The 70,183-nt window shown below is 38.9% G+C and overlaps 11 protein-coding genes across 12 annotated transcripts; 8 read left to right on the forward strand and 3 right to left on the reverse strand.

Moving 5' to 3' along the window:
* The first annotated feature begins 20,291 nt into the window (after positions 1-20,291).
* BDCG_07977 lies at positions 20,292-25,192 on the forward strand. 2 transcript variants are annotated; one of them, XM_045423753.1, is made up of 9 exons: positions 20,325-20,651; positions 20,744-21,219; positions 21,291-21,603; positions 21,683-22,100; positions 22,174-22,396; positions 22,454-22,485; positions 22,545-23,315; positions 23,455-24,258; positions 24,427-25,192. In XM_045423753.1, exons 3-9 carry the CDS (start codon positions 21,479-21,481, stop codon positions 24,688-24,690), a joined length of 2,637 nt encoding a protein of 878 aa, XP_045282380.1. In that variant the 5' UTR covers positions 20,325-20,651; positions 20,744-21,219; positions 21,291-21,478; the 3' UTR covers positions 24,691-25,192. The 2 variants fall into 2 exon arrangements, with proteins under 2 accessions (XP_045282379.1, XP_045282380.1); XM_045423752.1 differs by having other exon boundaries at positions 20,292-20,651; positions 20,744-21,603.
* Positions 25,193-25,348: 156 nt separating this feature from the next.
* Positions 25,349-27,287, forward strand: BDCG_07978 (nucleic acid-binding protein). The gene is made up of 3 exons (XM_045423754.1): positions 25,349-25,511; positions 25,593-25,973; positions 26,074-27,287. Coding segments are annotated over exons 1-3 (906 nt in total). The 5' UTR covers positions 25,349-25,509; the 3' UTR covers positions 26,597-27,287.
* A 112-nt stretch (positions 27,288-27,399) lies between these two features.
* On the forward strand, positions 27,400-30,099 carry BDCG_07979 (peroxisomal targeting signal-1 receptor). Its single transcript, XM_045423755.1, has 3 exons — positions 27,400-27,805; positions 27,904-28,478; positions 28,560-30,099. Exons 1-3 carry the CDS (start codon positions 27,635-27,637, stop codon positions 29,686-29,688), a joined length of 1,875 nt encoding a protein of 624 aa, XP_045272617.1. The 5' UTR covers positions 27,400-27,634; the 3' UTR covers positions 29,689-30,099.
* Positions 30,100-30,581: 482 nt separating this feature from the next.
* Positions 30,582-32,517, forward strand: BDCG_07980 (2-hydroxyphytanoyl-CoA lyase; the record flags this gene model as incomplete). Its single annotated transcript, XM_045423756.1, has 2 exons — positions 30,582-30,833; positions 30,955-32,517. The coding sequence occupies 2 exons, from the start codon at positions 30,582-30,584 to the stop codon at positions 32,515-32,517; spliced, it is 1,815 nt and encodes a 604-aa protein (XP_045272618.1).
* A 419-nt stretch (positions 32,518-32,936) lies between these two features.
* Positions 32,937-35,806, forward strand: BDCG_07981 (oxidoreductin). The gene is made up of 3 exons (XM_045423757.1): positions 32,937-33,483; positions 33,563-35,211; positions 35,290-35,806. Exons 1-3 carry the CDS (start codon positions 33,373-33,375, stop codon positions 35,396-35,398), a joined length of 1,869 nt encoding a protein of 622 aa, XP_045272619.1. The 5' UTR covers positions 32,937-33,372; the 3' UTR covers positions 35,399-35,806.
* An 8-nt stretch (positions 35,807-35,814) lies between these two features.
* On the forward strand, positions 35,815-39,217 carry BDCG_07982 (peroxisomal membrane protein). The gene is made up of 3 exons (XM_045423758.1): positions 35,815-36,979; positions 37,111-37,596; positions 37,671-39,217. The coding sequence occupies exons 1-3, from the start codon at positions 36,919-36,921 to the stop codon at positions 38,507-38,509; spliced, it is 1,386 nt and encodes a 461-aa protein (XP_045272620.1). The 5' UTR covers positions 35,815-36,918; the 3' UTR covers positions 38,510-39,217.
* Positions 39,218-39,320: 103 nt separating this feature from the next.
* Positions 39,321-42,378, reverse strand: BDCG_07983 (uncharacterized protein; the record flags this gene model as incomplete). Its single annotated transcript, XM_045423759.1, has 5 exons — positions 39,321-40,860; positions 40,967-41,693; positions 41,832-41,888; positions 41,964-42,176; positions 42,261-42,378. The coding sequence occupies 5 exons, from the start codon at positions 42,376-42,378 to the stop codon at positions 39,321-39,323; spliced, it is 2,655 nt and encodes an 884-aa protein (XP_045272621.1).
* A 1,539-nt stretch (positions 42,379-43,917) lies between these two features.
* BDCG_07984 (beclin 1) lies at positions 43,918-45,622 on the reverse strand (the record flags this gene model as incomplete). Its single annotated transcript, XM_045423760.1, has 2 exons — positions 43,918-45,488; positions 45,538-45,622. The coding sequence occupies 2 exons, from the start codon at positions 45,620-45,622 to the stop codon at positions 43,918-43,920; spliced, it is 1,656 nt and encodes a 551-aa protein (XP_045272622.1).
* Positions 45,623-45,877: 255 nt separating this feature from the next.
* On the forward strand, positions 45,878-49,557 carry BDCG_07985 (uncharacterized protein). Its single transcript, XM_045423761.1, has one exon. It carries the CDS (start codon positions 46,239-46,241, stop codon positions 48,081-48,083), a length of 1,845 nt encoding a protein of 614 aa, XP_045272623.1. The 5' UTR covers positions 45,878-46,238; the 3' UTR covers positions 48,084-49,557.
* Positions 46,927-49,999, reverse strand: BDCG_07986 (cysteine synthase A). Its single transcript, XM_045423762.1, has 5 exons — positions 49,553-49,999; positions 49,417-49,476; positions 49,240-49,358; positions 48,419-49,143; positions 46,927-48,349 (listed from the first exon to the last, which is right to left on the reverse strand). The coding sequence occupies exons 1-5, from the start codon at positions 49,883-49,885 to the stop codon at positions 48,177-48,179; spliced, it is 1,410 nt and encodes a 469-aa protein (XP_045272624.1). The 5' UTR covers positions 49,886-49,999; the 3' UTR covers positions 46,927-48,176.
* On the forward strand, positions 49,672-52,518 carry BDCG_07987 (uncharacterized protein). The gene is made up of 3 exons (XM_045423763.1): positions 49,672-50,451; positions 50,529-51,499; positions 51,604-52,518. The coding sequence occupies exons 1-3, from the start codon at positions 50,124-50,126 to the stop codon at positions 51,811-51,813; spliced, it is 1,509 nt and encodes a 502-aa protein (XP_045272625.1). The 5' UTR covers positions 49,672-50,123; the 3' UTR covers positions 51,814-52,518.
* The last annotated feature ends 17,665 nt before the right edge of the window (positions 52,519-70,183 follow it).

Below are 70,183 nucleotides of genomic sequence, written 5' to 3' on the forward strand. Positions count from 1 at the left end.
TCAGAGAAGTCAGACATCAGAGCACACACAGTTGCAGCAGAGTCTTAAAGACTGATCATCTGCACATGTGATCAGATACTTCTTATAAAGCTGTGTTCACTCTTTCAGTTGTGCTGAAGTATTCAGCTCAGAAACAATGAGAATACAGAGAGAGAGCTCATCTGTTCAGATCAACTTCTGTTACAAATTCATGATATTTGCATTGTCTTGATTACCTGAATTTTGTGAGTACTCAGAAACTCATCTCTCATTGACAATGAGATTGTGAAAATGCATCACAGTGTGAGAATCATTGATAGAGAATCTAGACATATTCACATATGCCTGGTCAGAGATTGTGCAGGCAGAGAGAAGATGATCATAGACCTGTGAGACTGCAGAAGACACTGATAATATCAGAAGCTTTACAAGAACTGTCAGCTAGAATCTGTAAGAAATTACTTATGAGAAGACTTACAGCAAAGAGAGAGACTGCACTGCTTGAAGTCAGAGACTGATCTGAGAGAGAGATGAGATAAGCTGCTGACCTGAAGATCAGATGTGATGGTGAGACTGAGGAGAATGAAGACACAGTTATGAGCAGCAGCACTTCTGCTTCATCAGCTGATAAAAAGTGATCAGAGAAGTTGCAGAGATACTTACAAGAAGCTCAGCAGTAGTCAGATATTATTTATAAAGATGTTGAAATTGAAAAAATTTTTATTCTTGAGAAGTTCTTGAATCAATACACAGATATTGTCAGAAACACTCTCTCTCTATTATCTGAGTGAAAACACTTCACAGATGAATAAGAATACTCACAGTTTGTGAGAATGAAAGCTGTTATGAAAAAAGAGAAAAGAAGATGAGATTTCATGAACAGATCTGAGATATTTATACTACTCTAAAGAGGTTTGCTTACACTGTGAGTGATTCTGCAGAACAGTCAGATCACTCTAATAAATAAGAGTAATTATGAATCACAGGCCTGAATCTTTCTATGTGACTATAAAGAATGATTGCAGATCACAGACATCTTGATTCTACAATTCTACAGAATTGATGAAAGAATGGAAAATTCCTCACAATTCTACAGTATCAAAGAGCAATGATTTGCAAGAATGAATGAAAGATTAACTCACAAATGTTTCTTTTTAATGAGAGTGATCTCATAGAGAGTGATTCATCTGCAAGATGAATCTGTGTAATGATTACACAAGAATCTCATGAAAATGATTGAGAGTCAATCAGAACTCTTCTGTATGAAAGATGTGAGATGAATCTGTATAATAGTTAGAGAAGAATCTGTAGACTATAAAGAATCTTACAGAATAAGAAACTGAGTGACAGACTCTTTTCTCTTCACAGTAACAAGGAATTTTTCCTCACTGAGGTTTTTTATAGATGTGAAGAGTTTTTAGTAAGTATCACTACAGTGCTGAGCTGACTATGAAGTCACTCAGTGAAAGGCTTCATGGACAAAGCCTTAAAGAGAAGAGAGTATGTAAGAAATCTCACTTCTTATGAATTCTTTATCTCTATTTCTATCTCTTGCATAATCAATAGGGCTAGCGGCTCTTGACTACACATAACTATATAGACTGAAGTTCACAAATACTATTCATAACTCAGCTTGAATGCTATTATACATTTAATCTCTACATTTTATCTTTCTATCATGAACACTTCTAGTAGTTAACAGTATATATCACACCAAGCTGCAAACACCCGAATAATCGCCTGCGAGCACTTATTCTTACAAACTCTCAGAATAATTTATTATATAAAGACTGTATACAATATAACTATCTGAAGCTCAGTCACAGATACTGATTATTATGTTTATTTTAAATATTTATGATGAGATAATCATTTATTTATATCAGAGAATTATTCCCTCTCTCAACAGTATTGAGATTGTAAGTCTTTTTCTTTTTCATCTTTTCTTTCTAACACTGACTTTTCTGTTCTTAAGGAAAATCATTATGAGTTTCACTGTGCATGAAGTTGTGATGTTCATAGATATCAAGAAGCTTTTCACAACTGTAAAGTTTAACATTACAGAGATATCTGCTCTAATGAATTTCTTCAGAATGATAGATCTGTATCAGTCTATTCTCTAGTATCTGTCATTCAACTTCATGATACAGGTGAAAGATATCTGTGTTTTTGAGAATGAGAACACAGATGTTGTACTCTTTTACACCTGCAGATGTGAGGCTTGTACATCTTATCTGAGATGTTGTCATGAGAATAAGCTGTTCACACACTGTGTTCTGCTTCCTGTATTTCTCTGTGTTTCTCTCTCTCTTTCTGAGGAGCCTCATGCATGTTGTAATTACATGTACAATTCTAAGGCCAGCAGGTATTCATTCAGTAATTATTATCTCTGTTTTTACAGTTTCATATACTAACAATAGTTCTTAGTTGCTCCAGCATCAGAGGTCATTTTAATCAAAGATGATAACACTGCTGAGACTATTCTCTCTCACTCTCAAGCTTCTTCTGTTACTTCTTCTCTCTTTTCTGCAGAGAAGGTCATATGCACACTGAATTATAAGTATTCAGCTCTGAGTGACTCTCATTATTCATCTAGTTCTGTGCCTCTCTCTTTCATTTCTTCTGTCTTCACTTTCTCTGCTCTGACTTCTGATCTTACAGATCTCACACTCTTCTTCAATTTCTCTACATGTACATATACACATTTCTATATTAGCATTCCAGTCAATCTTGTGATAAATGACATTAATGTTGTATGCAGAGTGATAGAGAAATCAGAGACATACATAATATTATTATAAGAGTGACTTACAGCTCTCAAATCTCTTACAGATCTCAAGTTTTGAGATTTCTTTTGTTTTTGACATTTTTCAGATGATGTGATGTTGAAAATAGATTAATATGTAATGTATGAAAATGAATGAGATGTGTATAATAACATTTGTCTTTTATAACTGACTCTTATAATTAATGATCAATTCATTATCTCTTTTCTTTTCTTACACTTTTTCTTTGTCTGCTAGTCACTACTCTTATACAATCTCTATATAATACAGTGTTCAGTGACTAGATTCAGCAGCTTTCATCTTTGTAATTCTGTCTTACATATTATACTGTCTCTCTTCATCTGCTCAGATCACTACAGTGAACAGCTCATTGAAACTAATCTCATCTGATCTCTGAGTATTTTCAGAGATTGAGATGACTTGATCTTATATGTTCACAGATGTTTCTGTAAGAATAAGTACTCACAGGTGATTATTCAGATGTTTGCAGCTTGGCGTGATATGTACTGTTAACTACTAGAAGTATTCACAGTAGAAAGATAAAATGTAGAGGTCAAATGTATAATAGCATTCAAGCTGAGTTATGAATAGTATTCGCGAACTCCAGTCTATATAGTGATGTGTAGTCAAGGGCCGCTAGCTCTATTGATTACATGAGAGATAGAAATAGAGATAAAGAATCTGTAAGAAGTGAGATTTCTTATATACTCTTCTCTCTCTAAGACTTCATTCATGAAGCCTTTCACTGAGTGACTTTATAGAATCAGCTCAGCACTGCAGTAATACTCACTAAAAACTCTTCACATTTATAAAAAATCTCAGTGAGAAAAAATCTCTTGTTATTATAAAGGAAAAAGAGTCTGTCACTCAGTTTCTTATTTCATGAGATTCTTTATGATTTACAGATTCTTCTCTGACTATTACACAGATTTATCTCACATCTTTTATACAGAAGAGTTTCAGTTGACTCTCAATCATTTTCATGAGATTCTTATGTAATCATCACATAGATTCATCTCACAGATGAATCACTCTCTGTAAGATTACTCTTATCAAAGAGAAATATTTACAAGTTGATTTTTCACTAATTCTCATGAATCATTGTTCTTTGACACTGTAGAATTGTGAGGAATTTTTCATTCTTTCACTAATTCTGTAGAATTGTAGAATTAAGATATCTGCAGTCTGCAATCACTCTTTATAGTCATATAGAAAGATTCAGGCCTGTGATTCACAATCACTCTTATTTACTAGAGTGATCTGACTGTTTCACAGAATCACTCACAGTGTAAGCAAATCTCTTTAGAGTAGTATAAATATCTCAGATCTGTTCATGAAATCTCATCTTCTTTTCTCTTTTTTTATAACAGCTCTCATTCTTACAAACTGTGAGTATTCTCATTCATCTGTGAAGTGTTTTCATTCAGATGATAGAGAGAGAGTGTTTCTAATAATATCTATATATTGATTCAAGAACTTCTCAAGAATAAAAATTTTTTCAATTTTAATATCTTTGTAAATAATGTCTGACTGTTACTAAGCTTCTTGTGAATATCTCTGTGACTTCTCTGATTGCTTTTTATCAGCTGATGAAGCAGAGATGCTGCTGCTCATGATCACATCTTCATTCTTCTCAGTCTCATTACTGCATCTGATCTTCAGATCAGCAGCTTATCTCATTTCTTTCTCAGATCAGTCTCTGACTTCAAGTAGCACAGTTTCTTTCTTTGCTGTAAGTCTTCTTATAAGTAATTTCTTACAGATTCTAGCTGACAGTTCTTACAAAGCTTCTGATGTTGTCAGTGTCTTCTGCAGTCTCACAGGTCTATGATTATCTCTTCTCTGCTCATACAATCTCTGACCAGGCATATGCAAATATGTCTAGATTTTCTACTGATAGTTCTCACACTGCAGCGCATTTTCACAATCTTATTGTCAATGAGAGATGAGTCTCTGAGTACTTATAAAATCCAGGTAATCAAGACAATGCAAATGTCATGAATTTGTAATGAGAGTTGATCTGAACAGATGAGCTCTCTCTTCACATCTTAATTATTTTCAGACTGAATACTTCAGTACAACTGAGAGAGCAGACTCAGCTTTATAAGAAGTATCTAGTCACATGTACAGATGATCAGCTCTCAAGACTCTGCTGTAACTGTGTATACTCTGATATTCAGCTCTTCTAAAGTCTGTGTATTTCTGATGATCTTCATACTAAATGCAACAATTATCTGTACTGCAGACATGATACTCTCTGCTTCTTTGAAGAGAAAAATTAATAGTTGTGAGAGAGTTGAGTGTCACAGATGTTGAGAGTGTGAATTTAAGTTTTCTTTGTTTTTTTCTTTATTAATCTTCAAATTGTGTTCACAGCTCTGTTTGTTTTCTTGTTTTTTAGCTTTAATAAGAATATGATTTCTTCTTTTCTTATGTACACTGCAGACTGTTCATCTCAGTAGAAACTCATCATCTTGTAGACTAGAATTTATAAATGACAGTGTTAATATCTTTGTCACAATCAGATTCTTAGCAAAGATTATGTCATTCTGACTTGTCAGAATTTATAATATGAAAGTCATGTCTCAGCTTCTGTAAATATCTTATCTACTCAGATGATTCTCAAGTGAACTTATTCATCTTGTCAGAATACTCTTGTCACTGAATCTTGAATCAGAGCTTATGATCTCATTTCTCTGAGTTAATAATCTCTTTAATCTGATATTCTCTTTCACTCTCTAGTACTTCACAGACAGAGTGATGAGTCACAGAGTTCTCTTCTAGAAATTTCTTATATTTACAGAGTAAAGAGACATGAAAAACATTGTATATCTGTAACTCAGATAACAGTTTCAATCTATAAAACTATAAGCTAACTTTCTTCACAATCTTATAAGACTCTGTTCATAAGAGATTCAGCTTCTTACTAGATCTTTATATGATAATGTTTTCTAGACTTAGTCAGACTCTATCATCTTTCTTGAAACTCTTCACAATGTGCTTGAAGTCATAGTATCTCTTCTGATACTCTTAAGTCTTTCTCAAGAATTTGTGAGCTTTCTTCTAAATCTCTTGAATTCTCTCAGCTCATTCATGAGTATCACTACACTTTATAGTGTACTCTTATAAGTTCATCAAGATCATCTGCAGATGAGTCTCAGTGAGTATCTTAAAGAGAGTTTTATCTATGCTGACATGCTTTGAGTTGTTATATACAAACTCTGTGAGTGATAATCAATGCACTCAGTTATTCTGATTGTAATTGACAAAGTACTGCAGATACTGTTTCAATATACTTATCAGGTATTCTGTCTGATCATCTGTCTGTTAATGAAAAGTCATGCTTAGATCTTGTGAGATCTTCAGTATAGTTATCAGATCAGATCAGAACTCTTCTGTAAAGATTAATTCTCTATCTGAGATAATATTCACAGACAATTCATACAACTGAATCACATTATGAATAAAGATGTAAGTCAAATTCTTTGACTTTAAGTTCTTGTGAATAAGTATAAAGTGTGTCATCTTGATGAAGTAATTCACTATTATCAGCACACTGTCAAAGCAGGTATATAAGAGTATTCATTCCTAGCTGTTCTCAAGGTTCTCATGAAATGAGTAGAGAAGTAAGTTCTTCATATGACCTGAATCACACTATCTGTGAACTCTGATAAATAGTACAAGAATTCACTATCTTCTTCACAAGTTCTCATATCTTCAGTCAGAAGTATTTTCTTATGAGCAACTCATGAGTTCTAGTATCTATAAAATGACTTACTAGAGAAAAGTTATGATGTCTTTTGATAAGTTCTACATATAGAAACTTATTTACAGGCATATAAATTCAGCTCTCTCTTTACAAGAGATTATTTAAGTCTCTTTAATTCTTTATTTCTGTAGAGTTGATCTCTGCTGTGAGCAGTTTCTGAATATACTAAGTATATTCATTCTTCAGTTACAGTTCAGATAATCTGAATAGAAGATCTTGCAAAGACTTATACTCTGTTTTCTCTTGCATCAGATCTTTCATGATGCTTCTCAAAGTCTGTAAATTCTTCAGATTATAGATACTCTCTTCAAGAATTCTCACAGAGATTCTCAGAGTATTGACTCTCAGTGTTATAGAGAGTAGTTATACAGGCTTCTTCTCTCTCTTCTTTCTCTTCTCTTATAAGGGATTGAGAGACTCTTCAGTCAATCTCTTCATAACACTCAGTCTGAGCATTCTGTAAAGCTTTTCTGTCTTCTCTAGCTTCTCTGTATCTGTCACTCTGATCTTCTTAATATAGTCTGATCTGTGAGAGAGTTCATCTGCTGAGTTCTTAGTTTTCTTGATATATTCTATCTTGAATCAGAACTCACTCAGTCTCTGAGCTCAGTGAATCTACTGCTGTAAGAGTTTCTTGATTAAAGTAAACTATTACAAGCTGTTATAATCAGTTTTAACAGTAATCACTGTTGTAAGACTCTTGAAGTAGTGATATCAGTGACAGAAGAATTTCACTATCATGAGAAGCTTCTGATTATGAATATTATAGTTGATCTCTGTAGATTACATCTTCTGTAAGAAAAAGGTCATTGAAACTCAGTTCTTATTTAGCTGTAATTATGAGACTATTTCTGAAATTATAAAGAAGAAGGTATCTATCTTCAATCTGATTAAGAGTAAGAGATCAAAGTGAAACAGTATCACTGTGTCTGTGAATATCTGTTTCAATCTTATAAAGACTCTGTGAGCTTCTGAGATAAGAAAGTTCTTACAGTTCTTTCTTCTTAACAATCTTTTCATTCTCTGTTTATAGAGTAACTTCTTCTTATTTTCACTCTTCAGTATGTCTATAAGAATCAAGAAGATTCTCATAAACACAAGAATAAATTATCTATAGAAATTCACAAAGCTCAGAAAGATCTGAATCTCATAAATACTAGTTAGCTTCAGTTATGATAGAATAGTCTCAATCTGCAAAGATTTCATCTGAATATCATTTACAGTGATTATATATTCTAGGAAATTAATTCAGCAGACACTGAAGTTATACTTTATAAGCTTAATATACAGTTCTGCCTCATCTAAGATCTTCAATACACTTTGTACATGCTCAGTGTATTCTTTCTTCTTCATGAAGTACATCATCACATCATTCAGATATATTATCATGAAGACATTCAGATATACACAAAGTGTTTTATTGATAAAAGACTGAAATGCTGCAGAGATATTAGTCAGATCAAAAGACATCACTAGATATTCAAACAATCTCAGTGCAGTTTTAAAGACAGTCTTTCATTCATTTTCAGACTGTATTTGCAGTCATGTATATACATTGATCACATTCAGTTATATGAATATAACAGCTTCTGTAAGACAGTTGATCACATTCTTAATCAGAGACAGAGAATAGCAGCTCTTTATTATCTTAGAGTTCAGATCACAGTAATCTATATATAATCTGAGATCTTTATTCTTCTTCTTTATAAACATCACAGAGACTCTCACAGAGACCTGTGAAGATTGAATGAAGTCATTCTTCAGATTCTTCTTTACATAGATTCACAAGACCTCTGTCTCATAGTGAAAGAGCTTATAGATTGATTCTCAGAAGAGTTTCTGTTCTTTTATCAAATCTATTATCAGATTCTTCTTACAGTGAGAAGAAAGCTCAGCTGTTTTAGCTGAACTGAATATCTCTGTAAGATCTCAGTATTTCTCTGATATCTGAAGCTCAGTTTTCATGACTGTGAGATTCTCAGACACTTGTAAAGTCATTATATAAATAAGCTTATCTTCTCTAATCAACTCTGCAGCATCAACTGCTTCTATCTCTGTGAGTGAGTCTGTCAACACTGATCAGAAGTATAAACCTGACTTGCAGACAGCTATGTGCAGATTATGTCTTTAAAGTTATATAAGTCTTAAATACATATTATCTATAATATCTGTGATAATTACAGTTTCTGCAAATCTTCTCCAGATTTCAGAGAGATCTTGTAATTCAAAGATGACTCTTGTAAGTCTCTCAGCTCTCAGATCTGAGTTCTCACACTCTGCTTATTATAAGAGCAGATTCTCAGTCTTCATCTTTCAGCTCATTCACTCTATGAGCTTTAGAGACATCACAGTGACCTGAGATTCTGAGTTTATCAATGCTTTTCATGCTTGTGAGGCAGCAGCACTGTGATACAGTCTCTTCTTATAAGCAAGCATTTTCATCAGAGAAGCAACAGATTCAGATATCAGCTTTAAGACTCTTAAGAAGACTGTTACTGACTCTGTCTGTAACTTCTCAAATTTCTATTTTAATTTATTCAGACAGTTTATATGAAGATATTCTGATTTAGAACAGATGAAGCAGAGTTTCTTTTTCTTGATCTCTCTGTTATATACTCTGTTCACAGAAGCTTGTGAAGCTCTCTCTCTCTGCTCAGCAGTCAGACACAAATCTCTCTATGTTTTATCATCTTTTCTCAGTAAATCTGTTCTCTGTTATTCTGACTCTTGTGAGATCAGTCAGTGATCTGCTCTTCACAGATCTGTGACTCTCACAGTAATCTGCAAGCAGTGAATGAGAGTTATCAATTTCTTCAGAATCAAGAACTTAGAGTCTTACTTAATGAGCTTGTTCTGCATGTCTTTATTCAGTCTCTTTGTAAACATCATTATTCAGGTCTTGTTTCAGAGCTCTGTTTTCACAGATCTCAATTCACATTACAATTTCATGAAGTACTGTAAGTAGTCTTTATCAGATTTCTCATCTCTTTTTCTAATATTGATGATTGTGATTCAGATATTCTCTGTTCAGCTTATAAAGTTCTTCAACTTATTCTCTAAATAGATCTTGAGAACAGATCATCAGAATCTCTCATGATCATTTTCTAGATAATTCAGTCAGTTCTTAGCTTCAGTGTAATAGAGATCTATCATTACATAGATGACAGCTTCTTCATCTTTCATGTCACACAGCTGAGCTTGTGAGTCAATTTTAAATACAAACTTGTAAAAGCTTTTATAGATTGTGATTCAATAGATAGTCTTAAGTAATCACAGCTTAAGAAAGTTTCTTTTCAGTTTGCAGATGTCTCTGAAGATCATGTCTAGAGACTCAGTTCAAGAGTGTTTACAGACAGTAAGCATTTCTTATAGAAAAATAGCTTGATTCTGTAGAAGATGCTCAAGAATGTTCTTCACTGAGATTGATTTATTCATGAATTCAGAGAGTTTCTCTGTCTGAGATGCAGAGAATGATATTTCACAAGTAATTGATAAGTTCTCTGAGACTTCTTTCACAGAGATTATTCATGATTCAGATGACTGCTTCTGAGTGTCTACAGTAGAGTTCACAGAGATGAGAGTATATAAGTTTCTAGTTCTTTCAGTTATAATAGGTGATTGCTGACTGACTGAGCTTGAAATGTAAGAATAAGTGCTCACAGGTGATTATTCAGATGTTTGCAGCTTGACATGATATGTACTGTTAACTACTAGAAGTATTCATGATAGAAAGATAAAATGTAGAGATTAAATGTATAATAGTATTTAAGCTGAGTTGTGAATAGTATTCGTGAACTCCAGTCTATATAGTGATGTGTAGTCAAGGGCTGCTAGCTCTATTGATTACGCGAGAGATAGGAATAGAGGTAAAGGATCCGCAAGAAGCGGGATTTCTTACAGTTTCAGATAGTTTATTCTCTATGATCTCTGCAATTAAACTGATGTAAACAGTTAAATTCAACTCTGAATCTCTTTTTCTTCTGCAATCTGACTCATGTACAAGTCTGCTACTTTGAGACTGCTCTTTACTGTGTTATACCTGCTGTCTGCAGTGTGTTATTATATGATCAGCTACAGTCTCATTACTTATTAAAGTGTGATGTTTGCCTGATTTCTTCATTTCTTCTCATTCTTTTCTTATAATTGTGAAAAGATTGAAATAAGTGAGATTATCTGATTTGTAAGTGTCTATGATTTCTCTTACTTTGTGAGACTTTTCAATTATAAGCTTCTTCTTTTTCAATGCTGATAATAGTGCTGCAGATAATCATAATTCACTCAGATCTTATATCTTTACTTTCATAAGTTATGAATTATTGATTAAGTTATGTAAGATCTGTCTCTCTGATTCTTTCAATGTGTATGTTCTCAGAGAATGTGATTTGAGTATTTTATATGACTTAAACCATCTAGATTGAAACTTCTCAGAACTCTTGTTATGTATGAGAACTTATATTCTCATCTTGAGACTCAATTTCTTAACAAGTGAGTCTTATATTCTTTTCAATTGAATTGCTCAGTTTAGAAGTAACTTATTAACTTTTACACATGTATAACTGATCTCTTTCAATCTTGATTCTGCGTCTGTAACTGTTATATCTGCAACTGCTACTACTGTATCTGTAACTACTGTTTCTGCTGTATCTGCAACTGTTGTGTTCACAACTGCTGTTCTCTTTTCCATCTTTTTCAAAGCATTCTCTGAGATGCGCGGATGCAATTCATACAACAGGTAGAATGATGAACACTTGAAGACTGCATGCTGTTGAATCCGCGTGGTTAATAGTGCCTGTCTGAGATATTCATCTCATAGTCTCATAGACTTGCTCACTAGATATTTTATCAGCATGTTGCTCAAGATTTCATTCAAGTATTTCATCTTTTTATTCATCTGCAGGTGATATAGTGTTGTTCTATGATGTCTTGTCTGTAACTGGCTCATGAAATGCCTCATCACTTCTTCTATGAGATTCACACTGTTATCAGTTAGAATCTCATGTAGTATTTCATAGTTGATATAGATCTTATTATATAGAAACTTTGTCATTATCTTCTCTGTCATCTCTGAAACTGCTTTCACAACTGATCAGTCAGTAGTGTAATCAATAGCAGTGATTATCTATCAATTTTCATTTGATATTTATAATAATATGTCTATAAGATTCACTTCTCATTGTTTAAACAGTTATATCATACACTTTATCTGATGTTATACTTTCTCACATTCTAATTCTTTCTTAGATTCTTTTATGACCTGGCAATTCAGGCACTTGTAAGCATATATCTGAATGTCCTCAGCCATGCTTGACCAGTATACTCTTGATTTGAGTACACTCATGAGTTCAGAGCTTTCTAAGTGACTGAATTCTTTGTGCATGTGAGTCATTAAGTCATGTTAAAATAAAGGTTCTAGATAGAAAGCTTCTGCATATTCTAGATCATGATAAAGCATAACATCATTTTTCAATTTCTTCAGCTTGAAGTTCAGAAGCATCTCTTCTACTACTTTTATAAGATACTTATCATTCAACATCTTATTATTCTCTAAGTGAGAGATTATGATATTCACTCATTCTGATTTCTTGCATTCTCTCAGTGCATTTAACATGAACATTTCTTATATCTGATTCACAGAACTCTCACTCATAAAATTGAGTCTGTGACTGATTGTATCAGATATCACTGTGTCTGATCTCTTTCAGTATTTGATATGAAGATTATACACTTAAAACTCTGAGATTCAATGTACTAAGCATTTGAAAGATTTTATTATCAATTGTAGATAGACAAGACTTTCATGATTCATGATCACTGTTATTATATGCCTGTTGTTAATATATCTATCTCATAACATCAGTGTGTGCTTGATTGCTAGCAATTTCTTTTCATATACTGAGTAATTGAGCTTGATGTCTGATAGTTTTCTACTATTGTACATCACTGAGTGCAGCTTGTCATTCTTACTCATCTGTAGAAGAGTATCTCTGATAACTCATTCAGATGTGTTCATCTCAATGTAGAAAGATTTATTACAATCTGATTGAATAAGCACTAAGAATGTTGTTACATGTTCTCTCAGTGTGAGAAAAGCCTCTTCACACACAGCATTTCAGATGATTGAACAAAACTTCTTCTTTCACAGATTTGCATTCATTTCTCTTAAGAGATCTAAGAGTGATGCAGATATTTATGCAAAATTCTTGATGAACCTGCAGTAGTATGAGATCAACTTGAGAAACTATCATACATAGTATACATTTCTCAGCTGCAGCTAATTCACTATGACATTCAATTTCTCTGAGATAGAGTATATACAGTCATCACTTATTACATGTTTCATGAACTTCAACTCTTCTATTTCAAACACACACTTGATTGATTTAACATAGAGCTTATACTCTGTCAGAGTTGTAAGCACTTCATTAAGATGCTTCAGATATTTGTTATATGAGTTTGAAAAGACTAGAATATCATTGAGATATATGAGATATGAGATTTCATTCTATTTATAAAGAATTGTATTCATCATTGCTTGAAAGATGACAGGCACATTTGTCAGACTAAATGATATTATCAGGAATTTGAACTTCTCTTATTGTATATTAAATATAGTTTATGAGACTGACAGTTTGTCTATGCAGATCTGTCAGTATTCTGAGAGAAGATTGATCTTTAATAGATATCAGATGTTTCTGACTGTATTCAACTATTGTTGAATTCATGACAGTGAATATTTATTCTTGATTGTAAGCTTGTTAAGTGTTTAATAATTGATACACATCTGTCACTCTTCACTCATCTTTTTCATGAATAGAACTGAAAAGCCTCACATGCTTGATGAGAGTTGTATAAGATCATGTTCTAGAAGGTCTGTGATCTGACACTTCTATTCTTCAAGATACATTTGTGACAGAGAGTACATATTCTGATTGACTGGTTTTACATCTTCTGTGTTAATCTCATGTACAAATCCTCATTTCAGCAGCAATTCTGATGAAAGATCTGTTCAGAAGATCTTTCTATGCTTCTTCAGAAGCTTCTTCATATACTTATTCTTCTGTATATTCTTTATCTTGATTTTCTCTGCTTTCAGGTTCTGTATAATATACAGAATACTTTTAAATGAGGTCTTATAAATCATTTTCTTTGCTTGTTAATGTGTAAGCAGATTTAACTCTTCTATATCAGAGATGTGAAATGTTCTTCTCATATCAGTTGATAGAATTATATGAATCATTTTCTTTCTATTGATCAACTGTATATAATATGTATATCATTGAATCTGTAAATTGAATCTTTGAAACTAATTGAGTCTGAGAATAAGGTCATATTTCACATTCTGCAGCTCTCACACTTAAATATAGCAAGATCATTCTCTGAAGTGTAAGAAAACTCTTACTCTTGCAGGTAATATCAAATATCAGTTATCAGATAATCTTATGCATCAGAGATTCTTCACTCAGTGAATCTCTTTCAATCTTTGAATCATATAATTATTAATATATTATGTAGAAGCTTCTGTGTTCACTAACACTTTTACAGTCATCTCTCAATTCTTATTCAAGTGTCTCTTATACATTAACATTTCAGATCTCAAGGCATTGAGATGAGCATTCACTTCATTCTCACTCACATCTCAGTCAGAAGCCTGCTTTCTCTTGATATTCACAGAATTCAGAGAGTCATCTAACACAGGCATCTCTTTCACTTTGAAGACTTTTCATAGAATATCAGTGAGTGTCTCTGAGCTCACTGATTCTACTAGTTTTTTGACTCTCTTACTTCTCTTGACTGCACACACTGAGTGTAATCTTTTATATCATGATTTTAACATCTGCAGTTAAAGCAAGCTCAATACTCATAATATCAAGATTTTCACTCAGAGAATTTCTTTTTCAGAGAATTCAGTGCTTTAGCAATGATATTCAGATCTAGATTCATTATATCTGAGTATATAACTTATGTTATAGAAGTCTGATTATCTGTTCTTCACTAAAATATACTTGATTGCAGTATTTTCTATTGCAATTGACTCACTTGTTTCTGTATGATGAGAATATTGTATGCTTTCTTCACTGTGTCTGACTGTGAGATTAAGTATTTTCATTCTGCTCTTAACTCAGATGTAAGATTATGAATGAAGATCTGTAAATAGAAAGATGTTAAAAGCTCTTCATTTAACACAAGATAGTATAAGCTGAAGTGTATGAAGTATAATATAAGATCACTCATTTATCTACACTCAGTGAAGTGTTTATAATACTTGTCTCATATATTCACTTTCTCAAAGTTGTGCAAGATTCATTTAGAAAACTCATTTCATGTTTATAGAAATGAATATCACTCTGAGTCTGTGAGATTTATCTTTTCATTAGTCATTTATAATAACTTTGCTCTTCTGCATAGAAATATAACAAATTTTAAGACTTGTTGAAATTCTGTTAACTGTCTGTCTATGAGTTTATGTTTAATCTGATAATATGATCACATCTGACTTAGTCAGCTGATTACAGCATCATTTTTTCAGTTATTATTAAAGCTTAATAACTTTAGCAGATCTCTTAGCTTGATATATTTTATACTCAGATTCTCATTCTATGCAGTGATCTCTGATGATGTGTATACTTTTAAAGAGATTGTGAACAATTGTAATGAGATCTTCAGATTCAGTGTAGTTACTTATCTATATAAATATTCAATCTTCTGCTGCAGGTCTAAGATCTGATTTTCTTTATTCTTATTAATGATAATAATTATGTTGATGAAGCTCTTCATAGTGAATACTTGATCTGCAGTGAATATCAATTGTTATTTAACTTCTGTCTCAGTCTGTCACTGTGTATACAAGGTCTTGATTTTGTTTAGAATTCTTGTATATATACAGAGCTTTGATTTCAGTTCAGCAGTCTCAGCTGCTTTTCTTACTGCTTTAAGTAAACTCTCTGAGAGATTCTGTATATCTTTCAGTTCAGATAGCAGAGAAGAATGTTGTTTATATCAGCTAGAGAAGATATTCATTTCAGTGATTTCTGATTAATTGTATAATATCTATTATTATATCACTATATTACTGTATTATTATATCACTATATTATTCTATCACTATATTATTATATGATTTCTGTTATTATCATACAACTTCAGTGATAGTCATCTTCTTCTTTTTATTCTTCTTTTGAGTAGAGAGTGAACTTCTTTGAATCTGATTCATCACTCTTATTTTCTTTCTTACATCTCATCTGTTCGCGTCTCATACATGGCATTTGCCTGGGTATGGAGTTTTCCCTCAATAAGCAAAGCAGTATCAATTGAATGCTCTTTCACTCATCACTCTTTATATACTATCTTTTGAGATGTTTCTAGAACCACACTGACATGATAACTATAAATCACTTTGTAGACAGAATTATCACACTCTGAAGAAGCCTGCACTTCTTATCAGTTTTTAGACATGCTATCAGATGTGATTCAAAGGTTGCTTAAGCCAGTGTATGATTACAGGCATACACCGGCTTCTTATATTGTAATCTCATACACTAAATTAATTAGTGTATGCTATGGCCCCTTTACACTCATACGCGTACGCTAGTAGTTCGGAAGCGGCCGCGTGATTATCCGACGGTCGTACGTTCTTCCGAACCACAATATTATATACAGCACATACACTGTTAATCAGTTGATAACTATTGTTATATAATAAAGATAACTTCTAATTCAGTAATCTTGAGAATATAGAGACTATACTCTTAAAGAGAAGAGTATTATTACACTCTCAGTTATATTAAAATCTTATTATGATTTTATACAGCTTATTACTTTTATATAAATGATTTCATTTCTTCTGAACTGATTCTCAATCACTCTATGATATTATTCAGATATATTATAGAAAGATCTGATTAATAAATATAAGAATCTCACTTCTATACAAGATCAGCAGATTACTTTTTCTTGATAGTGAGATACTGCTGAGATATTACTTCAGCTATTCTCACTCATGAAATAAGAGAAGAGTATTTATCTATTATCTATATAGAATAGCTAGATACTGACTTCTTATAAAAGAAGTCAGTAATTTGTTTTTTCTTCTACTGAAATATATACAAGAGTTACTGCATATCTTATACAATCTTCTTAGTATACTAAGTATTATATCTGTGATATTCTCACAATAACTCTGTAGTCTACAAGCTCACTATTTAAGTAAGATAGTTAAGCTCACTTATACAGCTTCTTAAACAACTATCTCTACATAATACTGCTAACTAGTCATCACTTCAGTTTTATCATATTACAGTTTCTGCTTTTCTACAGACTGATATTGATAATGTTTTCTAATTTACATATATACACACAGTTATGAATTTATATGATATTAAATGAGAATTAACAGTATTACATTTATCACATCAGAATGACATTTCTGAACATGAAATTCACACTATTATGAGACAGATTAGAGCTGCTTTTTTAAAAGATAATCTTTCTAAGAGATTCTGAGCAGATATTCTAGAGACAGTGATTATAATAATTAATAATACTCTCATATCTACAGTTCTTTATAACTTAAAATTTTGACTCTCTACTGCAGAGACTTCTGTGATTCTAAGTTCATATAAGATTTCTTAATATACACTTATAAATACTCTGCTGAATGTGAGGCATTTTCACTGATTAAGTACAGAGGTTTTTATTCACTTATATGAATCTTAGAAGTCTGTGAATAAGCTCTCTTTATATGCTGATTTCTATCACATTATTGAATTCAGTGATATATTAATATATCATCTATGATATTCTGAATCTGATAGAATTATTATTAGTAGTAATGTGAGATTTCTGATCACTGAAAAATCAGAATCAGTTATCACATCTGTGATATTCATTAATAATACTAGTAAACTGAAATCTGATATTTATCTGATTGATAATGAAGATGCTTCTGATATTAATAATCTGAATTTCATATAATTACAGCTCATGAAGTTGCTGACTACTTACACTTTAAGTCTTATTATAGATAATCTTCTGAAGTTCTATAAGAATATTATATCTTGATTAGAGAGAGTAAAAGATTATTAAAAGAAGTTCATACAATGCAAGATTATTAATCTGAAGAGATATAATATATAAAGTTTAATCTCTAGATCTGATATTCTAAGAAGTGAATTAATTACTTCAGATTATTGAGTATTTCTTAAGAAAGATAGATCTGTGAATTTGAATATCAATTCTGATGATATTCTTAGAAAATCACATTGAGTGATTTATGATAACTAACTTAAGAAGAGTTTTAGAGAAGAGATCTATACTTCTATCATCACTGATACTATCAATTATATTCTTTTTATAATAGCAGTACTACACAGTTGAACACTCTGTTAAGTGAATATAGTAATAGTATATCTGTATAAGCATCTCATTAAAAAGATCTATATAAGATAATTCATTGAATTTGAGACAGATTCACTGAAAACACTTATCTGTACAGTTAAGAGTAGTCTATACAGTCTGAACTCTGCAGTGAAGATCTGATATAATTACTTAATAGCTCTGTTAAGTGATCTTGAATTTATAGTCAGTATTTATAATTCAGTACTTTGATATTATATATTCAAATATCACTTCTATATAATAATCTACATTAATAATCTTAACATTATATTCAAAGTTTCTGAGAATGCTGATTAGCTAGTGAGTATACTTAGTGAGAAATTGAAAGTCAAGAATCTACATTAGTCAACTAAGTATTTAAGTATGAAAATCAATTATTTAGATAAGAGAATTGATTTAATATATTATTAATATATTAAATATCTTATTAAAGATTTCTATCTTGATAATACAGCTATTATTAAAATATTAATAAAGAATGAATTTTACATTAATGATTTCTCTATATCTGAGAAAGAGACTGATTTCACAATTCAGTGATATTAATATAATATGAATTACTTATAATATCTTACAGTTAAAACACATTCTGATATCACTCACACTATCTTACTACTCACTCAATAAAACATTGATTTAACATCTTAATATTGAAAGACTCTATTACATGTTATACATTATTTAAAAGAGATTATAAATCTGAGTATTTTCTACAGATACAGTCTATATAAGAGATTTATTTCTATCAATCTTTTCATTTCTACTAATCTTTTTATTCTCTCTGATTTCTCTGATGATTTCTATCTACTCTTTAGCTACTCAGATTTCAATTGAGCTGATCTCTTGAATAATAATAGAAAATTAACATTTAACTACATTTTTAAGCTCACAGACAGCTTAATTTCATAACATTCAGTAAAGTAATCTTATATATCTTTAAGTTTTAATGAGACTGAATATATGACTCTTAGTGAGATGATTTACAAAGTAATATAAATCTGAAATCTTATGATTAAGCTTAGCTTTATTACTACATCTTCAATACAGATTCTCACTGATAATAAGAATATTATAGATTTTATAAAGATAACAGTCATTACAGTCTGAAGTAGACTGACCGCTGAGATTATAAATTTCATGTTTGATCTCATTTAATCTGATCTCATACATTTCTTAGTGTGAATTCTACTGAGACTAATCATTAAATAAACATGTAAAGTGACTATATATCAAATCTCAAAATGAAATCATGACTTGAAAAAAATGAGAAAGTGATCTCATTTGATCTCATTTAGTTTCATTCTTGACATAAAGTTACTATTTTTAGACATTTTAAGGTTTTTTTTAGACTATTTTTAATTTTTTAAAAAGTAACACTTTTTGATAACACTCAAATGAGATTTAAAGCCATTTAAATCAATAAAAATAATTTAAATTGAGAAGTGGAAATCATAGTCTTATTTGAAAAATGTAATAAGAGTAGACAGTAAGTCTCACTGAGACAGTATAAGACTACTATCTAATATTAGAACTATGTAATGAAATCTGTTGAATTGATAATGAGACTATCAAAAATTCTGATCCTGATCTCAGACACAGTCACACAGTCAGTCTAATCTGAAGTAAGTATATTAATACATATTTTCATTTTTTATATTAACAGTTGAATCAGAGAGTTATTGATTTAGAATATATTCTCATCACTCAGATAATAGTGAATAAACTTACTAAACTTCTAGACACTGTGATATTTACATAATTCATAATTTTGCTAGATCTTACAGGTGTAAAAGTTGGAAATGTTTAATTTTACATTTATATTTGATTTTGACAGACTATCTTGGTGATTTGAGTGTTTTTGTATGTGATTCTTGTTATCTCAAGAGGGTGTTGGCTGTTACAGCTGTTGCGGTTAGCAATCCCACTAGATCACGTGACCCACCACTATATTATGTTCTTGTAGATAGATCTATCAATACACAACCTTCAACTATTCTACAACAATATCCTGGACATTAAACAGCGTCAAGAGACATCCTAGCAGTGTGCCCTAGAAGTTAGCCCTTGAAAGAATGAGCCCTAGGAGTGAGTCCAGAAAAGAGGCCACTGAGAGAAGCCACTAAGAGGAGCCACTGAGAGGAGCCACTGAGAGGAGTACTCTGTGGTAGCTGGTCCGGCGGGGGTGTTGGGGGTCCCGGGTTACTATGGGCGGTCACGTGGGGTGTGCATTTTTCAACCAATCATATCACAGAATGGGGCCTGCAAGATCGCACCTTCTATTCTAATTAGTGGCCGCTAGGGCCCCTTTACATTCGTAAGCGTATTCGGAAGCGGCCGCGTTATTATCCAGCGGCCGTATGTTCTTCCGAACCACACAGCTTCAAGCACAGTATGAGGCCGTCCTAACCACAATTCTCCTGCTAGCGTGCCGCCTACGCTACGGGCACTCAAAAATGCTCCGCCAGCCAAGATTCGCCGCTAAAGGCGGCCGGAGCCTTGCTCGGAGGGATTGTGGTTGGCAAGCAGGACAAAGTCATCCATCTGGCTGACAATTAGTGTTCATCTTCTGTATCGTCCCTTCTGACCGTCGGCAATCTCACTTGTTGTTCAAGTCGAGCGAATAGGTCCGTCAAACCGCTTCGACTAACTTTCCGCGGCTAGAAGTTACAAGTTGGCAATTGATCGAGTTTTTTGAGCGCGCCGCTTGTAGGGGGGGTGAAAAGGTAAATATTTCGAACGATGCCGTCTCAACAAGCTTCCCTCCCTCCCCGCTTTGAAATTCAACTTTTTCACTGATATTCTTGGTCTCTTTCAGACCAGACCTGCAATTTTTCCTTTCTCGACCGCCTTCTATCACTCTCCCGCCTTTTCTACCGAGAATAGTTTTACGGGTGGGCTGTCGTTTTAAGCAGGGAAAGCCTCGTTGTCGACACCGAACTCCGTAACTCACGTTATTGCACTATACATCTCTGTCACCCTTTCCTTCATTTGTCTTTCTTTTCCTTCGATACCCTGTGCTATACTTTATCCAAGGATATATTTTGGAAATCTGGCCCCCAATTTAAAGGGTGAGGAGAATCTAAAGAGTACCACGTTACCCGACCATCCCAACCACAGCTCGAACTGGCCCGCGGGAAACCAGTGGACCTGTGGCAGACCGTGTCGCTAGGCTTCTTCTGGGTGAAGCAGAAAACGGGTGTACGCTGGGAGAAAGCGGCGCTGTTTGGAGAAGCCTCTCAAAGTTTGCAGTTTGGTCGCCTCTGGTATCAAATCTGACTATACTGGGGGAGGGTAAGCTATATTTATCCATCTGATCGAAGGCGTGGTACCTGGAAATCTAACGTGCATTTGGTCTTCTGAAGTCATTATTCAACTTTAGTAGGAGTATCCTAGCTGTGACAATTGAGAAATACTCGAGTTGTTCTGTTGAGACTTCTCCCAACACACCCCCTGCCCTTTCTGGCTTGGTAGCCTTTTATCTCCGTATTTCAATACCTTTCGCGTCACTCGAAGCTCTCAGAGACGCACGTCTCAAACCAACCCGAAAAAAATGTCTCCAACTCCTCCATCTACCACCTCGTCGAGCATCGGCGCGCATTCCCCCGAAGGACAATACAGAGTAGTTAGGAAGCGGAACCGTGTACCGGTTTCGTGCGCACCGTGCAGAAGTCGGAAGTAAGCTTAATCATTCGGCAGCGAAAAATATATACATGTATCGTGGAAGATCATTCGTCTGATATCCGATCTCTCCCAGGCTGAAGTGCAACCGCGGCATGCCCTGCGAGAATTGCGTGAAACGCAGCGATGCCCCCTCGTGTACGTACGCCCAGCCGAAGACCCGGAAGAAACCTGTCAACAGCAAGGATTCGCCCGTGACTCCTGATGGAATGCAGAGTCGCATTGATCGACTTGAGTCGCTTGTATTGTCGCTCATGACCAATGGCTCTCAATCCACCGGACCAACAGCGGCACATGCAGCGGTTTCAGGAGAAAGCACTAGCTCTGCATCGCGGCAAGATACTCAGGAACTCATTGGTGATGAGATGGACGGTGGCGAGGAAGAGAGCGATACAGAGCAGGTAACCAAGTCATTTGGGGTGATGAAGGTTGATACCAAATCGCAAAAGACTTACTATGTCAGCGAAGTGCATTGGATGATGGTTCTTAACGATGTAAGTGAATACTGACACCCCCCGTTTCTTGATTGAACTGTGAACCTAAGATGGCTGATTTTCCATATTTCAGATATCGGAAGTCAAGCAGTACTTCATAACACATAAGAAGCAATATGAGGAGCATGTAGAGAAGATTGAAGCGGCGAATAATGAGCCGCACTTTGCTGCACCCCCCTTGCTTTTTGGGGCTATGAAACCTCCCTCTGAGAAAGAGATTTTGTCCAACTTCCCGTCGAGATATACTACTGATATACTAATAAATCGCTATTTTGATCACTATGACCCATTTACTCGTAAGCCGTTGATCCCAGTTAAAATAACATCTGATGCACTTGCTAACCTGCATCCAGATATTATCCATGTTCCGAGTTTCAAGAGAGAGGTGAGGGCCCCACAGTCAAAATCATGGCATTTTAGATATCTACTAACAGTGGCTAACAGTACGAGCGCCATTGGGAAGATCCGTCGAAAACTAGCCTTGTTTGGATTGGCATGGTCTTTGCTATGCTGCGACTCGCATGCCTAACATATCATGGTAGATCGGATGAGCCCCCAGAATTCCGAGGCAAGTCCCTACATATGGCTTCCACGTACCGGAACTCCATGGCTCAGTGCCTTGTCCTCGCCGACTATACAAAACCGCATTGCTACTTGATCGACGCGCTTGTTCTTCACTTACACGGCGATTATTCACAGGTGAACGAATCAGAAGTGTCGGTATGGGTTCTGATAGGGGTGATAGTTCGCTTGGCTATGCGGATGGGTTATCACCGCGACGCAAAGATGTTTCCCAATATTTCTGTTTTCCAGGGTGAGATGAGGAGGCGGTTGTGGGCGTTTATTCGACAGGCCGATCTCCTACTTTCTTTCCAGGTTGGTCTTCCTTCTATGATTCGTACGGGGGACTGCGATACAGAGCTTCCACGAAACCTGTATGATGCCGATTTCGACGAAGATTCGGTCAACCTTCCGCCCGAAAGACCCATCGATGAGCCGACACCGATCTCGTTCCTAATTGTCAAGACGAGGATTGCAATCGCGTTTGGGCGGTTACTGGAAACGACGCAGAAGGTTAAGGGGTGCTCGTATGAAGAGGTCATGGACCTCGATCATCAACTTCGCCAGGCCCATGATATGATTCCAGAACGGATGAGTGTTAAACCACTCGAGGAGTGCAATGAGTCCCCATACGTTACCAAGGCAAGATTTGTGGTAAGTTTCCTGTCACCTTCACGTCTTCCTCTTCCCCTTCCCTTCTTTTGCCTTCTATTATCTCTTCCAGCAACTTTACGAAACCCATCAATCACCCTTATTTTGGCTAATAGTGAGAAATTAAATATGTAAACTATAGATCGTAAGTATCTATCATAAAGCACAATGTGTGCTCCATCGAAGATTCCTCAACCGCGGTCGAGAAAACCCGCGATATGCGTACTCCCGCCGCGCCTGCATCGACAGTGCGATGGAACTCCTCCGATTCCAAAACATGCTCCAGACACCGTCCAGAACCGACAATCGCTTCCAACACACCGTTGGCTACATAACTACCACCAGCACTCATGACTTCCTCATGGCTGGTACAATCCTAGCCCTCGACATTTACCAACAAATACAAGAAAGGACCAGGCACACCGACCGCAACTCCACCGACTCATTTGCGTCAGGAATAGCTAGATATCAGGAAGAACTTGCGATGTTGCGCAGGTCCAGGGATATCTGGAATGAAGTCAAAGATCGATCGGTGGATGCGTGGAGAGCTACTGCAATCATGGATGTGATGTTGGGCAAGTTATTCCCGAGCCAGTCACAGCAGGAACAGGACAGGAATATCCCGTTTACTATTGCGGGACCATCGACGGCATCAACAACGGAAGAGCGGCCGTTTGAGCCGCAAGATAAGAAGGAAAATGCCGCTATGACGTTGGGTCTACTGAGCGCTGGGATAAACCAGAGCCAGATGGGCTCGACAGGTTCACCACAGTTTGGTGACACTGATCCGATGAAATTTGATACGTCTTCTGGTTTTGGTGGCGGTGGCAATCAGGGAGGAATGATTGACCCGACACAGCTGCCGTCGCCTGGAGCAAGTGGCCTGGGCATGGGTATAGGAATATTTGGCCAGATACCGGCAATGCAAGGCTTCAATATGTATTGGGTATGTGTCTTTTCGAGCTTTTGCTATTCCTAACCCCCTCGCCTCCCCCCTCTCCAGGTTTCTTTTACCACTTCCCATTTTCTCCATGCATCTACGTTTTATTTAGAACATTGAAAATCGGACACGTCCCTTTTCCCCCTGCTAACACCCGCTTTCGGTGCTTTGTAGGATGCATGGGATAACTACGTCCAAACAGCCACAACGGACTCGAACAGCCAAAACTGGCCTATGTTTGACATGCAAGGCTTCTCCCCAGGGCCGTTACAGCCATCCTCGACCCCACCGCCACCAGCAGCAACACTACCCCAGCAGCATCAATCGCATCTATCAAACCAACAACCGCAGGAGGAGCAGACTGGTCCAGAAACGACAGGCGGCAAGAGAGTATTTGCAATGCAGCATAACATTTTCGACGCCGGAGGGCGCGAATAACTAAACCCTTGTCACTTATTGGGGGGTTGCTCATTTGGGAATAATTTCCATTTTCTCTATGAAGGAAAGGAAAACAAAGTGAGCATCTTCGTCATGCATTGGCCGGTCTGGGTGGGATTTTGGCCCCATAAATTTTGGACCTTGCTTGCTCGGTTTTGATATGTTCGTGTGGGTGTGCGTGTTGGTTGCGATGGGCGGTATTGGTGTTGGCCTACGTATTTTTTTGTATATATACCAATTTTATGTTGATATTATTTCTGATATTATTTTGCATTGGACGTTGGATACTGTTTTCTTGAGGAACTAGGGAAATTGAGAAGAGAAATGGAAGAAATATGGAGTCTGGAGTCTGGAGCTCGACGTCCCCATTTATATATGATGAAATTTTGATGCTAGCTACTTCCAAGGGGGTGACGGGCTAGATATGCTTGATGTGCTTTTTTGTCGGATATGTATAATATGTTGATAGCCACAACGGGAATATTATATATATGACTACGGGTTTTTCTGACGTCTAGCCATTGTATTTGTTAGTGATTTGGTGTACTCGTAGACGGGACGACTATATTCACGTGACCCAGTTGTACTCGGAGTAGTCAGCCAGGCTAACCCAATGGAGCCCAAACTTAAATTCACCTCAACCTTATCGACTTTTTTTTCTTCGCCCATGCAACTTTTTTTCTTCCAACCTCATCCTCACCCTCGCCCGCCCTCCTTGTCAACCTTTGAAAAGTTTCTTTTATTCTTCTGATTGCATCTTCCTTTGTGTGATATACTTGTATATTGTTGTGATAATTTTTATTTTACACCCCAATCAAAATGTGAGATACCCCTTTCATTTTTCTCTCGCTTTTTCTTCATATCCTTTCAGGAAAGCTCATTAGAAACCTTTGATGGAGCAGGATTTCTCTCAGACACGTAGCATTCCGCGCAATCAGCGCATTTCCGACTGGTTTTGCCGTTAAGCCCGGAACTCTAGCTGCACTTGGCCCATCGCTCCTGAGATTGACTGCCCAGCCCCCCAAAGTAGCTTTCCAGCAGCGATCGAACTTCAACTCTGCTTATCAGAGCGAACCGTATGATCGGAGGAACGACAGACTGGAATATACTCGAAGTGTCGGTTATCAGAAGAAAGATGTTCTGCCACTCAAACCCAATGACACCATCTACGTTGGCAACCTCTTTTTCGAAGTCACCGCTGAAGACTTGAAACGCGATCTGGCAAAATTCGGAACTATCCATTCAGTTCGCATTGTCTATGACAGCCGTGGATTGAGCAGAGGGTACCTTTTATCCCCCCCCCCTTTTCCTTTCCCCCCAATTGTCACCCATTATCTCTTCTGCGCGCTTGCTTCGTGTCCTATCTAACACCCCCTCGCTTAGTTTTGCCTATGTCCAGTTCGACTCTATTGAAGCTGCTGAGGCTGCAATTGCCGAGTTGAATATGTCCCTCTATGAAGGACGTAGGATCGTTGTCAACTATTCGACCCGCGGTAGCACTGAACCCAAAACACGCGCTACTGGACCAACAAAGACCCTTTTCATTGGAAACCTGTCCTTTGAAATGACCGATCGCGAATTGAATGAGATGTTCAAGGATATCCCCAACGTTAAAGATGTCCGCGTCTCGGTCGACAAAAGAACCGGCAGGCCTCGCGGATTTGCCCACGCTGACTTCCTGGACGTCGAGAGCGCCCAGGCCGGGATGGAGCTTCTCAAGGACAAGGCGCCTTATGGACGTCCTCTTCGCATCGATTTCAGCCTCAACACCAGGGATACGCCGGGTTACCGAAGAGGCCCCCGATCCTCGGAGCCCTTCGACCCGGAGGCTGCTGAGACCCAAGAGGCCACTTCTGAATCTGCCTCTGAATCTGCCTCTGAATCCGTATCTGAATCCACACGGTAGAGTCGGTTACCCGCAATATATTTTTTTTTATATAAAAAAAAGTGAATGAAGCTCTGGATACATACATTACCGTAAACTGAGAATGGGGGCATGCACAGGTGTCTAGTGTAATATTTTACGTACTATGGGCGTTCTATCTGTTGCATCGATTTTGATCATGGGATTGTTGGGGCGCGGGAAAAGGAACAAGATGGGTCCTCCCATGTTTCGTTCTCCTTTCTCTTTTCCCTGTCAACCTCTTTATCCTTAACTACCTTTAGCCTTCTGTCTCCCTGGTTCTCAACTTTCCATGCCCCCACGCCCTTTTTCATCTCTTTCTCCACTGTATTTCTTTCTAAAATTGTAAATTATACTTGCATGTACGGCTGTTCATGAGTCTTTTGTAAAATTTGCTTTTCTCATCTTTTTTCTGCCTTATTTTATTGTTTTATTAGTACAGGCGGACTACTATTTTGTGGTTTTAGAATAATATGGCTTGAGTAATATGGTCTTAGTCTCCTCTTTTGAAGAATGAACAACAAAACAATCGATGCTTTTGTTAATATTCCTCCATCGGGCAAAACATGTTTTGACCCTTCCACATGAAAACTCAAGATGGCTGACTAATGGCTCGCTGATTAACACGAGTAATGTACGGTATTGTATGCTACGCATGAGCTCAACACAAATTTGGTTGACGAACCAATCATTGGCCGTTCCACCGGTACCGATGTCAGCTTGCCGGTAATCTGGTAATGTTTGAAACACCCGAGGATGTTGCCTTATCGGGCTCTGCTGCTCCAATGCAAAAAAGGCAAATACCTTCGAGCCCGACTCAATATAAACATATCAACATATCCTATTCTCTCAACCTCCCCGTCTTTGCTTACTTTCTTCTTCTTCTTTTTTTTTATATAAATTATCTATACTCACGCCACTTCCTCCACCTTTTCTACGCCGTCAGTCGACTCGTCCGGCACGACCCACGTGCTGTCATTCATCATTAACCTACTATACCCCCGTATTTTATCCGTCGTCGTGCATATCGATCTCGAACACATGTCTTTCCTCAGCGGGCCTGAGTGCTCGACAGCAGGCAATCCCTTAACACAATTTACAAAGCATGTTCAGGATGATAAATCGCTACAACGAGATAGACTCGTTGGGCGGGGTCCTGGCGGCCTACAGGAGGGCATGCGCTCGAGGGGGATGATGGGAGGCCAGGACAAGGTAAAAACCATATCCCCTTATGTATACGCCAAAAAATTATACATATTATTCTGTACAGATTTGTTAACTTCGTTTGCTTTACAAAAAATCATTGATAGATGATGGATGAGTTCCTCCAACAAGGTGACCAGATGCCACAAGGCCCGGCGCAACCATTCGCCATGGAGCAAATGCGACGTGAACTAGAAAATTTCCAAACTGCGCCACCAAGAACGGGCTCACCCGCCTGGGCCGCGGAGTTCGACCATGGTGAACAGGCAAGGATGGAAGCTGCCTTTAAACCAGGGATGGGAAGAGCGTTCCCTGGGGGTCCCGAGTTCAATTCAGCAGAGTTTGCCCTCTTCCGGCAGCAAAACCGGAATGGTATGCAGGGAACGTCGGCCCCGGCTACTTCGTCCGCGCCGATGATGAGCTCATATCAACCGCAAATGATGAGATTTGGCGGTATGAACTCTGGACACATGGGTATGATGGGCCAGCCATACGGCATGGGAATGCAACATCATCACCCACCACAGCAATCAGCACAGGAAGATAAAGGGAAAGGAAGGATGGTAGAGCTAGACGATGAAAACTGGGAAGCACAATTTGCAGAGATTGCTGCGTCGGGACAGAAGGATGAGGATGCAGAAGCAAATGCGGCGATAGAGGCCGAGCTAAATGAGGTCGATAGGTCAGTCCACACCGAGGCTGATGAGTTCGGACGTTTTGAAGATATATGGAAGAACATACAGGCTGAGACTGCAGCTCGCAGACAACTGGTCGACGAAGACCTAAATTTCGATAATATGAACCTGGGCGATTTCAGTGAATGGGATCACTTTGATAGTACTCTGAACACTCATTCTAGAGACCCCAATATGGGCGACTACCTTTTCGAAGAGGAGAATGCTTTCAAATCAGTCAATAACCCCTTCGAAGAAGGCGTGCGTATCATGAGAGAAGGCGGTAACCTTTCTCTCGCTGCTCTCGCGTTCGAAGCTGCGGTGCAGAAGGATCCCAAACACGTCGAAGCATGGACGATGCTAGGATCTGCTCAGGCTCAGAATGAAAAGGAAAGCCCCGCCATCCGCGCATTAGAACAAGCCTTGAAACTCGATCCCAATAACCTCGATGCTCTCATGGGCCTTGCCGTATCGTATACGAACGAAGGCTACGACTCGACTGCTTACCGCACCCTCGAACGCTGGCTATCAGTCAAGTATCCTCAACTCGTCGATCCAAGCACGCTCTCAGGAGATGGTGACTTGAGCTTCACAGATCGACACATTCTACACGAACGGGTCACAGACCTCTTCATCCAGGCCGCGCAGCTCTCTCCACAAGGCGAGCAAATGGACCCAGACGTCCAAGTTGGCCTAGGAGTCCTCTTCTATGGCGCAGAAGAATATAGCAAAGCCGTTGATTGTTTCACCGCTGCCCTTGCATCCACTGAATCTGGAATTTCCAACCAGAAGGACCAGGTGCATCTTCTTTGGAACCGCCTCGGGGCTACGCTCGCCAACTCCGGCCGGTCCGAGGAAGCCATCGAAGCCTATGAGAAGGCCCTGACTATAAACCCCAACTTCGTCCGTGCTAGGTACAATCTAGGCGTCTCCTGTATTAATATTGGCTGCTATCCGGAAGCCGCGCAGCATCTGCTTGGAGCATTGTCGATGCACAAAGTCGTGGAGGATGAAGGGCGGGAACGTGCCAGGGACATTGTGGGCGATGGCGTTGACGAGGCGCAGCTGGAGCATATGATTCACATTTCACAGAATCAGAGCACGAACTTGTATGATACGCTTCGACGTGTGTTTAGCCAGATGGGTCGGCGGGATTTGAGTGATTTGGTAGTTAGCGGGATGGATGTGTCCGTATTCAGATCGGAATTTGAGTTTTAGATATTGAGTAAACTAGAAAGGGAGGGAAGGATGAGTTAGTTGATTGTCTTACGTTTGAAATGAGGTATGATATTTTGGAGAATATGAGAGAGGTATATTTTGCGCCTCGCATGCAATGTCAAGACCCTCCACATGAGCGTATTTTTCCAGCGCTCTTTGGATATCCCATTGCCCGCTGGGCTATAAGGTGTTCTACCTTTACTCATGCAATGCATCCATAGTTGATCCATTCTTATACCAGAAATGTGCTATTTACGAATAATAATAATCCATATAGATCCACGAGCTATAACCGATCTTTATCCCTGCTTGGCTTATCGAGTTTGTTAGCCGTGTTTCGGGCTGAGATATGCGCAAACAATTTTGATCAAACATAAAAAATAAAAGGCAAAAATATACATAGTTGTTCCGGCTGTACATCCTCATATCATAGAATAAACTGTTTTCAATCACTGCTGTACGTTCCTCTTGGGGTTGTTTTATGTTTTGACCGGCCAATCCCAACCACTTGTAAATAGTTAATAATAAGCTCTCCTCAAGTCTCTAGCTCTTGCGTCACAAAATCCCAACCGAACAGCTTTCTCCACCATTTTGATCAAGACTCAGCGCCATCTCGGCCGGTACGAATATACTCATTTTAATCGTCTCTGTCCTGGAATTTTCTATATTTTCATCAAAAGCAACAATATAGAGAGAGAGAGAGAGGAAGGGAACTGTTCCGTGTTAACTGCCCAATCAAGCTTATTTATGCCGCTCCCCGCTCCCCGGCTCTCACTCAATCTAACTACCGAATCTACACAGCTCCTGCTCACCAGAGAAACGACGAATTGAAAGGAAAACTACGTGCGCAAGGAGTGGAATTACGGTTTTAGAAGGAAAAGAAAGCAAAAGAAATGCCACCTCTAACCGGCGCCCAAATAATCGCTCGCTCTCTTCACAACTTGGGAGTCACCGTCATATTCGGCATTGTCGGCATCCCCGTGGTGGAAATCGCGGAGGCAGCGATCAATCTGGGTATTAGGTTTATTGCGTTTAGAAACGAACAAGCCTGCAGCTATGCGGCAAGCGTTTATGGGTACATGTCAGGCAAACCTGGAGTGTGCTTGGTTGTGGGTGGGCCGGGAGTTTTGCATGCCATGGCTGGGGTGAGTCGATGGATTCTTCCCTCCGTTACTACATTCAGTGTCGTGGATGAATTTTCTACTATTGCGATACTGGGGGGTCCTTGAACGCTAACGAGTAGTTGTTTAAAACCATGAATTCTAGATCGGAAATGCCTCTGTAAACACATTCCCACTACTCGTCCTGGCCGGGTCAGTGGAATCGCACATGATAACTAAGGGAGGTTTTCAAGAAATGGATGCCATCTCACTCCTCACGCCGCACACCAAGCTTTCCGTACGGCCTCCATCGCTAGAATCAGTGACCAGTGCGATTCGGAACGCATATAGAACATGTTGGTATGGCAGGCCAGGACCCACCTTTATCGATCTCCCTGCAGACTTGATTCAAGGGAAAACTGCCGCGGGATTTGCATTGCCGCCGTCCGAGCATACTCTTGTCCCACCTCCGCCTAAACCCAGCGGTGATCCAGCGGTTGTATCGAAGGTGGCGCAGTTATTACAAGCAGCACGTGCACCGCTCATCGTTATTGGGAAGGGTTCAGCATATGCACGAGCGGAGTCTTGTATCCGCGAGTTTGTAGAGAGGACGGGCATACCCTTCCTACCAACCCCGATGGGTAAGGGAATGATACCTGATTCGCATCCACTTAACACATCGAGCGCACGAAGCACAGCATTGAAACATGCAGATGTCGTTCTTCTCTTCGGTGCCCGGCTGAATTGGATTCTCCATTTTGGAGAAACACCCCGCTGGTCCCGCTCCGTCAAGCTTATCCAGGTGGATAGTAACGCGCAGGAGATCGGACACAATGCTGGAGATGCGGAGCTGGGGATAGTTGGTGACATCAACTTGGTAGTTCAGCAGCTTCTCTCGTCTCTGTCCGGTTGGCAGTATAAGCCTGCATCCGCTACATCGCCAAATTCATACCCATCCCTCCTCGCCGCCTCTGCTACGAAAAACGAAAATGCTGCACAACAAAAGGCCCTTCAACCTACTAAACCCAACGAATTCTTAACCATCCAACGTGCCTATCACATTATTAAGACTACTCTAAACTCCCTCTCGCCGCCGGAACAGGGCGACATCGTCTATGTCTCCGAAGGCGCTAACACAATGGACATCTCACGCTCCTCTTTCCCGCTGGAACACCCGCGGCAACGCCTTGATGCGGGAACATATGCTACGATGGGAGTCGGGTTAGGCTACATCGTCGCCGCGCACGCAGCGTACAATATCCCATCATCACCAGCCAGCACTAATGCACCGAAACCAAAGAAGATCGTGGCACTGGAAGGCGATAGTGCGTTCGGGTTCAGTGCGATGGAAGTCGAAACTCTTGCGCGCCACCGTATTCCCGCGCTAATCTTCGTCATGAACAATTCGGGCATTTACCATGGCGACACGAAGACAGAGGACGAGTGGAAGTCTCTACAGAATGAGACCGTCAATGAGGCCAATGCGAAGAACGGGCTGCGATCGACGAGTCTGCTCTATGAAACGCGCTACGAACATCTTGCGGCGATGTGCGGCGGGCGGGGATACTTTGTGCGGACAGAGGAGGAGCTGGAGAAGGCGACAAGGGAAGGGTTTTTGGAGGATGAGAAGGTTACGATTGTCAATGTGATTGTGGAGCCAGGGATTGGGCAGTCGATACAGTTTGGGTGGCAGGCGACCCAGGAGAAGGGGACTCCGGCAAAACTGTGAGGGTTGTTACTCCGTTACTTACCATGTATTGTTTGAGTTGCTAGTTAATGTGTGGGTGGGTGGGTTCATGTAATTATGATCTATGCCAGTGTCATACTGAATAAATTCCTCTCTATATTAACCATGTCCGTTCTGTCCCTGGAGATCATTCCATGCTATCAAGATATGTTGGGGGTCCCGGGTTGATCGGCCCTTCTACCAGCAGTGCGCTGGTGGTGACTGAGCTCTTTTGCCCAAGTAGCCTACAAGATAGAACCTGCCTTTGTAAAAGGGGGGAGATGATGTCACATGACTGATCAGATCATTTGGAACCTTGGAAGGTTCAATCCCCGCGATTCCGCTAACAGAGTTAATCTGATTGCTTAGTAAGCTCGCATCGCTGCCGTTCGTTGTAGATCTGCGGCCACCTTGCAATCTTGTTGATATCGCGACATAACAATCTATCTCTGTGCTAGGACGGAAAAAGGGTGAAAACCAGGGCAGTTGACAGGTGGCTTCTAGCCGTTTCTGTGTTTTCTCATTTTCCATGTCCTTACTTTGGCATGTTGGTCACTTACCTTCCTATACCAACCAACTTTTGAAGTTGTATATTTACTAAAGACCAACTATCCACACAGCATACGCTCCCTTTTATTTTAAATACTTCTCGTTCCTGATCTACTTAATTCCATCCATTCTTGTCTTTCGTTTGAAAACTATAGAGATTCTACAAAAGCTTTCGTTTCATATCCTACTCAACCCAGACGGATTGGTAATCAATCAGCTCACACAGCTTAGATATATACACTGCACACCTGGCCGTTATCCTTATGAAGTAGCCAACACTTAAACACACATCCTCAGGAACAACAAACGATGCGTTCCGCTTCTCAACTATTCTACTTGGCAGTCTTTACCTGGTTAAGCCCAGTTAGAGCGGACAGCCATGCTTCTAAAGCAAGAGCTCACCCTCCTAGTGCTTGTGCGGTAAGTTGACGTATTCTGGCTGCAATGAATCCCTCTCATGAAAGAGAATAAAATGTTTAACAAGCCTTCCTTCGAGCAGATCGACCCAAAAGCAACCGTGACAGATGCTTGCGCTTCCTTCGCCACCCTCGATGCTGTCAACGACAAAATCGCCCCGCTCGTCCAATCCATCACTCACGATACAGACTTTTTCTCTTATTACCGTCTGAACCTGTTTAACAAACAATGCCCATTCTGGTCTGACGATGTGGGAATGTGCGGGAATATTGCTTGCGCCGTTAACATTTTGGATTCAGAAGATGATATTCCTCCCATCTGGCGTGCAGAGGAGCTGAGCAAGCTGGAAGGCCCCAAGGCGGGACATCCGGGAAAAAAACTCCAGCAGGAACGGCCAAAGGAGAAACCACTCCAAGGTATGCTAGGCGAGGACGTTGGGGAGTCCTGTGTTGTCGAGTATGATGACGAGTGCGATCAACGCGACTACTGTGTTCCAGAGGACGAGGGCGCGACGGCGAAAGGAGATTACGTTAGTTTACTGGATAATCCTGAGAGATTTACGGGTTACGGGGGTGAAGGGGCAAGGCATGTCTGGGATGCGATATATAGGGAGAATTGCTTCTTGAAGCCACTCCCCAAGTCACAACCTCAATCGTCCCGTAATTCCCCGCTTAGTAATCTCCAGGCGGCGAAGGATTTCAAGAGTGTCCTAGACAAGCATGGACGATACCAAGTTGTCACCGCTGCGTCGCGGAATGAGCCCTATCCTCTAGACGATGAGTGCATAGAGAAGCGGGTCTTCCACAGAATAATCAGCGGCATGCATGCATCCATCTCGACACATTTGTGCTGGGACTACTTCAATCAAAAAACCGGACAGTGGCTTCCCAATGTCCAATGCTACAGGGAACGTCTCCACGACCACCCGGAGCGTATCTCGAACCTTTACTTCAACTTCGCGGTCCTTGTTCGCGCCGTGTCCAAGATCCAAAAGCTTCTACAAGCATACTCTTTCTGTAACAGTGATCCGCCACAGGATTTCGATACGAGGGTGAAGGTCCTCTCACTTGCCGACACTGTTTCATCCCAGCCAAAGATCTTCGACGAGACCACCATGTTCCGCGATGAGGCTGCCAATGGCCTCAAGGAGGATTTCCGCAACCGCTTCCGCAATGTCAGTCGGCTCATGGACTGCATTGGCTGTGACAAGTGTCGACTATGGGGTAAGTTGCAGACCGCTGGGTACGGCGCGGCGCTGAAGATCTTGTTCGAATTTGACGAGACGAAGAACGGCGAAAACCCGCCTCTGCGGCGAACAGAGTTGGTGGCTCTTATCAATACGCTTGGGCGGGTATCGCATAGTATCACTGCTGTGCAGAACTTTGAGCAAGCGATAGTATCTGGCACAGAGGGTAACCTGCCTGTTCATACGACCCTCCCGAAGGCCTCTCCACTCTCGCCTGCTGGGCCTAAATCTGACAAAGGTGATGGCCAGGGCGAGGAGAAGGTTAATCCATCGCGCAAAGATCAGAAGCAAGATCACAAGCGACTCTCGGTAGAGGATCTAGAGGACGATGATGACGAGTGGGCGCAGAGGACAACTTCTAATCCCGGCTATACAAAGGAAAAGCAAGAAGATAGTATCATGGATGTTTTCCGAGAGGAATTCGAAGTGGTGTGGCGGACGTATTTATATGTGCTTAATGGTTGGATTAAGTTTCCTGGTATAGCGTAAGTTAGCAACACCATATCCTTTTCTCAACCCACCGCAGAGACAACTCACAGTAACGTATCTAATGTGAGATGCAGATGGAAAATCCTCATCATGGAGCTCAGCCGGTTGTGGAATTTCTGGCTTGGAGTCCCCGTCCCTCCCCGTTCGTGGGAATTCCGTTTCCCCCGTCGCGATGAACTCTAGAAGTGCACTGGACGAGCTCATATACAAATATGTATGGAGTAAATGTCCATTGTTGCAGTCTGAAATGGAACATTGTGCTATCATTATCACATACCCCGTCAGTCATTTTTCTTCCAAGTTCCCTTCCATAGGGGCAATATAGCGGCGAGAAGCCAAAATTAGACACATGTGTCTTGTTACTTTTGTTGTCTCTGTTGTTGATGCATATATACGTACTACCGACAACTTTCCACAACACGTATAGCTGTACGAGTACATGGAGTATGTAGCACCAGGCGTTGGAGCATTATATTGGACAGTTCTTATATTTTATATATGTATATATATATATTCTATTTTTTGATTCCTTATAAAATTCTTCACCACCCGGGTTTCTCCATCCACAATTAATTGTTCGCAACATTTTCCTCCCTCATTTTCATTCTGAGGTTTTTTAGAGTAAACCTTATAATGCCTACTTACCTATTTTTTCTACTTCGACGCTTCGGCCGTAAACCCTATTTCCCATAGACATGTGGAACTTTCTATTCATTTGTAGAGCTAAGGAGTGGGTAACTTCCGTCGTCAAGGGGTATTACTCATTTTATCCCTCCCTGCCATATCCGTGCTATTAGCCTTGTCATTTTTCATGTGTTGGAGTAAGGTTTGAGGAGTTAGGATATCCTCACCTGGAGGGACGTCGAAGATTCCCCTTGTAGTCCAATAGTGGAAAGACATCGGATATATCATCGCCGCGAATAGTTTTAGCCCAATATATTTTTCAAGGCCTCCTTTAACCCTGTATCAAGCGCATCCTGGCTATCACCCCTCGTATGGCAACTTTCAGATGCTATCAGGTTAAAAGTTGCTGGGTGGCGGCGCGACATGTGATCTGAGGCTGCGATTTTCCAGGAAGAACCAGCGAAGAATTGCACCTGACGGCGGGTGTGAAGGACGTTATAAACCAATATAACGATATATATGCAGCATGTGCGGCGTTGATTGACAGACCCAACAATGCATATTAGTAACTATTATCCTCTCTATACATCCATTTATTCCCTGCGTCTTCGATACACCTACCTCCTCCAATATGGTCTTCCCCGTCGGCCGTCAACATCCTCGGCTCGCAAGCTCCCGAAAATCTCTCCCCGCCCCGCCCTGCTGACTCATCCCGCCTCCCCATCCTCGGCCAAACGCGCATTCGTGGGCAAAAACATCTCCTCCAGCTTTTCTGCATCTTCCAAATATTCATTCCACCCTCCACGTCAAACTGTCTACTTCCCGCGCAGCGGCGCACCATCATTCCCGGAATCTCGAGTCAAGAAAGCCGGCGTTTTACAAGCTCTTTTCGGATCTTTCCTGCCAATACGCCCTTCTCCTTGGTGCTGCAGAGCTACCTACCGAGCTTGGCGCTCTTCCCCAAACATCGCTTCCACCCCGAGTCCACGATATAGAGAGGCCGTCTTGTATCATCGACTACTACCGAGTGGTGACATAGAGGTTTTCACAAGCCGTGAGTGCGTGTAGACGTAGCACGAATGGCATCGGTTTCGCCACCAAAGCCGTGGGAGAGAGCCGGCGCGGGTGCTGTCGCTGCTGGTAAGTTTCCATTGTCTCTTCCAAACCCCCCCCGAGAGGAAAGAATTCGTTTTTGGCTTGTTGCCTATCTCTACGCTCTACCTAGAGGCAATGCGTGGCTAACAGTTTTTTCTTTATTGCGGGATGAACAGCTTCCGCGGTGGCAGGCCCTCTACCCAACAATACTTCTACTACCTCCTCCACCTCTCCCTCAACGACCACCTCCTCTGCCCCAGATCTCCCTTCACGACCTACCTCCCTTAATTCTGTCGTTAACCAGACGGCATCGAATTATTCCCCATATGGTGCGTCGCGACTAGGCCAAAGCCCATATGGGAGTACTTATGGCGGTTATAATAGCTACTCATCGCCATACTCGCGACTAGGGGGTATGGGATCGATGTATGGCGGATATGGGGGAGGATACGGGGGTATGTATGGTGGAATGGGTGGCATGGGTGGATACGGTGGCATGTACGGCGGTATGCCACCAGGCGGAGACCCAAACAGCTTGACAAACTCCTTTAATCAGAGTACGCAAGCTACATTCCAGCTCATTGAGAGTATTGTGGGTGCATTTGGAGGGTTTGCGCAGATGCTGGAGAGCACCTACATGGCAACCCATAGCTCCTTTTTTGGTATGTCTTCCTGATTCCCTTTAATTTGTGGGTAATAAATTTATAGACCCCTGGCTAACGGGAAACTCTTCTAGCCATGGTATCCGTTGCAGAGCAGTTTGGCAACCTACGAAATACCCTAGGGTCCGTTCTAGGTATCTTTACTATCCTCAGATGGTTCAGAACTCTCATCGCAAAACTCACCGGCCGCCCACCTCCCGCGGACGCCACATCACTCACCCCATCCTCATTTGCCGCTTTCACAGGAAAGGGCCAGAGGCCGTCTACCCTCCCCGACGGCTCCTCAGCCCCTCCCCGCCCCTCCAAGAAGCCCTTCTTCTTCTTCCTCGTCGCCGTCTTTGGCCTCCCCTACCTCATGGGCAAGCTCATCCGCACGCTCGCCCGCTCACAAGAACTCGAAGCCAAGCGCAACATGATGATCGGCCCGAACGGCGAACCGCTCCCGGGCAATCTACAACAAAATGCCATTGACCCCTCGAAACTCGACTTCTGCCGCGTCATGTACGACTACACCCCCGAATCCCAGAACACCGCCGGCGTCGACCTTGCCGTGAAAAAGGGCGATCTCGTCGCTGTCCTTAGTAGATCGGATCCCATGGGGAACCCGTCAGAGTGGTGGCGGTGCAGGGCCCGTGATGGTACCGTCGGATACCTACCAAGCCCTTACTTAGAAACCATCCAGCGAAAACCGCAGCAACAGGCTATCACAGCGGGTGCTAATGCCGCGTCTGCGCCATCGTCTCTATCTGCGTCCAGGAGTAATACCCTGTTAGGCGCTGGGGGTGCTGCCGCCGACGAGCAGCTGAAGCAGCGGGCAAATAGCCTGAAGGCAGCCAATGCCAAGCCCGTGATTAATGGCAAGATGGGAGATGTTTCCCCTGAGAGCTTCCAGAAGAGTACTTTCTATTCTTGAGATTGATTGAAAAAAATAAAATTTAATATATTACCCGATTTGATAGTTTCTGGCCTCTTTAAATGGGTTTGATTTGGGAGGGCCTCAGGGGCTAAGCCAGCTTTTCGTTTCTTTTCTATTCCTTTCTACTCTCTCTATCTCTCTTTTCGGTGTAGTGGGTAGCTAAGCCCGGAATTGGCCCTTGTCTTTTCTCTTAATCTATTTCTTTCAAACTTACATATTTTCGGCGTTTTTTTGGGCTTCTGTTTATCCTTGTCGTCCCGTCCCCCAGGCCCCAGCCCAATATCCCCTGGCTTTGTAATCATTCTTATATGCGTCATGTCTATCTACGCGTCTCCTTTCCCTCTTTCATAAGTTTTAGTTTACCCCCCCTACTACATGTGGTATTTATTAGGTGCCTAGATGCCTAGGTATGTATGTTAGAAGCCATCACAGAGAACGTGAGATGATGAAAGCCGGCTGGAAGTAATCCAGGAAATTCAGTGTCTTTCAAATATTTTTGATATTTCTTTTCTCTCTATTTTTCTTCTTACGAAGCGCCTTGCCCTACCTACCTACCTGTAGTATCACAAACATTTAGGTTCTTTTTCCACGATGATCCCCGCAGAATAATTAAAAACACTTGATGAAAGGTGTCCATTGGACTGCCATCCTAGGGCACAGGAAATATATCAGGTTCTTCAATTCATGAATATATCTGAGCACTGAATACTTATGATTTCCAGCGCACGAAACTTTCTCCCTTAAATTTTAGTAACGACGAACAGTCAATAGTATGTACTGTACATACATGTACATTCCACTCGAATCATCATTCACCCACAACCTCCCATCCGCCTTCCAACACCACATTCTCTTCCTTCTCCTTCTCTGCTTCCAATTCTACCTCTACCTCCTTCTCCATCGTTCCACCCCCAGTTCCATTCTCCACAAATGCAGGAATCCCCCTCCGGTCCGGCACTACATACATAGTTCTGGCATCCTCGCTCCTCCACAACTCATCCGAATAATACAAGCGCCACAAACCCTCCCAGCACAACTCCGGATTGGCTTGGAGGAACTCCTCGAAGAATTGCGCCCGCAACGTTACCTGCTGCGAAGATGTCGTATGGTGAGTGGCAGAGGCAGAACTGATGTATCTTGAATGGAAGGGGGATGAGTTATCGGTCTCGAAAAATGCACGCAGAACTATATTGGACCAGAAGACTGCTGCCGTGAAGTTTTGTGGAGAGGGCGGGTGGTCATAGTGATGGTGATGGTGTTCTTTTTCATATTCTTGTGATTTGGCTTGCTTTGGCTGTTGTTGTTGGTGGTGGAGGAACGACACTGCATCCCACGCCGCGCTGGATAGCGATATAGTTCTTCTGTCCAACATTCGGGTAAAGATGCGATAAATGAGCATGGCATGCGTGCTGGGAATTGCAGAATAACTGCTCCCACACTCGCGCGCTTCCCTCACTGCCCAGCGCACTTCGAGAAACAGCTCCTCCACACTTGGTCGACCATAGCTATATAGCGATGTCGAGAATGATGAATACGAGTACTTCTCGTCGAGCGTCGAAGCTACAGCCTGCCGAACATGGGATTGCGAAGGGGCTTGCAACACGTTCGGGAGCGGTTTTAAGTCGGGTAATACCGTGCACGTACGCCCCTTGATGCTGGTCCATCGTTCTTCGGTATAGTACTGCTTCCAAATATCATCTTCCGCAAGGAGTTCGGGGAAGAGGACGCGGAAGCTTTCGAAGGTTATGTTTCGGATGTCAAGCCCTGAGCTGGCAGGGACGGACTCTATGGCTGCGTGTAGCATCTGGATCCAGAAGTAGGCTTGGGTAACGGAATAAGGGTCTATGTTTATTGTAGAATTGGCAGACCGTGATGGTGATGGGGTTGTTAAGAACGCGGCTCGAAGACGTATTATTTGCGACTGCAGAACAGGCATAGTTTCGTTAATGACGGCAGCTCGACGGCGGTTGGTCAATTTCATCGCCTTGAGAGTTGCGAAGGAGAAACGTTTGAGGATCTCCGGGGTTGTGGTGTTTAGGCGTGTCTGGTATTGGACGGATATGGCTTTGTTCTTCTCGTGATTTGGAGTAGTGGGTTGTTGGCTCTCTACTCGACGCGATATATATCGCGGAAGGGGTCGGATGTCAGGCAGTTTCCAGCCATCTTTCGCCGCCGGACTGAACAAAACATCCTTGGAATAATACAAGTCCCATGAACGGCCATGCATGAGATCGGGGTTCTCCAGGAGAAATTCATTGAATTTCTCCCTGGCAGGGAATGATCCCGCTCTTTCGCGAAAAGAGAGCATGGCAAGATAGATTTGATGCAGCCAGAATATCGTCAACGTCCTAATAAACAGATAAAGGTTCATTCGTCAGATAAGTCCATTCAAATAGGTGCCCGTAGACCGGATACCAATAACATTATAAGTACGGGATGGACTCAGATGCCTACCGATGTGAAGTATTCTGAAACTTTCCCGGCACAGCCTTCAGCATCAGATCTAGTCGCTCAAGAAATAAGTCAGCTGCGTCGAATACAACGTTCTCCCTGAGAATGCGTTCTGTAAGCGTTAAAAACCCAGCACGCAAATGGAACTGATGGTCCCATTTTTCTAAATCCCCTGAAACCATCCGCCTCATAAATTCATCTGGACCTAGCAAGTTATCCGCATCTTTGGAGCCGCTATCTATCTTCACCAACAGCTCCTCTCTTGAGAGCTTGGGTAGGTTTGGCTTGGGTGAAGGAGACGGGGCTGTCTTTTTCATCAGGAAATCTCTCATCGCCTTCTCCTCCATTTTGGCGACGCGGGCAAGCCTTGTTAGCAGAATATCTGTCTGCGCGCCTGTAGCTGCGCTAAGTTGCTCTAGGTCATCATAAAGCTCGCATGGATATGGCACCTTGGTCCTATGCTCGGCGAGGACCTGCTTCACCAATGAAATTTGAAGCTCGACTCGAGGATCATCGCCGCGTGTTTGGTCGCGCTTTGTAAATATCACTGCTAAATACTTAGCCCCGACTATTTCTGTTAGAGCAAACTTCAGCTCTTCAATGGCATCTTGCGCTCTTCTAGCGCCGTCATTTGGACAAAAGATCACCGTAGGATCAATCAAAAACAAAACCAAGATTTCTGGATCCAGATAATATCGGAAGAGTTGGGGTGGAATCCGCGAACAGCCACCTGTATACAACCGAGATTAACTCCGTATCAACATAGATTACGCTCTGCGACATTCAACGAACTCAGTATCGAATAGAGACTGAAATTCACGAAGACAGTTTCCAAAATCCATATTCAGTTCAGGAAAGGGAGACAAACCTCCTAGGTCCCAGAACGTGATATTGATTTTTTCCGAAGGTACCTGGACCGTTTCAACTGTATTTCTCAATGGTGAGCTGTGAGTTTTCAAAGATTGCCTAAATGGGAATCGCAGAATGCGGCAAAACTCACTATTAGAGGTGTACAACACTGTCGGGATGGTATCAACTTTTCTTCCCAGCTGGAGTCTGTGTAGAAGGGTAGTTTTCCCTGCATTATCTTGTCCCAACATAAGGCACCGGCAATAGCTACTATCTTTGACAAACCGGCCAACGTATGGTAATCTAGAAAGGTTGAAGTTTACCATCGTCGGTATAAAGAACGCAGATATTTGATCCAGAAGAGCTGTTAGAGAAGAGAAGGGGAACCATCGAGAGCAATTAAGAGCCTCGAGCCCGTTATATATATATATATGCTAGAAGTTGCCACCTAAGACTTTGTCATATTGGCCTCGATGCGACGTGTGTTGCTGCGGCGGAGGATATAGGCAGCTCAATTCTCTCTTGAGATCCGCCATGAGTTCTCCACGATTTCGCTCCACCTCCATGGTGGCTAGGCATTGCGCCACTATTATTGAGCAAGTAGAGTAGGCTCCTTTCCATGCGGCCACGCCAACCCCTGAGAAGCCTTCATAGCGGAGATTGGCTTGGAACTACACAGAATGACAGGCACCCCCGTTTTGACAGCGGAGTTGTATTTTGAAAACCATCACAATGGCATGATCCCAAGACCGGCCTGGTTGCCTAGGGAATAAGAGGAGCAGTTGAGGCAGCGAGATAAATTGGCCCGAGCCAGTGGTGATAAAGTTATTTAACTAGTTAACGTTAGTTAGCCAACAACACCCCAATCTCAGCGCTGCTGCTGCAAAAGACAGCCGAAAAATGCCTTGGTCTGTTGGTACCATACCGGTCGAGCTTCTGCTGCGGATGGCGTTTGATGGCTCTAGAAGGTTTAGCCGCAATAAATGCCCCGAACTAAGGTAATTGTATGTGCAAGGACACCAGAGTTGCTAACACTGGATGTGGCCATAGTTCTGGAGCCATGTATATTTAATTCGGGGAGCAGGCTTCAGTTTTCTCTGGAACATCTCGCCAAAAGGGAAAGCAGCATTGATAAACTGTTGCGTAAGACCCATCTGGGCCAGCCCTTTTCTCTTTCACCCGTGGATGGGAAATTTCATGCCTGGCGAGATTTTATACTACATGTAGATAACAAAAGACTCCGCACCATGAAATGTTTCCGCATTCTCAACCTTCTTTTCTCTCTTAGATATTAAAATGTAAGTTCGTTATGGATCACATCGCCAAATCCCAAATTCTAACAGGAGCGACGCCTTCTGGTCGAATATACTGGTTTAATGGTGAAAAAGGGGGCCGGGCCGAACCACCTTAACGGACGTAGCTATGACTCGACATACATCCTACCCATATGTACGCACCCGCTCAACATTCCTTTTTTCACCGCCAATTTTTCGCCTGGTTCTGTCTCTTACTTGAAGCGCATTGCTAAGCTCTCTCTTCACCTCCAGATTTCGTACCTTTAGAGATATAGGTGTTGAGAGAGACGAAATGCCAGGAATGAACGTGTCTCTCTTCGTGCGCCTTTAACGCCGCTACTGCAAAGTCAGAAACTTATGGATAGCAGCCGTAGCGTGAAGAAATCCGGGTTTCCTCCATATTGTGGGGCCTTGGTGTGGAATTTCTTCTTGGGGGATAGTAGCAAGCTTATAGAAAAGCTATTGGGTCTTGGGGGGGAAATGTTGAAATATAGAGTAAGTTTCTGATTAGAGCAATATATGACCAGCCTGATTGAGCGAAGAGCGGCCTTTTCCGGAATCAGGTGGGAAGAGCATTCCGAAGATGAAGAACTGGGTTGACCCGATCGACATAGATCGATTTCCCTGTCAATATTTCTTCTCGTAGTTACACCGTAAAGCCTCCTGATGTATATTCCCCATACCAATTAATCTTCGGGGCGGCAAAGGCTTATCTTGCTTCTGTTCGTTCACCAAGTACTAGATAAAAAATTTCGTCGATGTTGAGGGTCCGTATGCTTTCCTAGCCTAATGCTTTACAAGATTTTGCTCTCAACGGCTCGGCACAATCGCTGCTGTTGGTGGTACATGCGAACTTCCAGACCCGGCACTTGTGACATTGCTCGCGTGCGCCAGCAAAAACTTACAGCAGGTGAGTGTATACTTGCAAGCGCGCGTCCATGTTTCATCGTTTTGGTTGAAGCCAAGCTTGATGCTCGCATCTCCAATTTTATCCCGCTTGATCTCGTATGGTAGTTTGAGACCCGAAATCTGTGCCTGGAGAGCACGAGTCGCCGGCGAAGGTTCTCCCGGGGGTTGATATCGGGAGTGTCGATGAGGGGGTGGTGAACGGGAAGGCAACGATACCGGTGTGTTCTCCACATGCTCGCCTAGTTGGCGCAAACACTCGAGGAAAGCAACCATACCGGCATCAAAGCGACGGTGGAGCCACGGGAGGTGCAAAGGAAGATCGCCAGAAGAATATAGATCCAATGATGTTATCTTTGGACTGATGGTTGCTTCGGGACGATTGGTTGAAGAGTCTCGGCGAGATGGGGTAGCATTTGGAGACTGCTGGGGGTATTCTATCTTTTCGATCTTTGATGTAGACCCCAAAGGTTTTAATTTGTACCCTTGAAATTGAAAGCCTAGTTTGTCGGCGACAGTAGCAAGCAGGAGAAGCGTTTGACCCCAGGCAGCATTTATTTCGGACCACTCGACGGACGGATTCGCGAGACGACCAAGGCGCAGTCCATTGATGGTGCCAAAATATCCATCATGTCCGATGCAGAAAGTGTCGTTATAGACATTCGTCCGCTGAAGGCGTTCAAGTTGCCGAGAATCATGATCGTACTTCATGTTCAAAGCATCGCGTTCATTCTGGAACTCAGATAGTGTTAATGCAAAGGCATTGCGATCACTCCAGAACTGTTCCTCTTCTAGGTCAAGTTGACGGGACTCCTCCTCCAGTCCTGCAATCTCCAAGTCAACAGCAGCTTTTTCCGCTTCCAGGGTAAGAAGCTCCTGAAACGCTTCTTCCTCGGCTTGTAGGGTTGCCTTAAGATCATCTTCCGCCGCCTCCACTTCATCTAGCGATGGAATGGAATTATTCAAATTCTTTAAAAATGAGATATATGCGTCTCGCTCTTTTGTTGCAGTCTGCAATCTCTTCTGAAGCCCTTCGATGAGCATATCAGTGCATTCGGTGCAGATGGGGTGATCGATATCAGAACGCGCAGAAATTATCTCGAAAAGACGGGTGGTCTTCTCGATTTGGTGCGAATAGGTCTGAGACCCATGTTCTGTCGCCTGGGCCTCAGACAAGCTCTGTAGACTTCCTTTTGCTGGCCGTTGACCGTCACCGTTTATGGCTGGAACAGCATGGGGAGGGACCAATTGAGACTCGCTTAGCATGACAAAAGACATGCCACCATCTTTCACCACTGCCCGGGGCGCCCCAACTGAGCCTCCTGTGCCATATTGTGGTGCGGGTAAGGTTCTCTTATAAACAGGGGACGTAGCTCGTCGCGACACTTGAGAGTAGAGTTGTTGCCGATCTTGAGGGTACTTAGGGCGTGACGTAGATTTGGTGGATGGGTCAGGTAATGACTTCCCGGTCGAGCCTGATACAAGTCAGATTTGGAATAAGTCACTTGGAATCTAAGCACTGACCTATGAGTAGGTCGAAGGCAGCTGGGTTCAGGTCCTCAAGAGAACCATCGACCTTGAGAGCAGTACGGCAATTCTGGCAGTACATGGATGCGGGATCGACAGATCTCAAAGATCATGGCCGAAGTCGAACATCAACGGGCGTTATGGAGGCTTTTAGAAGCTAGGTTCAAGCTCTACCCCCCGTCATTCGAGTCATATGTTATCATGGAAGTGTCCACGGGTGGTGGACGATTCACGGTTGGCAGCTGATGGCGCTAGTCTATCCCGAGGCAGAGCTCTGGAGTAACCAGATTAAGTTAGATACGGCGGGCGTTAAGCGCTTAAAAAAAGGTTTCGCGAAGCTTAATTCGAAAACTCCTTGCAAACAACGCTTTTAATTGACAAACCACGGCAGCCAAGTTAGCCTTGTAAAAATTATAACCTCCGTGGTTCTCGAACCCTCGCGGGCATTTACGAAAATTTCGTATTTTCCACGAGTGAATCAAGGCTGTTCGCCTCGAACTGCAAATACCAAAACCAACCCTACTTGCCGTAACGACCCTACTGTGATAGAATCACACGGAAGACAGTCTCTGTCGCGAGCAATCGCTACCATATTTGCCGTTTGCTCTTAGAGTATATCATCTCATTTTGCCCGGCATTGACAAACCTTGTGCTCTGCCTACTCTTTCCGCGCTCGCTCAACCCCAAACATCATCAAGATGTTCAATACGGAGAGACCAACTAAGCGGGCGCGTATACCTGGGCTCTGGGACTCAAATGTGGGTGACGCAACATCCGAGATAGATATCAGCGCGGCGCGTCAAGCAAATGATATGCGATTGAAGTCTCGTTTTGAAGACATATTTGAAAAATATGGAAAGGACTTCAGCTCTGTCGGGGACGAGATTGACTTGGCGACGGGCAATATCGTCATTGACAATGGGCATATTGAAAGGATGACAAATGAACAAGACCTTGGTGCGCAGCCGTGGAAATACGATTTCGACCCCCTTGGTGAACCTGAGTTCGTTACGGAAAATGTCGCTGAAACCCCAGACGCCCCGATAGGAAAATGGATGAACCAAAATGGAAAACCTACAGATCTTGAAAGACCATTCTCAAGAAATCATATGAGTTTTGACTTTGCTCCCGGAAGTTATAGCGACCATATCGAACTTTCCGGCGGAAGCCAGACCGATTTTGACCAAGGACACCCAAAGCCAAGCTCGCGTTCTGTAGACCCCTGCTGGCAAACTCCAGAAATCGATGAGCGACTTTTTGGATCTTCCCCAGTCCCCGCCGCGCCTCCGACTTTTCCAAGGAACCGAACAGCTTCGCCACCAAATTCTGGATCTCTATGGGCACTCCCGCAGACTCGTCGAAAGAAATCGCAACGCACAAACGGTGGTAAACCTCACAGAGCGCTAAAAGTACGATTACCGTCAAGGCCCGGAAGCTCTGGACGTGTTTCGGATTCGGATTCGGATGACCCTTTGCAAAACACCTTACCTTCACTTTCCACACCACCCAAAATTAATATCACTGATGAAGCTAAGAATGTCATTGACACGCCATCGCCAATCGCGGAAGAACCTATGGCTCCCGTTGAGCCTTCCCCTCCATTGTCAGAGCATGTCCTAAGCGCGGAAGAGAAAAATGATCAGCAGCCAGAGAAAGGGACTCCAGAAACATCAACCCCGACCCCCGCCAAACGCAACCGGAAAGTATCTGTGGAATCACCGTTACTGCAAGAGAATGGTGCTATAGAGAATGAGATACTGGCTGCCCCAGATGGTGGTATACCTTTAGAAGAGTCCCAGTCAATGACACATAGAGCCATATCCCAACAGGAAACGAAACTGAGCGCCGCAATCAACCCTTTCACACCCAGTGAAATACAAATAATCTTAACTCAAAGAGTAGTTCAGAAGCTCCCATGGAAAGAGGTGTCCCGATCCGTACCCAACAGGACCTCCGGTCAGTTGAGACAGTGGTACTATGTCCAGTCTACTGATATCAAAAACTGCCCACAATCACTGATACCTTTAACGGCTAAAGAGAAGGATCAACTCGAGGCTTTCAAGTCAAAATCTGATGTAACATGGGAAGACTTGGAAGCCGTATTGGAAAATCAAACGAGAAATGAGATAAAGTGTAAATGGGCTGAGATGTGCCTCGGGGAAATGTGGGAGGACTGGAAAAACTCCCATTATTTACATGCTCAGCGTCAAGACGGAGATTTCATGACACCGCCCAAACTACCCAAAAGACGGCTAACCGCAAAATCACCCTCACCAACGAAGCTTTCAGAGACTGTTCAAATAACCACACCTTCACGGACACCGCGGAAGCGGTCCGTTTTTCCTACCGAACCACCAAAACTAGTTGATGAAAGTTCAGACAGTGATGATCCTTTCTCACAGGCTTTTGCTTCAGCTTGGCCGGGATCAGGCTTGTCGGCGATCCAAATCGACACACCCCCCAAGCCTCGCAATCCGCAGAAGAGACAGAGCTTTCCGATGGTTAAGAACTCGCCCTGGGTTGATCGGTCCGGCTCAACTTGATCCAGATAGTGGATTTGAGAAGAAAAGGAAAAATACCCTCTATATATGATCGAACCATTCTGGAATATTTATTTTATACATATATACCAGCTATTATTCGTCCCCCTTTGCATTGAGGACGTCTTCAAGTTTAGTGTCAACAGCACTCCCCACATTGCCAGCTTTTTCCCAGAACTTCGATAAATGCCGTGTCCCTGAATCGCAAAGTATGGTCACGATCCTATGCCCGGGTCCGAGCTTCAAAGCTGTCTTAACTGCTGCGAAGCCTAGATTCAAAATCTAAGTTAGTCACTATCCTAAGAAGGAGAGAATCGTGGTTTAGCGAGAACACATACAATTAACCGCGCTGCTACTTCCGATAAAAATACCGTCCTTCTCCACCAACCACCTCGCCATCGCAATAGCCTGGGCGTCCGTGACCCTAACAGCATCATCGACCAACTCCCTCCCAGCCTCAAAGTTTACGGTAACACGGTTAATGCCGATACCTTCAACAATAGTGTCCACCTGTCTCCTCCTCCGCGTTCCCTCGCGCTCTTTCACGTCAAACATAACCCCATAACGGACGCGGTTAAAGAGCCCGCTTCCTTGCGGATCCGCCAGCACGACAGACATATTGGGAAGACGAGGTTTAAGGAAGAGTGCGACGCCTGATATAGTGCCGCCGGTGCCCGCACCAGCAACGAATGCATCTAATTTGCCCTCGCACTGGGCGAAAATCTCTGGACCAGTCGTTCGATAGTGGGCCTGCCAATTAGCGGGGTTTTCAAATTGGTCGGCGAAGAAGCCTCGACCTTGTTTCCCAGCAGCTCGCGACGCCAGCAAATCTTCATCTGGCGTTTCGGTTATTTCATGCGTTTGATGACGATGATGGCTAGGAGTCGACGAAGTGCGTGTTAGAGATGATTCTGGGGACGGAGAGTGAGATTTTGCGAGCGCACGCGCTCTGTTTACGAAATGTCCTGTTTCTACAATTGGGGCTGGCGGTACACGGTCTACTATGGCACCTAGTTTGAGCAGGAGATTCGACTTCTCTGTGGATTGGTCGGACGGCATGCATCTATAGGGTTTTCCAGTATTAATATATGAACGTGATCGCTCTATATATAGATATAGAGGATAAGCAATTGACCAAGATGTTACAGGTAAACCATACATATGTGCTAAGTAACCCCTGGCTCTGGCTAGCGTAGCGAGTGAAATGCCCGTAGATCCCACAGTGCCTTCGTAGATGGCGTCTCCAGAGTAAGGATGGAGCAGACCGTTCTCTTCTGCCTGAATGAGGAGTCAGGGTATAGAATGGTGTTATATGGGGGTTGTTTTCAGAACTGACCGTCTGTATAATACTCAGTGCCACTCGATCTTTAGGACTTCCTCCGGCGCCATTGAGAAACTAAATGAGTAGTGTCAGAGAGTTAAAAATACACAATCTGAATATAAATGTGATAGCAATTGATTTCAATACATACCTCAGCCTTTGCAAGAATCTCACATCCCGTAGCTTCGGAGAGAGATTTTATCCTAAATAGTGGTGTATTTCCAATACAACCTTCAATCCCATCGACAATCGGAGGAGGTTTAGGGTTGCACCGTAGGCCACGGCTCATGTCACCAGTCATGTCACCATTTTTGATTTCTATACCTTCAAACCCATGCTGTTCATTCTGTGTATTTTCGCGACCTTTTCGCCTCTGTTGCTGGTAGTGGCGCTCAAGATAGGGATATACATCTCTGATCCCTAAGGCGAGAAGCGCACCCGTAAGGAAAGCGGCGGGTATATAGAGGCGCGGGTTGTCCGTCATGATTTATGAGCACACAAGGCTGGTATCATTTGTACATATATTCAATGCAAAGGAGAAAAAGAAGTCATATATATCCCCTGTTGCACATTAGCCATTGAAAAGTTGGTATGATTTGTTTGTCATGCCCTGTTGAAGCTTGGACCACCTCCGCTCCGGGCGAACTTTTTCGGATTTCCTGGACACAACTCCCCTATCGCCTCTCCGCTCTGCTTCGTTGAGCGCCCGCCCTGCCAACGCAATGGATTCACCCGTTGTCGCGCACATATTCCGGCAGTTGTTTCGCCATAGAGGATGCCAGATTTCTCGTCCGCATCCTTATGTTCTTTCGTTTAATCCCATTGCGCCCCGTTCCAGAAGTCATCAGCAATCTCGCACTTATGCCAGCAAGCCGACACTCAGACGGCGGACGCTGGAGGACCCTACCTTCTGGAAACACAGGACAGATGATTTCCCGAGAGACATGTCCAAGGAGTTGCGGGAGTATCCGATGGTGACATCTGCAGAGCTGCGATCACGTCCTCATCGACCAAGACGTGTGAAGATGCTGGCAAGGGACTTCATTGAGGGTTGGTTGATGGCGCCGCCGCATATCCCGGTGTTATTCATTTCCTGCCTGGCTAACACCCCTGTTCCTCTTCTATAGATAGCTTGTATAATCCCCATTATGGTTACTTTTCCAAGCACGCGACCATTTTTAGTCCTGGCGAGCCGTTCGATTTCAACAGTATGGCCGACGGTCCAGAATTCAATCGTCTACTAGGCCAGCGATATCAGGAGTTTGAAGACAAATTGGATGCCGTTCAATATGATGAAAGCCGCCAATTATGGCATACGCCGACAGAGCTCTTCCGCCCTTATTATGGCGAAGCAATAGCTCGATATCTCGTCACGAACTACAAGCTCACACTGTTTCCATACCACGATTTGACCATATATGAGATGGGAGCCGGAAACGGGACTTTGATGCTTAACGTATTGGATTACATACGAGACGTGGACCCTGAGGTCTATCAGCGCACTAAATTTAAAATCATAGAGATTTCGCCATCTCTTGCTAATCTGCAGCAGCAAAATCTGAATAAGTCCATTCACTCCAGCGGCCACAGGGGCCATGCGGAGATCATAAACCGCTCCATATTCGACTGGAACACCTACGTGCATTCCCCTTGCTTCTTCCTCGCGCTCGAGGTCTTCGATAATTTCAGCCACGATGCAATACGCTACGATCTAGAAACTGGAGAGCCACGGCAAGGTTGCGTCCTGATCGACACCGACGGTGAATTTTACGAATACTACATCCCAAAACTAGACAGTGTGGCGTCGAGGTACCTTCGAGTTCGTAAAGCCGCTGCACGGCGTCCATTCGCTACTCCGCTCCGCTCCCCGCTTTCAAGAAAGATTCAAGCCTCCCTCCCGTTTGCGCCGAACATGACATTGCCGGAATATATACCCACTCGCCTAATGCAGTTCTTCGATATCCTGCACGACTATTTCCCTGCCCATCGACTTGTTACAAGCGACTTTAATAGCCTCCCGGACGCAGCCCCTGGCTACAACGCCCCTGTTGTTCAGACACGATATCAACGCACGACCGTCCCGGTCTCAACCCCCTTTGTAAGATCCTCAACGCTTCGATTTAAACCCTATTTCCCCAATACCCCTCCTCCCTTTGTATATATATGTATATAATATGTAAAACTAACCCGTCTCCCCCCCAGGTCCACCAAGGTTATTTCGACATATTCTTCCCCACAGACTTCAACCTGATGGAAGACGTCTACCGCGCCATCACCGGCAAGCTGACCCGGGTATCCAGTCACGCCGACTTCCTCGAACGCTGGGCATATGTCGAGGACACAGAGACGCGCAGTGGCGAGAACCCCCTGTTAAATTGGTATAAGAATGCCAGCGTGATGACCACCGCCTGAACATGAGGGCGCGGGACTGACTGGATGGCATGGGGTGGGTTGGGATGGGATGAACATGATGTGTCAGGTCACGGCAGAGGGTCAATGCCACTTTTTCAAGAACAGTATGAGTTAAGGGGCCTTATTGATGGAGGAAGGGTAAACGGTGTCGTAGTTAGCGGTTGACCCTGCTGACTAACTAGGCTGCTTTGAGCAGCAGGCTTTTTTACCCCCTATTTTGAATAGCTATATAATCCATATCACTTTCCCATCCACCTACGTCATCTTTTGTATTTATTGCTATTTCCTCTTCCCCCAATTCTTTTCTGTACAGAAACCATTTCGTTCCTGATTATGCCCCCCCTTTTTTTGTATATATGATGGGTGTGGGAACACGAGAATCTGCAAATGTGCCTAACCAGCCGTGCGGCCCGTGCCGGCCCCTATCCTATCCATTTCGTCTCGCCATGATGTCATTGCCACATTTGTACATATTCACGTTTCGATTTCCAGCATATCTATTGCACTGAAACTCACTGAAGCATATATGCACTGCCACTGCTATATGCTTCGGAGCTCATAACTAGATATTCTCCTCTGAACCCGTCAACCACCAAGTGAAAACCACTTTTAAAATATCTTAATGCACACAAGCCTGTGTGCAAAGACATTGTGAAGCTAAGCTCAAGATGAAAAACTCTGCAAGATTAATTTTATGACTTCACCAACTTTTCCATGCAAAAAATGTGAAAGGTGTAAAGCTTGCCTGATTGAAAAGGTTGCTAGCAAGCTCAGGAAGCAGAAAACTTGACCTCGCTAAGTGCGCCACTTGACCTCGTTATGTAAGCTGATCTCACAAATGTGGCTCATGTCACTACCTGACCTCGCACAATACATCTTTTCTTGTAATTTGAAATCACTTAAATTATTTACTGTTAATTCTATAATCAATTCTCAATTAATTATAAAACAATTTTTAATTAATTATAAAATAATTCTTCTCTTATCATAATTTTTATATATGAAAAAGACTTTACTGATTTTATTAATAATTAATTTAATACTAAAATTATTATGATGAGCTACATCTGATCAAGTATATAGATTATTTTATTATACTTCACAGATTTTATAAGAAGTCTACACTGAATATATCAGTATAATATTAATAGATCTTATATAATAAAGAGAAAAACATTAGAGAAGAAAAAGAAAGAGAAAGTATAAAAAGTAGTAATTAAAGTAAATATTTATATATATATATAATAATATATATAGTGAAGCTTCAGAGTGAAAGAATCTATACATATTTATAGTAACTGAGAATTGATAATTAAGAATAACTGAGAATCAGAGTATACATATTCAAGAATAAAGTGAAAGAATTTGTAAAGTATAATAGAATAGTTTATATAATTAATTAGATATAGTCTGTTACATTAATCTCTCTCTTTTAAAAGTAGTTCTTATCAGTCAAGAACTGCTGTTTTAGATAATATAAAACTCAGAGTTCAGATCAGTTAATTATAGTTAACTTATTTTATAAAATATTATCAGCTACAGCTGTAGAATCTCTTATTAAAAATATTTTTAATTTTTTACTTAAGCTTATTATCTTCTTCTATAATATCTGACAGCTGTCAGTTGAAAGTTAGTTAAGAAGAGAATATGTCAGTGATAGTATAATAAAGTAAGCTTGTATAAAAAATATTATAAATTTCTGATAATATATTAAGATAATAGTTATAGCTATCTAGAACTTCTATCACTTTATACTTAATATAGTAATAATTCAGTGTATAAAATAAATATATAATCTGTATATTCTTAAAATTTAATTATATTAAGTCTTCTATCTTATATTATTTAGTGAAGTCTCACTGTCTCAGTGAATATTAGTTTAATTCTCTTAATCTTGTTTTATAGTTGTTATAAAGATCTCTACTCAGTTACAGATATCTTAAAGCTTTATTACTATATTATTAGTAATCTGAATTGAACTGCAGAGATCTGATATAAACTATATAATCTCTAGAAGATTTAACATCTTTATATAATAATTATATATAAGAAAGAACAGACTTATATTTATTAAAATAGCATCTTATTAATTAATAGTAATCTCTGTGTGTAGAAGCAGATTATATCAATCATCTTATAAGTAGTTATAGAACTTAGAAAGATAATTCTTTATAATCTGAATTATCTATTCTAATGTATTATCAGTCTCAGAGTGATAGATAGTTAATAGATAATATATAATCTTAAGAACTTGATAAATTCTTGTTCAGAGAGTACTTATAAATTAACAGTCTTAATTTAATACTATAGATCTTAGTAATTTATATATTTAATAGAATAAACTCTGTAGAAAAGCTTCAGTAACTTGTTTAATATTTATCTTATTATAAGATTTTAATATTATATCTTTACTTAATTGATTTACAATGATCAGAATGTTTCTAAAACTCTTACTCTTAAATAGATTAATAATGAAGTTAATTACTACATCTTATCAGATTCTATTAGAAATATTAAGTGATTTTAGTAGATCTTTTTTATAGTTATTTTATAAGATAATAAAAGAATAGTAGTTACAGTTTCAGACAAAGTATCTGATACTGTTTAATATCTCAGATTAATAAAACTCTTAGAAGATTATTTTATACAGTTATTCACAATCTGAATAGTCAGTTATATATAAATTATACATCTCTTATATTATTCAGATATGAAAGAGTTCAGAGTAAGAGACTCAGTGTTATTTATAAAATTATAGAGTGTTATTATTATTGATTAAACATTCTGAGATATTAGTTCTTATATGTAGTTCTGAGAGAAATCAGAATACTTCTTAATATACTACTTTAATAAGTGCTTAAAGAGCCCTGGTGGCTGAATGATTAATGCAGCCACCTGGTAGCGCCTTGGCGTGGGAAACCAAGACATGTGAGTTCAAAACCCGCAGGGGATACATTAAATCCGGAACTCAAGCACCTCAGGTTTCTAATAAATACAGAGGTGTACAAATCACTTCAATAAAATTACTCTATGTTCCTGGGCTGGGAAGTTATTATCGCATGTATCTAATTGTCACTTCTTTGTATTTTCTATGTTCTTGTTATCTTGGCATGATCTCAACACCTGTATTTCCTTCTGTATAACCAACACTTGACCTGTATTTAACATCACACAAGAACTCATCATAAGCTCCGCTTGCATATGAGTATAATGAAAGAATAATACTAATAATAATAATAAGTGCTTAAAGAAGTTTATCAGTTTAAGCTATTATATATCACAATTCATTCAGTGTAGATCTGAAGAATATTCTGACTGATAAAGTATATATAGTGTTATAAGTAATCTCATTGTGATTAACTAATATCTTTGAATTCAAGAGTTGATATTCTTAATTCATTCAGTATATATCTGTCACATCAGACAGTATATCTTATTCTTGTTATAAGAGAGTATCTGTCATTGAGTTCTGACTGTCAGAACAGTAGTGTATTATAAAATAAATATAACTTAGAAACTCAGATTATTATATTTATTATTCAATAAGTTTACAGATTATTATAAAGTACTTGAGATTTTTATAATCTATGATTATCTCAAATTCAGAGACACTTCAGAGTTCAGAGTCTCATTCTTCTAAACAGTGTATAATTATAAGAAGTTTCTTATCATAGATCTCATAGTTGTATTCAGCAGAACTCAGTTTCTTAGATATGAAAATGCATAATTATAAGATATTTTTATTATTATATTGTAATATAGCTCTCTCTGTAACATAGTCAGAGAAGTCAGCTTCAATAACTGTTTCATAATCAGAGTTAAATATTATTAACAGAGAGATGTTGATAAACATCTTCTTCATCTGTGTAAATACAGCTTTAGTGTTCACTGATTACTGAAATACTGAGTTCTTTCTGATAAGTTCTGTAAGTAATCTCATAATATCTGAGAAGTTTTTGTATAAATTACTGATAGAAGTTAGTAAATCTGATGAAGTTTCATACATCTTTCACAGTATGTAAAGCTTCTCATTCAAGAATGATGAAGACTTTCTCAGCATTCATTTAAATTCTCTTATCAGCTTCTATGATAAAATCTAGATATTTAAGACTCTTGACTTCAAAGTTACACTTGTTAATATCTATTGATGATTCTGCTTCTTATAATTATTATAATACTCTTCACACATGTTCTTGATATTCTTTTCTGAACTCATCAGTGAAGATGAGAATGTTATTAAAATATATAGATGCAAATTTATCAAGAAAATCTCAGAGTGCTTAGTTAATATACTTCTGAAATGTACTGAGACTATTGACTAGTTCAAAGAGTATAACTATTCATTCAAAGAGATTATAATGTGTTTAAAATGCTGTAAGTCATTCACCTTCTTCAGTGATACAGATTTTATGAAATGTGATGATAATATCTAGTTTTGTAAACTATTAAGCTTGTCTGATGCAAGCTAGAGTTTTATTGATAAGAGATAAAGAATAGCAGTTCTTCTTGATTAATCTATTCAATTCTTAATAGTTCACATGAAATTGAAGTTCTTTATCTGATTTCTTTGCCAAGAGAATAGAAGCTGTAGCAGAAGAGTTACTAACATATATGAATCTTTTATTCAACAGATTATTAAGTGTCTTTCAAAGAAGAAGAAGTTTATCTTGAGACATGTTATAAAGAAGGTCTTATAATGACTCAGAGTTCTTATTATTCTTCTTTTCTAACTTAATACTGTGATTCACTTCAGAATCTTGTAAGAAGAGTATATTTATAATATTATCTTATCAGAAGATATCTAGATATTTGTGGCGGGCTGCGCCCGATCAATCATATAGACTATTCCGTTACACTCCACAGATTCCAACCACTTCATTCTCGAACGCGTACGCTCCGATTCTCGGCCATTCTCGATCGCCGATTCTCAGCTGCTACAAATGTGTGTATATTCTTCCACCTCAAAGCTCCACCGCGTACACCATCACATACATGTATAAATATTCATCTTGATTGCTGATTCTTGCACTTTCTCTTTCTTTCCTTCTTTAATATTTTTATCTTTGTTAAATAAGATCTATAATATTATACTGATCTATTCAGTGTAGACTTCTTACACTATAAAAACATTCATCATCTTCTTATTAGAAAATAATTATTTATGCATCATCTTCTCATCAGAAACAATTATTCATTGAGAGATATTCAAACATGTAATAACACATAAGAAAGAGAAAACACAGTTAAGCAGACACTAAGTTCTCAGATAGAAGCTTACTTATCAGTTACTCTGACTCTGTAATAAGATCTTATAAAAGAATATCAGTGAAAGATCTGAGAGTTCTGATACTCAGACATATGAGAATACAATTACATATTCAATAATTGATATAATCATATCTAACAATAATATAGAACTCTTGAACACAAGTATAGATATGATATCACAGTGACTCTGAGTAATGTTAAAATTACAATAGTAATAGATAGTAGACATGCATACAACTCAATAACTTTAATATAAAGAGATTCAATAATTAACTCATGCAATTTCAACATCTACAGAATCAAATATAAAAGCACTGAAAGAACACTTAAATACTCTCATATATTTTAATACTTCTGATCTCACTCTCTACTCATTATAAAGAATGAAAATGCTTATAAAACTGAGTATAGATAAATATTTCATCCGTTCATTAATCAATCAAGATTAGTATATTAATGAATAATTGAAAAATTGCATGAAACAGAAGTTTTATTCATGAATGAAAGCATGTGAATCAGCATTGCAAATGCCTGATAATATTATAAGATATCTTGATATTCTGTTCTGAGACACTATCATACAATAGAAAGTATTAGATTAATTATAGAGCACTTAATAGAGAAATATTTCTCTTACAACATTCATCTCTGACTTCAATATCAAGATCTTAGAAGCAGGTGATCAATCTTGAAAGAATTGAATGAAGATTAGCATACTCAAGAAGATATTAACTTTCAAACTCTTACAGATTCTTATAAGTGTAAATGAAGACTTAACTTATAAAGACTTCTGCACACAGCTCTGAACATTGAATAATTATCTTATCAAGCTCAAGAGTATACAGAACAGTGATAGAAGATATTACACTTACACATCTGCACTGATAAATAACTCAGTCACTTATACACCTGTATTAATAAATAACTCAGCTACTTATACACCTATACTGATAAATAACTCAGTTACTTATACATCTGCACTGAAGAATAACAATGATGCAGATGTTATGAATTGAGTAGACTTGAATATCTATACATAAGCAAGAGTCTCTGTCATCTGAACAGGCTTCTGAGTTCCTGTAATCACTTCTGAAGAAGTCACTGATTAATATCAATGTGAAGTATACATCAATTGTAACTGATTGAGACACATCACTTTCAACTACTGATTGATCTATATGCCTTCATATAAAAGAGAAAGATCAGTGTCTTCTCATTTGAAGAATGAATCAGCGCCTGTTCACATTAATCACATTGCAGTGAAGAAAGATTCAGAAGATAACTATGAGAATACTCTGATAAAACAGAGAAAAGATTAACTTCTGTTCAAATTTGCAAACAGAAGCTTGAAGAGATTGAATAACAATAATTTGAAAAGAAAATGACAATGAATGTGATTCTTGTATCTACTGTGATTGATAACATGTATAATATGAAAGCTATGATAGACAGTAGTCTATGTTACTATGCAATGATAAAATCTTCAGTTGTAAGATATTATAACCTTCAGTGTATCTCTTTATCAAAACCTCAACTTCTTGCAGAATTTGATGATCTGAAAGATGTTTATACTCATTACATGATGAAGCTGATCATAGATGTGAGAAAACATCAACATGAAGATGCTTATATATATGAAGTTAATAATCTTGATTACAATCTTATATTAGAACTTGTCTGACTATCTGAACAAGGCATCTTGTTAAATGCTTAAAACAGAAGCTTGATATTCTCTAACAATGATAGAGTTTATGAAGATGATATTTATAAGATTATGAATCTGACACAGATCTCTGTCAACATGTACAAAATGCTTTAAAAAAGAAGTTATTAATAGCAGAATTATATGATAATCTATACTGCCAGTCTGACTGATATTAAAAAGGTCTTAGAAAAGTTATTCTGTGTTACAATAACAGATTATAAGAATCTCAAATACTTTACACTGAATCTCTGCAGTTCAATTCAGATTACTGATAATATAGTAACAAAGCTCTGAGATGCTCATAATTGAGCAGAGGTCTTCATGACAACTGCAAAACAAGATCAAGAGAATCAAATCAATGTTCACTGAGACCTCATGTAAGAATAAGTGCTCGCAGGCGATTATTCAGGTGTTTGCAGCTTGGCGTGATATGTACTGTTAACTACTAGAAGTATTCACAGTAGAAAGATAAAATGTAGAGATTAAATGTATAATAGCATTCAAGCTGAGTTGTGAATAGTATTCACAAACTTCAGTCTATATAGTTGTGTGTAGTCAAGGGCTGCTAGCTCTATTGATTATGTGAGAGATAGAAATAGAGATAAAGAATTTGTAAGAAGTGAGATTTCTTACATATTTCTCTCTCTCTAAGACTTCATGTGTGAAGCCTTTCACTGAGTGACTTCATAGAATCAGCTCAGCACTGCAGTGATACTCACTAAAAATTCTTCACATCTATAAAAAAACCTCAGTGAGGAAAAATTCCTTGTTATCATAAAAAGAAAAGAGTCTGTCACTCAGTTTCTTATTTCACAAGATTCTTTATAATCTACAGATTCTTCTCTGACTATCACACAGATTTATCTCACATCTTTCATACAGAAGAGTTTCAGTTAACTCTTAATCATTTTCATAAGATTCTTATGTGATCATTATACAGATTCATCTTGCAGATGAATCACTTTCTATGAGATTACTCTTATCAAAGAGAAATATTTATAAGTTAATCTTTCACTTATTCTCATAAATCATTGTTCTTTAACACTGTAGAATTGTGAGAAATTTTTCATTCTTTTATCAACTCTGTAGAATTGTAGAATTAAGATGTTCACAGCCTGCAATCACTCTTTATAGTCATATAGAAAGATTCAGGCCTGTAATTCATAATCACTCTTATTTACTAGAGTGATCTGACTGTTTCACAGAATCACTCACAGTGTAAGCAAATCTCTCTAAAGTAGTATAAATATTTCAGATCTGTCTGTAGAACTTTATCTTCTTTTCTCTTTTTCTGTAATAGCTTTCATTCTCATAAACTGTGAGTATTCTCATTTATTCATGAAGTGTTTTTACTCAGATGACAGAGAGAGAGTGTTTCTGATAATATCTGTATATTGATTCAAGAACTTCTTAAGAATAAAAATTTCTTTTTCAAATTTCAATATCTTTACAAACAATATCTGATCACTGCTGAGCTTCTTGTGAGTGTCTCTGTGACTTCTCTGATTACTTTTTATCAGCTGATGAAGCAGGGGTGCTGCTGCTTACAATCATGCCTTCATCTTCTTCAGCTCTGCCACTGCACTCAATCTTCAGGTCAGCAGCTCATCTCATGTCTTTTTCAGGTCAGCTTCTAACTCTAAGCAGTGCAGTCTCTTTCTTTACTGTAAGTCTTCTCACAAGTAATTTCTTACAGACTCTAGCTGATAGTTCTTATAAAGCTTCTGATGTTGCCAGTGTCTTCTGCAGCTCTGCAGGCCTATGATCATCTCTTCTCTGCTCACACAATCTCTGATCAGATATATGCAAATATGCCTAGATTCTCTATCAATAATTCTCATATCACAGTGCATTTCTGCAATCTCATTGTCAATGAGAGATGAGTTCTCAAGTACCTGCAAAATCCAGATAATCAAGACAATGCAAATACTATAAATTCACAACAGAAGTTAATCTGAACAGATGAGTCTTCTCTCTGTATCTCAATTGTTTCTGAGCTGAATATCTCAGTATAACTGAGAAAGTGAACACAGTTTTATAAGAAATATCTGATCACATGTGCAGATAATCAGCTTTCAAGACTCTGTTACAACTGTATACACTCTGATATGTGACTTCTCTGAAGTCTGTGCATTTCTGATAATCTTCATATTAAATGTAATAATTGTCTGTATCACAGACATGATACTTTCTACTTCTTTAAAGAGAAGAATTGATAGTTGTGAAGAGATTGAATATTATAAGTATTAAAAGTATGAGTTTAAGTTTTCTTTGTTTTTTCTTTATTAGTCTTCAAATTGTGTTCACAGCTCTGTTTATTTTCTTATTTTTTAGCTTTAATAAGAATATAATTTCTTCTTCTCTTGTATACACTGCAGACTGTTCATCTCAGTAGAAACTCATTATCTTATAGACTAGAATTCATAAATAACAGTGTTAATATCTTTATCATAATCAGGTTCTTAGCAAAGACTGCATCATTCTAACTTATCAGAATTTATAATATAAAAGTCATGTCTCAGCTTCTACAGATATCTTATCTGTCTGAATAATTCTTAAGTGAACTTATTTATCTTATCAGAATACTCTTATCACTGAACCTTAAATCAGAGCTTATAATCTCACTTCTCTGAATTAATAATCTCTTTAACCTGATATTCTCTTTCACTCTTTAATACTTCATAGATAGAGTGATGAGTCACAGAATTCTCTTCTGAGAATTTCTTATATTTATAAAGTAAAGAGATATAAAAAACATTATACATCTACAACTCAGATAACAGTTTCAATCTATAGAACTGTAAACTAACTTTCTTCACAATCTTATAAGACTCTGTTTATAAGAGATTCAGCTTCTTACTAGATCTCTGTATAATGATGTTTTCTAGACTCAGTCAGACTCTATCATCTTTCTTAAAACTCTTCACAATGTGCTTAAAGTCATAGTATCTCTTCTGATACTCTTGAGTCTTTCTCAAGAATTCACAGACTTTCTCCTGAATCTTCTGAATTCTCTCAGTCTGTTCACAGGCATTATCACACTCTATAGTATACTCTCATGAGTTCATCAAGATTATTCATAAATAAGTCTCAGTGAGCATCTCAAATAGAGTTTTATCTATGCTGACATGCTTTGAGTTGTTGTATATGAACTTTGTAAGTAGTAATTAATGCACTCAGTCATTCTGATTATAATTAACAAAGCACTGCAGATACTGTTTCAATATACTTATCAGATATTCTATCTGACTGTCTGTCTATTGATGAAAAGCTGTGCTTAGATCTCACAAGATCTTCAGTATAGTTATCAGATCAGATCAGAACTCTTCTGTGAAAATTAATTCTCTATCTGAGACAATATTCACAGACAATTCATACAACTGAATCACATCACAGACAAAGATGTAAGTTAAATCCTTTGACTTCAAGTCCTTGCAGATGAGTATAAAGTGTGTTATCTTGATAAAGTGATTCACTATTATCAGTATACTATCAAAACAGGCATCATATATGTTCTTACTTTCTGAGAGGCTCATAAGAGTATTCATTTCTAGCTGTTTTCAAGGTTTCTGTGAGATGAGTAGAGAAGTAAGTTCTTTATATAACCTGAATCACACTACTCATGAATTCTGATAAATAGTATAAGAATTCACTATCTTCTTCACAAGTTCTCACATCTTCAATCAGAAGTATTATCTTATGAGCAACTCATGAGTTCTAGTATCTGTAAAATAACCTGCTAGAGAAGAGTTATAATATCTTTTGATAAGTTCTATACATAGAAACTCATTCACAGGCACATAAATTCAGTTCTCTCTTTATAAGAGACTATTTAAGTCTCTTTAATTCTTTATTTCTGCAGGGTTGATCTCTGCTGTGAGCAGTTTTCAAATATACTGAGTATATTCATTCTTCAGTTATAGTTCAGATAATCTGAATAGAAGATCTTATAAAGACTTATACTCTGTTTTCTCTTACATCAGATCTTCTACAGTACTTCTCAAAGTCTGTAAACTCTTCAGATTATAGATATTCTCTTCAAGAATTCTCACAGAGATTTTCAGAGTGTTGACTCTCAGTGTTATAGAGAGTAGTTATACAGACTTCTTCTCTTTCTCTTTTCTCTTCTTTTACAGAGAATTAAGAGACTCTTCAGTTAATCTCTTCACAACACTCAGTCTGAGCATCTCATAAAGCTTTTCTACCTTCTCTAGTCTCTCTGTATCTGTCACTCTGATCTTCTTAATATAGTCTGATCTGTGAGAGAGTTCATCTGCTGAGTTCTTAGTTCTCTTAATATATTCTATCTTAAATCAGAACTCACTCAGTCTCTGAGCTCAGTAAATCTGTTACTGTAAGAGTTTCTTAATTGAAGTAAACTGTTATAAGCTGTTATAATCAGTTCTAACAGTAATCACTGTTACAAGACTCTCAAAGTAGTGATATCAGTGACAGAAGAATTTCACTATTGTAAGAAGCTTCTGATTATAGATGTTATAGTTAATCTCTGCAGATTGTATCTTCTATGAGAAAAAGATCACTGAAACTCAGTTCTTATTTAGCTGTAGTTATAAGACTATTTCTGAAATTGTAAAGAAGAAGACATCTGTCTTTAATCTGATTAAGAGTAAGAGATCAAAGTGAAACAGCATCACTATATTCATGAATATCTGTTTCAATCTTGCAAAGACTCTGTGAGCTTCAGAGATAAGAAAGTTCTCAGAGTTCTCTCTTCTTAATAATCTTTTCATTCTCTATTTATAGAATGACTTCTTCTTATTTTCACTCTTCAGTATGTCTATAAGAACTAAGAAGATTCTTATAAATACAAAGATAAATTATCTATAGAAATTCACAAAGCTCAGAAAGATCTGAATCTCATGAATACTAGTTAACTTCAGTTATAATAGAATAGTCTCAATCTGCAAAGATTTCATCTGAATATTATCTGCAGTAATTATATATTCTAGAAAATTAATTCAGCAGATACTGAAGTTATACTTTATAAGCTTAATATATAGTTCTGTCTTATCTAAGATCTTTAACACACTTCACACATACTCAGTGTGTTCTTTCTTCTTCACAGAGTACATCATCACATCATTCAGATATATTATTACAAAGACATTCAGATATACATGAAGTGTTTTATTGATAAAAGACTGAAATACTGCAGAAGTATTAGTCAGATCAAAAGACATTACTAGATATTTAAACAATCTCAGTGCAGTTCTAAAGACAGTCTTTTATTCATTCTCTGACTGTATTTACAGCTGTGTATATGCATTGATCATATTCAGTTGTATGAATATGACAGCTTCTGTAAGACAGTTGATCACATTCTCAATCAGAGATAGAGAGTAGCAGCTCTTTATTATCTTGAAATTCAGATCATAGTAATCTATATATAATCTGAGATCTTTATTCTTCTTCTTCACAAATATCACAGAGGCTTTCACAGAGAACTGTGAAGATTAGATGAAGTCATTCTTCAGATTCTTCTTCACATAGGTTCATAAGATCTCTATCTTATGATAAGAGAGCTTATAGATTGATTCTCAGAAGAGTTTCTACTCTTCTATCAAATCTATTATCAGATTCTTTTCATAGTGAGAAGAAAGCTCAGCTGTTTTTACTAAGCTGAATATCTCTGTAAGATCTCAGTATTTCTCTGATATCTAAAGCTCAGTTTCCATGACTGCAAGGTTCTCAGACACTTATAAAGTCATTATATAGATAAGCTTATCTTCTCTAATTAACTCTGCAGCATTAACTGATTCTATCTCTGTGAGTAAGTCTGTCAACACTGATTGAAAGTATAAACCTGACTTACAGACAGCTATGTGCAGATTGTGTCTTTGAAGTCATACAAGTCTTAAGTACATGTTATCTATAATGTTCATAATAATCACAGTTTCTGCAAATCTTCTTCAGATTTTAGAGAGATCTTGTAATTCAAAGATAACTCTTATGAGTTTCTCAGCTCTCAGATCTGAGTTCTCACACTCTGCTTATTATAAGAGCAGATTCTCAGTCTTCATCTTTCAGCTTATTTACTCTATAAGCTTTAGAGATATCACAGTGATCTGAGATTCTGAGTTCATCAATACTTCTCATACTTGTAAGACAGCAGTACTACAGTATAATCTCTTTCTATAAGCAAGCATTTTCATTGAAGAAGTAACAGATTCAGATGTCAGCTTTAAGACTCTCAAGAAGACTGTTGCTGTCTCTGTTTATAACTTCTCAAATTTCTATTTTGATTTATTCAGACAGTTTATATAAAGATATTCTGATTTAGAACAGATAAAGTAGAGTTTCTTTTTCTTAATCTCTCTGTTATACACTCTGTTTATAGAAGCTTGTAAAGCTCTCTCTCTCTACTCAGCAGTCAGACATGAATCTCTCTGTATCTTGTTATCTTTTTCTAATAAATCTGTTCTCTGTTATTCTAACTCTCACAGAACTGATCAGTGATTCACTCTTTACAGATCTGTGACTCTCACAGTGATCTATAAGCAGTAAATGAGAGTCATCAGTTTCTTCAGAGTCAAGAGCTTAGAGTCTTACTCAATGAGCTTGTTCTACATGTCTTTATTTAGTCTCTTTATAAATATCATTATTCAGGTCTTGTTTCAGAGTTCTATTTTCACAGATCTTAATTCATATCATAATTTTATAAAGTACTGTGAGTAGTCTTTATCAGATTTCTCATCTCTTTTTCTAATATTAATAATCACAGCTCAGATATTCTCTATTCAGCTTGTAAAGTCTTTTAACTTATTCTCTAGATAGATCTTAAGAATGAATTAGTAGAATCTCTTATAATCATTCTCTAAATAATTCAGTCAGTTCTTGACTTCAGTGTAATAGAGATCTGTTATTATATAGATAATAGCTTCTTCATCTTTTATATCACACAGTCAGACTTATGAGTCAATGAGTCAATTTCAAATACAAACTTGTAAAAGCTTTTATAGATTGTGATTTGATAAGTGATCTTAAGTGATCACAGCTTAAGAAAGTTTCTTTTCAGTTTATAAGTATCTCTGAAGATTATGTCTAGAGACTCAGTTCAAGAGTGTTTACAGACAGTAAGCATTTCTTGTAGAAAAATAACTTGATTCTGTGAAAGATGCTCAAGAATGTTCTTCACTGAGATTGATTCATTTATAAGTTTGAAGAGTTTCTCTGTCACAGATGCAGAGAATGATATCTTATAAGTAATTAATAAGTTCTCTGAGACTTCTTCTATGAGAGTTATTCATGATTCAGATGACTGCTTCTGAGTGTCTATAGTAGAGTTTACAGGAATTGAAGCATGTAAGTTTCTAGTTCTTTCAGTCATAATAAATGATTACTGACTGACTGAGCTTGAAATGTAAGAATAAGTACTCACAGACAATTATTCAGATGTTTACAGCTTGACATGATATGTACTGTTAACTACTAGAAGTATTCACAGTAGAAAGATAAAATGTAGAGATCAAATGTATAATAGCATTTAAGCTGAGTTATGAATAGTATTCGCGAACTCCAGTCTATATAGTTGTGTGTAGCCAAGAGCCGCTAGCTCTATTAATTACGCGAGAGATAGGAATAGGGGTAAAGAATCCGCGAGAAGCGGGATTTCTTACACCTCACTGAACAATATAAGATAGAAGATCTGATATGATTGAATCTTGAGAACATACAAATCACATGTTTATCTTGTACACTAGATTACCGCCACATCAGGTATAAAGTAATAGAAGTTCTAGGTAGTTATAACTAGACTGACCGTGTGACCGTGTCTGAGATCAGAATCAGATTTTTTGATAGTCTTATTATCAATTCAACTGATCTCATTACATGGTTTTAACATTAGATAGTAGTCTCATACTGTCTCAGTGAGACTTACTGTTTACTCTTATCACATTTTTCAAATAAGATTATGATTTTCACTTCTCAATTTAAATTATTTTTATTGCTTTAAATGACTTTAAATCTCATTTAAGTGTTATCAAAAAGCATTACTTTTTAAAAAATTAAAAATAGTCTAAAAAACCTTAAAATGTCTAAAAATAGTAACTTTATACTAAGAATGAGACTAAATGAAATCAAATGAGATCACTTTCTTATTTTTTTCAAGTCATGATTTCATTTTAAGATCTGATATATAGTCACTTTACATGTTTTTTTGATAGCCAGTCCCAGCGGGATTCACGTCAAGAAATGTATGAGACTAGATCAAATGAGATCAAATGTGAAATTCATGGTCCCGGCGGCCAGTCTAGTGACTCACAACTATCACCTTGACACATCATCAGAAATTCATGATATATTTCATACAAGCTTGCTCTGTCATGCTGTTATTGATCTGTTTCCTTCTCAACTGACTTCTGACTGACAATCACCAGAGATCATAGAAGAAGATAATGAATGTGAGTGAGAGATTGAAGATATTCTCAATAAGAGATCACACAGCCGTAGCTGATAATATCTTGTAAAATGAGTCAGCTACAATTAACTGATCTGAACTTCAAGTTTCACATTATCTGAAACAGTGACTCATGATCAATGAGAACTGCTTCTGAAAAGAGAGAACTAATGTAACAGACTGCATCTGATATACTTTTATATTTAATTCTGTAGAAATTGAAATTGCATAAGTTTCTTATTATAATAATTGTTGAATCTCTTTATATTGATGTTATTGAGTTGCATGCATATCAGCTATTTATTATTGTTATAATTTCAACATTGCTCAGAGTCACTGTAGTATTATATCTATACTTATATTCAAGAGTTCTCTTATATTATTATTAGACATGATTATATTATTTATTGAATATGTAATATCTGTAAAAGTATAATTATATGAATATCTCATATATCTGAGATATTAGAACTCTCAGATCTTTTACTGATATTCTCTTATAAGATCTTACTCTCTTCATAAGATCTTTTTACAGAGTCAGAGTAACTGATAAATAAGCTTCTATCTAAGAACTCAGTGTCTGCTTAACTATTTCTCTTTTCTATGTATTATTACATATTCAGATATCTCTCAATAAATAATTGTTTCTAATGAGAAGATAATGTATAAATAATCATTTCTAATAAGAAGATGATGAATGTTTTTCTAGTATAAAAAATCTACACTGAATAGATCAGTATAATATTAATAAATCATATATAATAAAGAGAAAAACATTAGAGAAGAAAAAGAAAGAGAAAGTGTGAGAATCAGTAATTAAAGTGAATATTTATACATGTATGTGATGATGTATATAGTGAAGCTTCAGAGCGGAAGAATCTATATGTGTTTATAGTAACTGAGAATCAGTGATTGAGAATGGCTGAGAATTGAAGTGTATATGTTTGAGAATGAAGCGGAAGAATCTATGAAGTGTAACAGAATAGTCTATATAATTGATCAAGCACAGCCCGCTACAGATTTCATCAAAAGCTCTGATTCTCAGTCACTGATTCTCAGGTGAAAAACTCATGAAATTTCTATTCTTTCACTCTGAAGTTTCACTGTATATACATATAAATATTCACTTTAATCACTGATTTCTGCACTTTCTCTTTCTTTTCTTCTCTAATATTTTTCACTTTGTTATATAAGATCTATAAATATTATATTAATCTATTCAGTGTTGACCTCTTATACTTAAAAAACAGTCATTATCTTCTTATTAGAAATAATTACTCACTGAGATATCTGAATGTATAAAAATATCTTAATACATATAAGTCTCTGTATGCAAAGATGTTACAGAGCTAAGCTTAAAACAAAAGACTCTGTAAGATTGATTTTACAGCTTATTATTAATAATAATAGAAGAAATAGAACTGTAAAAACATATAAAGATTTATTTTTCAGTGTAAAATCATCAGCTAACTAAGTAAGGAAAAAAATAAAAAACATCTCACTCTGTCTTATTAACTTGTGGTTCGGAAGAACGTACAACCGTCGGATAATAACGCGGCCGCTTCCGAACTTGCTTACGAGTGTAAAGGGGCCATAGCAGCCACTAATTAATTTAGTGTATAATATATAAGAAGTCAGTGTATGTCTGTAATTATACACTGACTCAAGCAATCTTTGAATCACATCTGATAGCATGTCTAAAAACTGGTGAGAAGTGCAGACTTCTTCAGAGTATGATAATTTTATCTACAAAGTGATTCATAGTTATCATATCAGTGTGATTCTGAAACATCTCAAAAGATAGTATACAAAGAGTGATAAGTAAAAGAGTATCTGATTGATACTGCTTTGCTTATTAAGAAAAAACTTCACACTCAGATAAATGTCACATATGTGAACAGATAAGATGTGAGAAAAGAAATAAGAGCAGTGAATCAGATTCAAAGAAGATCACTCTTCACTTAAATAAATAAAAGAGAAGATGGCTATCACTGAAGTTATATAATAATAACAGAAATTATATAATTTATTATTATTATTATTATTCTTTCATTATACTCATATACAAGCGGAGCTTATGATGAGTCCTTGCGTGATGTTAAATACAGGCCAAGTGTTGATTATACAGGAGGAAATACAGGTGTTGAGACCACGCCAAGATAACAAGAACATAGGAAATACAAAGGAGTGACAATTAGATACATGCGATAATAACTTCCCAGCCCAGGAACATAGAGCGATTTTATTGAAGTGATTTGTACACCTCTGTATTTATTAGGAACCTGAGGTGCTTGAGTTCCGGATTTAATGTATCCCCTGCGGGTTTTGAACCCACACACCTTGGTTTCCCACGCCAAGGCGCTACCGGGTGGCCGCATTAACCATTCAGCCACCGGGGCTAGAATCTTTCTCAGTAATAAGAGTGATGAGTAAACAGATATATAAGTTGAAATTACTCACAGAATTGAAATCAATTCATTCTGTTTTTCACATTTTCTATTTAAAGCTCTATAAGTAATACTTTAAGATGAAGCTGTCTCAGCTAAATAGTATTGAGATTGAGAGTGATACTGAATATCTTATAAAGAAAATATTGAATAAGTGAATACATTACAGTAAGCTTCAATATCTCATTAAATAAGAAGATTATTCATTATCAGAGAATTCATAAGAACTACTTGAGTATTTGAAAAATACTGAGAAAGAGATTACAAGCTATAAGACAGCTAGTAGAGATCACTCTGTTATATATCAGAGACACTGAATAAGAAATACTGCTTAAGACTTCTTATTTTTCTTAAAGAATTTTTTAGAGATAATCTCATAGTAATGAGTCAGTGTCTTATAGACTCTGTAGTACTCTTCTTCTATTTTCTCTTAAAGAGTTTTTTAGAAGTTTAATAAGACTATACAAGTGTAAAATTCCTGAAGCAGTTAGAGAGAAAAGAGATATTTAAAATTAATAAAAAAGATTAATA

The sequence above is a fragment of the Blastomyces dermatitidis genome (assembly GCF_000003525.1).
Source record: "Blastomyces dermatitidis ER-3 genomic scaffold supercont1.10, whole genome shotgun sequence".
Taxonomy (NCBI): Eukaryota; Fungi; Ascomycota; class Eurotiomycetes; order Onygenales; family Ajellomycetaceae; genus Blastomyces; species Blastomyces dermatitidis.

Bases quoted from the DNA above. Each gene is read 5' to 3' on its own strand.
- BDCG_07979 (XM_045423755.1), top strand. From the start codon at position 27,635: ATGTCTTTCCTCAGCGGGCCTGAGTGCTCGACAGCAGGCAATCCCTTA. The intron at 27,806-27,903 runs GTAAAAACCATA...AATCATTGATAG, and splicing joins TGATGGGAGGCCAGGACAAG to ATGATGGATGAGTTCCTCCA. The intron at 28,479-28,559 runs GTCAGTCCACAC...TGCAGCTCGCAG, and splicing joins GAGCTAAATGAGGTCGATAG to ACAACTGGTCGACGAAGACC.
- BDCG_07978 (XM_045423754.1), top strand. The intron at 25,974-26,073 runs GTACCTTTTATC...CCCCTCGCTTAG, and splicing joins AGCCGTGGATTGAGCAGAGG to TTTTGCCTATGTCCAGTTCG.
- BDCG_07985 (XM_045423761.1), top strand. From the start codon at position 46,239: ATGTTCAATACGGAGAGACCAACTAAGCGGGCGCGTATACCTGGGCTC.
- BDCG_07981 (XM_045423757.1), top strand. From the start codon at position 33,373: ATGCGTTCCGCTTCTCAACTATTCTACTTGGCAGTCTTTACCTGGTTA. The intron at 33,484-33,562 runs GTAAGTTGACGT...TCCTTCGAGCAG, and splicing joins ACCCTCCTAGTGCTTGTGCG to ATCGACCCAAAAGCAACCGT. The intron at 35,212-35,289 runs GTAAGTTAGCAA...TGTGAGATGCAG, and splicing joins ATTAAGTTTCCTGGTATAGC to ATGGAAAATCCTCATCATGG.
- BDCG_07987 (XM_045423763.1), top strand. From the start codon at position 50,124: ATGGATTCACCCGTTGTCGCGCACATATTCCGGCAGTTGTTTCGCCAT. The intron at 50,452-50,528 runs GTTGGTTGATGG...CCTCTTCTATAG, and splicing joins GGCAAGGGACTTCATTGAGG to ATAGCTTGTATAATCCCCAT. The intron at 51,500-51,603 runs GTAAGATCCTCA...TCTCCCCCCCAG, and splicing joins TCCCGGTCTCAACCCCCTTT to GTCCACCAAGGTTATTTCGA.
- BDCG_07977 (XM_045423752.1), top strand. From the start codon at position 21,479: ATGTCTCCAACTCCTCCATCTACCACCTCGTCGAGCATCGGCGCGCAT. The intron at 22,101-22,173 runs GTAAGTGAATAC...TCCATATTTCAG, and splicing joins GGATGATGGTTCTTAACGAT to ATATCGGAAGTCAAGCAGTA. The intron at 24,259-24,426 runs GTATGTGTCTTT...GGTGCTTTGTAG, and splicing joins AAGGCTTCAATATGTATTGG to GATGCATGGGATAACTACGT.
- BDCG_07986 (XM_045423762.1), bottom strand. From the start codon at position 49,885: ATGACGGACAACCCGCGCCTCTATATACCCGCCGCTTTCCTTACGGGT. The intron at 49,359-49,416 runs GTCAGTTCTGAA...CTCCTCATTCAG, and splicing joins CACTGAGTATTATACAGACG to GCAGAAGAGAACGGTCTGCT. The intron at 48,350-48,418 runs GTATGTGTTCTC...TTTTGAATCTAG, and splicing joins AAGTAGCAGCGCGGTTAATT to GCTTCGCAGCAGTTAAGACA.
- BDCG_07982 (XM_045423758.1), top strand. From the start codon at position 36,919: ATGGCATCGGTTTCGCCACCAAAGCCGTGGGAGAGAGCCGGCGCGGGT. The intron at 36,980-37,110 runs GTAAGTTTCCAT...CGGGATGAACAG, and splicing joins CGCGGGTGCTGTCGCTGCTG to CTTCCGCGGTGGCAGGCCCT. The intron at 37,597-37,670 runs GTATGTCTTCCT...AAACTCTTCTAG, and splicing joins AACCCATAGCTCCTTTTTTG to CCATGGTATCCGTTGCAGAG.